General features: G+C 42.1%; 1 protein-coding gene across 2 annotated transcripts; it reads left to right on the top strand.

Annotated features, from left to right (window-relative positions):
* The first annotated feature begins 20354 nt into the window (after positions 1 to 20354).
* Positions 20355 to 53875, top strand: LOC120055530 (paired box protein Pax-3-like). 2 transcript variants are annotated; one of them, XM_039003392.1, is made up of 9 exons: positions 20355 to 20439; positions 21091 to 21326; positions 21741 to 21870; positions 22299 to 22445; positions 39046 to 39245; positions 43261 to 43426; positions 43632 to 43852; positions 52357 to 52629; positions 53858 to 53875. In XM_039003392.1, exons 1-9 carry the CDS (start codon positions 20355 to 20357, stop codon positions 53873 to 53875), a joined length of 1476 nt encoding a protein of 491 aa, XP_038859320.1. The 2 variants fall into 2 exon arrangements, with proteins under 2 accessions (XP_038859320.1, XP_038859319.1); XM_039003391.1 differs by having other exon boundaries at positions 43629 to 43852.
* Positions 53876 to 72089: the final 18214 nt, after the last annotated feature.

The following is a 72089-nucleotide window of genomic DNA, read 5'->3' as shown; positions in this document are numbered from 1 at the left end:
ATTGGAGTGAGATCATTTCTTTCTTTTGGGATTTGTATACCGAGTATGTCCACATCTCCGTCAGACCATTTAATTGGTAAACTACATGGTAATGTAAAATGTGTATTTTTTAGTGATCCAATACGTAATATGGTACATTTATCATAATTTGGTTTTAATCCAGAGAGGATAGCAAATGTATCTAGATCCTCTAAGAGGCCGTGGAGAGACTCTAGTTGTGGTTTTAAAAGAAAACATGAATCATCAGCGTACAATGACACCTTAGTTTTTAGGCCCTGGATTTCTAATCCCTTAATATTAATGTTTGATCTAATTTTAACAGCTAACATTTCGATGGCAATAATAAATAGATATGCCGATAGTGGACAACCTTGTTTTACTCCTCTAGATAGTTTAAAACTTTCTGAGATGTAGCCATTATTTACTATTTTACACCTAGGGTTACTATACATCATTTTAACCCATTTTATAAGAGATTCCCCAAAATTGAAATATTCTAGGCATTTATATATAAACTCCAGTCGTACTTTATCAAAAGCCTTTTCAAAATCAGCTATGAAAACCAGGCCTGGTGTCCCGGATATTTCATAGTGTTCTATTGTTTCCAGTACTTGCCTTATATTATCTCCAATGTATCGTCCATGTAAAAAACCTGTCTGATTAGGATGAATAATATCTGACAAAACTTTTTTTATTCTATGCGCCAAGCATTTTGCTAGGATTTTTGCATCACAACACTGAAGTGTAAGAGGTCTCCAATTTTTTAAATGGACTGGATCTTTATATATACCACTTGGGTCCTGTTTCAGTAATAATGATATCACACCTTCTTGTTGCGTGTCTGATAATCTATCATTTATATAGGAGTGGTTAAAACAAGCTAATAATGGTCCTTTGAGTATATCAAAAAAAAAATGGTATACTTCCACTGGTATGCCATCCAGTCCTGGAGTTTTCCCATCCTTAAAGGCCCCAATTGCCTCAAGTAGTTCCTCCTCTGTAATTAGGCCTTTACATGAGTCTTTCTGTACAGATGTTAATTTTACATTATTATTAGGGAAAAAATCCATACAATTAGTTTCAGTTAGTGGAGATGGAGGAGCCTGAAACGAAAACATATTCTTAAAGTACTTTACTTCCTCTTTCAAAATATCATTTGGTGAATCATGCGTGACTCCATCATTTGTAACAAGTTTTAATACGTTTTTTTTGGTAGCATTTCTATATTGAAGATTGAAAAAGAATTTGGTGCATTTTTCCCCATATTCCATCCAGTTCGCTTTATTTTTATAATATATTACACTGGATCTTTCTTGAATAAGTTCCTCCATTTCTTTTTGTTTTTCCTCTAACTTATTCTGTGCCTCTATGGTACCGTTTTTATTGTTATCTAACTGTACTGTTAGTCCTTCAATTTCCTTTGTTAATATGGACTCTTTTGATCTAAATTGCTTTTGTTTTATAGATGAGTACTGAATTGCATGGCCTCTAAAGGCACACTTAAAAGTGTCCCATACAATATGGGGATCTGCTGTACCTATGTTATGTCTAAAAAAGTCCGTTATAAATTCTTCTGTCCTAGTTCTAAACAATTTATCATCTAGTAGGCTTTGATTAAATTTCCAATATCCTCGCCCACGTGGAAATTCTGTAAGAGTAATATATATGCCAATTATGTGATGGTCCGACCGCATTCTGTCCCCTATCAAACACTTTTTAACTTTTGGTGCCAGAGAGAATGATATAAGAAAGTAGTCAAGGCGACTAGCTTGATTAAGCCTCCGCCATGTATATCTCACTAGGTCAGGGTATTTAAGTCTCCATATATCCACTAATTCCAATATATCCATGACATTCCTGATTTCCTTAAGTGCCTGAGGGTGATAGTTTGTAGTGTGATTTCCTTTCCGGTCCATAGAGGTATTTAAGACCGTATTAAAATCTCCCACTATAATAATAGAGTCTAGTGTTGCTTGTAGAGTTGATACATTCTTATATATATTGTCAAAGAAGCTTGGATCATCATTATTCGGACCGTATAGGTTAATAAGCCATATATGTTTATTGTCCAATAACATATTTAAAATAATCCATCTACCTTGAGGATCTGTTTGGACAAGTTGCACATTTGGATCAAAGTTATTATTAATTAAAACCATCACCCCTTTTGAATTTCTTTGCCCATGGGAGAAATATATTTCGCCCCCCCAGTTCTTTTTCCACAAAACTTCATCTAAAACTGTCGAATGGGTTTCCTGTAACAATAGATATTATAATCCTTCTCTTTTAGCCAGGTAAATACTGATCGTCTTTTCTTATTATCTGCTAAGCCATTACAATTGTAACTGGCTATACTTATTTCACCACTTACCATAATGAGACACACCTTTCAATTATTTTTATCAAAATATATGTTTGTAAACGTCCTATTAAAAAGTAACATAATGATTGAGTGTCTATATAGTTGTACCATGACATTTGCATCTCCACTAAGCAAACCTCCAATTGGTCCCTACTATTCCACCCGCCAAAAGCCCTCATCTCGAGTTGGGTTGTCATCCCAATGCCCGGCAGACCACCCTCGACCCCCTGTATCCCATAGCCCTGAACCGACTGGGATCCATCCTTTGAAAAGGGCACACAGTGCCATCCACCGAACCGAAGCAGATCCATTGCCAAATGCATTTCCATCGCCCTCACCTCGATTTGTATTACATATTGCTGTGGATCATCCTCTATAGTCCCTAACATCTTTTACTTCTTCCTTCGCAACAGTTGTGGGATACACACATACACCCACACACATTCAGCCCTTACCCCCACACAACCATAAGCTCACCCTCTCAACAATTGCACCATCCCAGAGCCCAACTCAAGATGGGTCATGATTTACAAATGTACTTGCAGTTGCAGCTGCATGAGAAGGCCTGCAAGACCGCGCAAAAAATGAGCATAAATGTAGAGATTTATTTACCATTGTCACATCCTAGATGATGGAGGTCAAATGTACACCTTCTTCCTGAAACACCCACAATACGGTCATCCGTTTTGACCATGTTCCCAAGCATCTCCATGCAGTCCGACTTTGATTTCGTGCCACCAGGGCCACAATAATATACCCCCTCTCTGAATGTCCGAGTGTGACCCCCTCCCCATGGGTTACTGCAGCTAGTGTTGCCAGCACTGCCACTGCCTGGGTGGGGGCACCCCACCGGAATCCCCACCGGCTAGGTACAAGGTCGTCAAGGTTCTCATTAGCAGCTTTGAGAATTTCCTTGTTTATTATGCTCTCCCTTTAGGGGGCTTTGGCTTTGCAGGACCAACCCTGCCAAGCAGGCTCAGAATCTTGAGGGGGCAGTGCTGCTCTTGGTCTCTGACCTCATTTTGGCTGCATACAGACCGCTTACAGCATGCACATAAAACAGTTAGGGACTTCTCCTTAGTATCTGGGCCTTTCATGTGGGTGTCTAGGGTATAGGGCCATGGACCGTACCATTAAAATAGGATAATAAATAATTAGATATAATTTATTTTAAAAATGTAGTTCCCCATGATAGGACAATAAATAAATAAGACGTATAATTCATTATAAAAGTATATCCATCATCTGAACAACATTGAAAGCCCTCTCATACCCGGCTCACAGCAATACATTGGCTCTGGGATATGCAACCATTTCATTACTCACTCACTCAACTTTCCAAACATAACAAATAAAATAAACACACACCACACCATCCACACATACTGTGCCTTCTGTTTACTTAGTTTTTATCTTTACTATGTAGAAATAGTGCTTGTGTTCAATTAGTTATATGTGAAGATTTATAGAAAAGCTATATTTTGTATTGTATTGTTACAATCAATAACCGGGCTTGAATTGTGTTTATTTTCCTCATCTATGAGAACTTTGTAATTTTTAAAATAACCATGGAGTAGTCTTTGTGTCTCTGAACAACTGGTTATCAATATATAGTTTATCAACGACGAGAGCTACTCGTTTCGCTTTTAATCTATTTTCTTTGAAAATTGGATACAGAACTTTGCGCCGTTCTGCAATTTCCTTCGGAAACTGATCATTCATGCCAATTTTGGTCCCAGCAAGTCTTTTACCCAGGCTTTTAACCATTATTTTATCTTTAAATGAAGCAAATTTGGCAACGATTGGGCGTTCGTACCTCTGCCCTCTCTGTCCGAGGCGGTGTACACGTTCAAGTTGGATCTTGTCGATAACTTCGCGTGGAATCTGAAGCGCTGCAAGAAGGAACTCTCTAACTACAGATTCAGGAACTTCTCCTTCTTTCTCTTGGATATTTGTAAGTACCAAATTCTCTCTCATGGATCTAGTTTGTATGTCCAGTAAGGATTCCTTCAGAACGGTGTTCTCCTTTTTAATTTCATTCATTTCGGTTTCAATCTTATTGACTGTCCCTTTTAGCGCGTGTGTTTCCTTCTCCAATGCCGCAGCTTTTTCATCACTCATCTCTAGGCTTGCCTTCAACTCTTTTATATCCTTACTAACTAATTCAAGTATACCCAGTTTGTCATTTATTGATTTTAACAGATCGGTTTCGACCTTTACCATTGCCGGTGGTGAGAATATTAAATCATCAGTGTCTGTTGAAGAGTCACGTTTTCGTTTTTGAATCGGTTCCCCTGTCTTACTCTCCGTCATGTTTGGGTGTTGCTTGTTTTCGTAATATTTGTCGATAAATGTCTCTAATCTTAGGATTTGTTTTGTGTTATTATCCAGATTGAAGGTTATCACCCACCAGATTATTTAGTGCTAATATTTTAGTCTAATTTAGCAGATATTTCGAATATTATGTTTTATCTTGAGGTGCTCTACATAACTTCGTTCAGTCCGCCATTACCTTTACGTTACCTTTACGTCCGCCGTCTACGCCCCTGTGTTTCAGAAGCCTGTGTTTCAGACATAAGGAAGTGGATGGCTGAAAACTTTCTACTTTTAAACTCGGACAAAACAGAGATGCTTGTTCTAGGTCCCAAGAAACAAAGAGATCTTCTGTTGAATCTGACAATTAATCTGGATGGTTGTAAAGTCGTCTCAAATAAAACTGTGAAGGACCTCGGCGTTACTCTGGACCCTGATCTCTCTTTTGACGAACATATCAAGACTGTTTCAAGGACAGCTTTTTTCCATCTACGTAACATTGCAAAAATCAGACATTTTCTGTCCGAAAATGATGCAGAAAAATTAATCCATGCTTTTGTTACTTCTAGGTTAGACTACTGCAATGCTCTACTTTCCGGCTACCCGGATAAAGCAGTAAATAAACTTCAGTTAGTGCTAAATACGGCTGCTAGAATCCTGACTAGAACCAAAAAAAATGATCATATTACTCCAGTGCTAGCCTCCCTACACTGGCTTCCTGTTAAGGCAAGGGCTGATTTCAAGGTTTTACTGTTAACCTACAAAGAGTTACATGGGCTTGCTCCTACCTATCTTTCCGAGTTGGTCCTGCCGTACATACCTACACATACGCTACGGTCACAAAACGCAGGCCTCCTAATTGTCCCTAGAATTTATAAGCAAACAGCTGGAGGCAGGGCTTTCTCCTATAGATCTCCATTTTTATGGAATGGTCTGCCTACCCATGTGAGAGACGCAGACTTGGTCTCAACCTTTAAGTCTTTACTGAAGACTTATCTCTTCAGTGGGTCATATGATTGAGTGTAGTCTGGCCCAGGAGTGTGAAGGTGAACGGAAAGGCTCTGGAGCAACGAACCGCCCTTGCTGTCTCTGCCTGGCCGGTTCCCCTCTCTCCACTGGGATTCTCTGCCTCTAACCCTATTACAGGGGCTGAGTCACTGGCTTACTGGTGCTCTTTCATGCCGTCCCTAGGAGGGGTGCGTCACTTGAGTGAGTTGAGTCACTGACGTGATCTTCCTGTCTGGGTTGCCCCCCCCCCCCCCCCCCCCCCCTTGGGTTGTGCCGTGGCGGAGATCTTTGTGGGCTACTCGGCCTTGTCTCAGGATGGTAAGTTGGTGTTTGAAGATATCCCTCTAGTGGTGTGGGGGCTGTGCTTTGGCAAAGTGGGTGGGGTTATATCCTTCCTGTTTGGCCCTGTCTGGGGGTTATCATCGGATGGGGCCACAGTGTCTCCTGACCCCTCCTGTCTCAGCCTCCAGTATAGTTTATGTGTTGGGGGGCTAGGGTCAGTTTGTTATATCTGGAGTACTTCTCCTGTCTTATCCGGTGTCCTGTGTGAATTTAAGTATGCTCTCTCTAATTCTCTCTTTCTTTCTCTCTCTCTCGGAGGACCTGAGCCCTAGGACCATGCCTCAGGACGACCTGGCATGATGACTCCTTGCTGTCCCCAGTCCACCTGGCCGAGCTGCTGCTCCAGTTTCAACTGTTCTGCCTGCGGCTATGGAACCCTGACCTGTTCACCGGACGTGCTACCTGTCCCAGACCTGCTGTTTTCAACTCTCTAGAGATACTCTTAATGATCGGCTATGAAAAGCCAACTGACATTTACTCCTGAGGTGCTGACTTGCTGCTCCCTCAACAACTACTGTGATTATTATTATTTGACCATGCTAGTCATTTATGAACATTTGAACATCTTGGCCATGTTCTGTTATAATCTCCACCCGGCACAGCCAGAAGAGGACTGGCCACCCCTCATAGCCTTTCTAGGGAGTTTTTCCTAGCCACCGTGCTTCTACACCTGCATTGCTTGCTGTTTGGGGTTTTAGGCTGGGTTTCTGTACAGCACTTTGAGATATCAGCTGATGTACGAAGGGCTATATAAATACATTTGATTTGATTTGATTTGAATGGCAGGTCATTAGTAAAGATTTTAAAAAGTAAGGGGCCTAGACAGTTTCCCTGGGGAATGCCTGACTCTACCTGGATTATGTTTGGAGAGGCTTCCATTAAAGAACACAGTCTATGTTCTGTCGATCCACAATATAGCAGTGGATGTAAAGCCATTACACACACGTTTTTCCAGCAGCAGATTATGATCAATAATGTCAAAAGCTGCACTGAAGTCTAACAAAACAGCTCCCACAATCTTTGCATTATCAATTTCTCTCAGTCAATCATCAGTAATTTGTGTCAATGCCGTACATGTTGAATGCCCTTCCCTATAAACGTGCTGAAAATCTGTTTATTGTGAAATAGCATTGTATCTTGTCAAACATCATTTTTATCCCCAAAAGTTTACTAAGGTTTGGTAACAGGTTAATTGGTAGGCTGTTTAAGCCAGTAAAGGATGCTATTCTTCGGTATCAGAATGACTTTTGCATCCCTTCAGGCATGAGGGCACACACTTTCCTGTAGGCTTATATGGAAGAGATGGCAATATCATCCGCTATCATCCTCTGCAATTTTCCATCAAAGTTGTCAGACCCAGGTGGCTTGTCATTGTTGATAGACAACAATCATTTTTTCACCTCTTCCACACTCACTTTACAGAATTCAAAATGACAATGTTTGTCTATCATAATTTGATCAGTTATGCAGGGATTTGTATGTTCAGAACTTGTTGTTGGCATGTCATGCCTAAGTTTGCTAATTTTGCCAATGAAAAAACTATTCATGTATTTGGCAATATTAATGGGTTTTGAGATGAATGAGCCATCTGATTCAAAGAAAATTTTCATTTAAGGTGCTCCAAGGCTTTTCACTATCATTCTTTATATTATTTATCTTTGTTTCTTCTTGTTTTGGTTCAGTTTAGTCAAATTATTTCTCAATTTACTGTATGTTTACCAATTGGCCTTGCAGCCAGACTTATTTGCCATTCCTTTTGCCTCATCCCTCTCAATCATCAAATTTTTCAATTCATCATCAATCCACGCAGATTTAACAGTTTTTACAGTACATTTCTTAATGGGTGCATTATTAGTAAATGGAATAAGCAATTCCATAAAGGTGTCAAGTCAGCATCTGGTTGCTCCTCATTACACATCACAGGTGTTATCGCATGGTGGTGATTAGAAGCACTGGTGCTTTCCACCCAACATGGTGCTGAAATATGTAAAACAGTGGTGCGCAGCCTGATCACAATAAAGAAATGGAGACTCTTGATTATTTCTAAAACGAAGAACAGGACCATTGTTTTTTGTTTGTGCAAATAGGCTAGGCTATGCAAATAGGCACTTGGCAGGAGGATAGATTAGGTGTTATGCAAGGGTTAATTCGTTTAAGCATGCAACAAATCTAAACGGGTTTATTAAACCTGCATAATCTGATATAGCCTAATCTGGCACTATTTCCAGGTTGTGCCAGTGCTCCAGTTGAGCTCCAGATCCAAACAGCTCTACCGGGGTAACGACTCTAGTCTAGATTCTGGTTCATGCCAAATTGAAGCAGCGGGTGAACCGTGAATGAATGCTGTTCTGTCTTATCCGCTGTGAGAGAGAGCGCTCCAGGTGCCGCTTCCTCTTTACCGCGACGGAATTAACACATCAAATTACCCTCACGTCGTAGACCTATTATCGTATTCTAGCACTATTCTGGTATTTGATGCTGTCAAAACCACGCAGAATGGCGGGAATGGAGCTCCCTGCGTCTGTGTAAACCCGGGGGAGAGGCGTTGGAAATCATCTGATCACATCATTAATTATTTTGAGCAGCCTAGGCCTTAAAGCATGTAGGCTAAACATGCCCTCTTTGTCGCCACAAACTCCTCAAAAACATTACAGTCACCGACGCTTATCCGTTATACATCCAAAATGACAGTCTCCCGCAAGACAGCCTGCCACGGTATCCTCCTCCTCTGCACCCAGCGCTCACCGCCGCGTACCACCGGGAGGAGAAGAACGCACGAACCAAACGGGATAGCCGGTATGTAGCTGTGGCTAGAGGTAATGCCGCTTCCACGGACTCGTATGACAGTGCGGGATACGAGAGCTGTCCGAACTGCAGGCGCATCACACTGACCACAGGCTGTGTGAGCTCCATTTCCGCCTTCGTCTCGATGCTTGTGCTGCTGTTTCTGGGACTCATATTCGTACATAACTTCAGCAACCCCCCCGTCTCCAGTCGGCGCAGCACCATGACCATGTTCTCTGTTGTTATCACGTGGTTGGTGTGCTGGCTGAGATACAGACCTGACCCGGAACCCGGACCTTTCAAATGTATTCACTTCAATGTATTAATGTATTGACGGGTCAGTTTAAGTGTAGGCTAAAGCCTATTATATATGCTTAGGTTTGTTATACACAAAGTAAGCCATAATACACTCCTTTGGGTAGCATGATTAACAGGCAAGCGATTCTACTTCATAATTGGACCAATTAAATAATGTTGTATGTCTGCCCTATTTAGTATTGCATAACATTAGCTACGTTTACACAGGCAGCCCAATTCTGATGTTTTGCCCAATTATTGGCTTTTTCACCAATCATATCAGATATTTTGCCAATAATTGGGCAAAAGATCAGAACTGGGCTGCCTGTGTAAATGTAGGTATTGTGTTCCTCCTCTGCCTCTGGTGGGCCTGTCATATCACTATGAATGTAGGCTAGGTCATCATGACTCATATTCAGATTGTGTGTTCTGGCTGTGTTCACACAGGCAGTCAATGTTTTTAATTTGCTGTTTTTGATATTGTTATACTCTTGTGAATTCATGAATGGTTTTTACTAGATTACTTGTAGTTTTTCATGTTGTCTGTCTGTAATTTTTTGTAATGACTTGGTGCTGCCTATCTTGGCCAGGACGCTCTTGAAAAAGAGATTTTAAATCTCAATGAGCCCTTCCTGGTTAAATAAAGGTTAAATAAAAAAAAATAAAAAAAAAATTCTGATGTTTTCCGCTAATTGGTCTTTTGATCAATCACATCAGATTTTTCACATCAGCTCTTTTTCAGAGCTGTTCTGATTGGTCAAATGACCAATTAGTGAAACAAATATCAGAATTGGGTTGCCTGTCTAAACGCAAATGTGTCACCCATATTCACATTAACCAAAGAATAAAGTGTCCTCTGTCCTGACTGTTATGTACTACTTGATGACAGAAAGGTTTTAGAGCAGTTTCTCAGTCAGCCGGACCCTGGGATGTAGCCCTTCAATCAATAAATCAATCATGTATTTTATAATGCCCTTTTTTACATCAGCAGTAGTCACAAAGTACTTTACAGAAATCCATCCTAAAACCCCAAAGAGCAAGCAATGCAGATGCACAGTGGCTAGGAAAAACTCCCTAGATGGTAGGAACCTAGGAAGTAATCTAGATAGGAACCAGGCTCCTGGCTGTACCGGCTGGAGATTTAAGAGTACATTTAGCCATTTAGATGACACTGATTCAGTCAGTGCTCAAGTGTTATCATTTTAATAAAAGTGATCCTTGAGTCATGGCTTGCAAGTCCTTTCTCTCCTTTCTGATCTGGCATTATTGAATAAGGGAATGTGTATTTGTAGTTCATATTGATTGGTATGTCTACATTGCCACCCTCAATCTCAGGCTCACATAAGAATTAGGCTTACCACTGGCACCCTCCGGTGGCTCATACATTTACAACATTCGAAAATGAAACTACTGAATTCTGTCCAGCTCAGTGATGCTGCATGATGTGCTTATCACAATCTTGGGTCATAGGGAACACTACTACTATAGGCTATACCCAGAAGCCTTCACACTGACAGAATGCATTGTTTTATGTTCTTAAATAAAATAAAAAAATACATTTATCCCATTTTTTCCCTCCCCAATTTCATGGTATTCAATTGGTACTGTAGTTACAGTCTTGTCTCATCGCTGCAACTCCCGTACAGACTCAGGAGAGGCAAAGGTCAAGAATCCTCTGAAACACAGCCCAACCAAGCTGCACTGCTTCTTGACACAATGCCCACTTAACCTGGCCACACCAATGTGTCAGAGGAAACACCTGGCAACTGTGTCAGCATGCACTGCACCCAGCCCACCACAGGAGTCAATGGTGCAAGGACATCACTGCCAGGCAAACCCTCCCCTAACTTGGACGACGTTGGGCCAGTTGTGCACCGCCTCATGGAATGGCATGTTTGATGTACTTGATGCCATTCCACCTATTCCGTTCCAGCTATTACCACGAGTCCGTTCTCCCCAATTAAGGTGCCACCAACCTCCTGTGAATGCAGGGTTTTCCACATCATCAAGCACAGATTGTAGGCTACCCACATCGTTTACTTGATATCCCATTTCCCATTCTCATGGTGGGAAATACATTCCCTGTCAAAGTCAATATTGTCAAAATTATAACACATTTTCCATGGAGATCCCTAGATGGAGAGATGTAATAATGACATTATTCACAATCAGATCAGGGAGAGATATGGGGTTCAGTGTTGATGGGAGGATATCTACTGCCACAATGGTGAAAGGTATTAGGTTACAGGTCAATGAGAGGCAGAACTGGTTAAATGGTGGAACATTTCCATTTGCACTACAACACATAAGTATTTTTTGTACACACATGTGCCCCCACAAAAGAAGAAAACACAGGCACACACAGGGCCGGCTCCAGGAATAAGTGACGTCAGTGGTTGCTTAGTGACCGGTGGCCCCAGACCCAAAGGAACTCAGTCGGAGGCTCAACTTACTGTTGAGAGTGAGAATAGTAGATGTTGGTTGTGTTTCAGCAGTTTTTCTATTGTTTTGTCAGTCACTGACAGTCACCCAGCTAACAATTTTTAGATTGGTAATTTAGTCTAGCCCATTATCTAAACTTGTAGTAACATTGGCCGAATACTGACCGGACACGCAGGGCACGTGCCCAGGGGCCCTGACCTCCAGGGGGGCCCCATTGATTCTGTTAGTCACTCTCACTCAGATATCATTAACAGGGCATAAGTCATGGCAAAATGTGTAGAATTTCAAGAAATTTGCTTTAAAACTGCCAAAAAATCTCTCCACCCCATGGCAAAATTGATATTTGTATTTTTTAAATCTTTATTTAACTAGTCAGTTAAAAACAAATTCTTATTTATAATGACGGCCTAACCCGGCCAAACACAGACGATGCTGGGCCAATTGTGCGCCTCCCAATCACAGCCGGATGTCATACAGCCTGGATTTGAAACAGGAACTGTTGTGACACCTCTTTGTACTGAGATGCCGTGCCTTAGACCACTGCGCCACTCAGGAGCCCTAAATAATGAGGTTGCAATATAATTGCATGGAATTAGCTTTAAAACTACAAAAATGTATCTTTGTCCCATGACAACATGAGTAGAATTGCATAAAATTTGTTATAAAATTGCAAAACTTTGATTTTTCCTTCCGCAATCAAGAGAGGGGCCACAGTAATTTTTACCAGCTTGGTGGGCCCCCCCAACCAAATCTCACTTAGGGTCCCCAAAAGGCTAGAGCTAACCTTACACACACACACACACACACACACACACACACACACACACACACACACACACACACACACACACACACACACACACACACACACACACACACACACACACACACACACACACACACACACACACACACACACACACACACACACACACACACACACACACACTAACCCATTTGCTGAAATTGACATACATCACGTGATTGTTCTACAGAATGTGATTCAGTATTACAGTAGTGTCACTAATCCAAAGTTAACCAGTTAACAATGACAGTTGACATCAAGGTGCCAACATCAGAGAGAGAATGATCCAGGCTCCTACTGGGCTAAAGGTCACCTGAGGGCTTATGGTTTAGTTTAGGGTACAGGAGGAGGACCAAGGGGCTCACACAGTAGCCTGGGGGTAGGGATGGAGGGCTATGAATGGGGGATGTAGGTAGCCATATGAGTTCACCATAGGGACAATAAACTACAAACTCACCACTGTCCCCAGTCATCATCCATAGTCATCCTGCTGCATGGCCTGAGGGCTCTGGGTTAACAAATGCCTCTCCAAATATTCAAGCATAGTAGTGGCTGTATCATGTTATGGGTATGCTTGTAATCGTTAAGAACTGGGGAGTTTTTCAGGATAAAAAATGAATGGAATGGAGCTAAGCACAGACAAAATCCCAAAGGAAAACCTGGTTCAGTCTGCTTTCCACTAGACACTGGGAGATTATTTCCCCTTTCAGCACCACAATAACATAAAGCACAAGGCCAAATCTACACTGGAGTTGCTTACCAAGATGACATTGAATGTTCCTGAGTGGCCTAGTTAAAGTTTGGGCTTAAATTGTCTTTAAAATATATGGCAAGACATGAAAATGGCTGTCTAGCAATGATCAACAACCAACTTGACAGAGCTTGAAGAATTTAAAAAAGAATGTGTGCAAATATTGTACAATCCAGGTGTGCAAAGTGCTTAGAGACACCCAGAAAGACTCGCTGCCTAAGGTGATTCTAACATGTATTGAATTAGGGGTGTGAATAGATATTTATGTATTTTATAAAATGTGTTAAAACGTCTAAAAACATGTTTTCACTTTGTCATTATGTGGTATTATGTGTAGACAGGTGAGAAAAGCATACATTTAATCCATTTTGAATTAAACACAACAAAATGTGGAATAAGTCAAGGGGTATGAATACTTTCTGAAGGCACTGTAGGCTCACTGATGCAAAATATCCCCGTTTGAGCTTCGGTTGTAGGGCCTCAGATTGCATGTAATTGACCATTTCAAACACCAGAGATAAATTAGCCATTGTTGAATAAGCTTACAGGCTATATGGGCAACTAATTGACAAATGACCAAATGGTTCAAATACAGTGTAACCATAATACTATTTAATCCTTAGAAACTATTCTTTGTTTGCAATCTTTTTGCAAAGATCCCACGTCTGCATATATAGCTAACGTTCTGACTGGACTATGCTGGTAGGTCTATATGCTATCGTTTTAATATATTCTCATATCTCGAGGACAGTATACACAAAAATAGGTGCGAGTTGGTGTAGATAAGATAATGTTATTATTTCCTGTGGGAATTACGTCCCCTGTCACAGTGGCTAACATGTCTCTGTGGACTAATTAATCGGTTTTACACTCAAAGTAAATGGGAAATGGCTTTACAACCATTCCCTAGTTATTTTAATGACCTGAAAACAGTTTGTAAAGCAATCACAGCAACAAGTGCCCACTGTAAACGCAGGGCATTCAGTTGTCATCTGTCATCGTAATGTGGGAATGATAAGGTTCCCACATTGTAAATACTGACTTAGAGAGGGTCATCAAAAAGAAAAACTCCAAACCTCCAATAGTGACATCTTTCTGATTTATACTGATTTAATGTTGCTATAAAAGGGTCAAATTGCACTAGACCTTTGAACAATATAATATTTATATTAGGCTACAATTGGCCAAGATGTCCACAAACGAGTCAGCATTCATAATTAAAAGAACAACTCGTCAAGAAAGAAATTAAGCAAAATACCATGAGATGTGGACCTATCGAGAATTACAGAATTTTAAAATCAGAACCAGACCAAATCCCTTATTCTAATGATCTTCTTTACTCCCGGCCTATGAGTGACAGAGATAAGGCCTGCTCGTCCTTATTTTGCTCTCTGATACATCCTAAGGTTATTTTGGTTCTGAGCCCACTGAACGCGACTGCGTTTTCTTTTCTACACAGGCATTTTGGTCTTTATTTTTCGATGCATTTTGCTCACTGATCGAGCGAGTTTCTGACTTGGATTTTCCCCTTCACTAATTGATTTGACACGGATATCCAGTATCCCTTTCATGATAATCAAAATTCGTATCATAACTTTGTTTTTGCCCCATTCCCTCTTTTATGACGATATAGAGTTTCAGTAAGTCATTTATGTCCCGTGGACGTATTTTTGTAGGAGGAAAGGGGAATGTATCCCACCTCAAACACTGTGAAGAAAAACATTATCAGGCTGCATGCTGGGGTTGTCGCTGTAAAAAGTAGCCACACCATTTCTTAAAACTGCAGAGATACAGTTTTAGTTATCTCGCTGGATGTTTACGATTATAATTCTAGATAGGTTGTTATTTTCTTTAACATTTGTTTTGATTTACAATGTATGCTTATTCTTTATTATTAGGCATATTATTAGTATTATTAGGCCTATTATTAGGTATATCATTATCATTGTATCATCCTACTTAATTAACAGTCCAAATTGTTTTGGTAATGCAATATTAGAAGGTTACTTTTTACAACTTCTAATTGAAGGCCTATGCCAAAATATCAATAATCGTATTATCAGATATTGTGACAATTCTATATAACTTCTACCATATTAGTACATTGTAGCCTACCAACAAATGTTCTAACAATCCTCATGATCACAAATAGCCTAACGCTCTCCATTGACCTATTTGGAATAGGCCCTATGCCTGAGCAGCATATGTCTCTGACCATCAAACATGGCTAATTGTCACAGTTCAACAAGGCTACAGTCAAATGAACTCTCGTGTCTCTGTGTCAATAATCGACCATTTGCACGCATGTGTTACACCAACGTGTGGTTGAACCGTGGGTCATGCATGGTCCTAATGTTGAATTAGTCGACCATTAGGCGACCATGGAAGAAGTTCCGCATGTAGACTTCTGTGTTGGAACTGAGAGAAAGAGAGCAATTCCTCCTTTTGCACGTGAAAGGACTCCCGTGTCCAAACCATATTTCCCTCCTGCGTTCCATTGTCTGTGCGTTCCTGTAGAAAGAAAACATTTGGAAGAGTCTTTTCGGTTCCCAAAAAGCTGAATGTCAATGCAGGCCTTCATTAACTGTGGGATACCACATTTCCATCTCTAAGATGTCGTTTGGCTTACCATAATTCTTCGTCTGTTAGATGTATTAGATTTCAGGTGAGAAACACGACAGCCACATGGTTAAAAGATAAGTGAAAAACTAACTTTATTATGGTCCAAATATTTACCTAATGATTTTAACGTAGTAGAGGTAATGGTTATTCAATAGGAATGTTAACGATTATTATTAAGACTACTAGTTTATCTCCATTGTTATCATTGTGAGAAAAAAGTTAATAATATAAATGGTTATTATTAAATAATAATCGATGGAGAGCGTCCCGTGTGGCTCAGTTGGTAGAGCATGGCGCTTGCAACGCCAGGGTTGTGCGTTCGATTCCCACGGGGGACCAGTACAAAAAAGTATGAATGTATGTACTTGTAAGTCGTTCTGGATTTATTATGGTCCAAATATTTACCTAATGATTTTAACGTAGTAGAGGTAATGGTTATTCAATACGAATGTTAACGATTATTATTAAGACTACTAGTTTATCTCCATTGTTATCATTGTGAGAAAAAAGTTAATAATATAAATGGTTATTATTAAATAATAATCAATGGAGAGCGTCCCGTGTGGCTCAGTTGGTAGAGCATGGCGCTTGCAACGCCAGGGTTGTGGGTTCGATTCCCACGGGGGACCAGTACAAAAAAGTATGAATGTATGTACTTGTAAGTCGCTCTGGATAAGAGCGTCTGCTAAATGACTAAAATGTAAAATAAAGACTACAATAATAATATTAATTATAATTATAATAACAATAATAGCCTATTTATTTATAAATACATAGAAATATGAATAAGAAACAATAAGTTGCTCTTTTTGAACAACTCAAGGACATTGCTAAAAACGACGTAGGCCTAAATTATTCCCATTAATAAAAAGGTGACACCATTATGCAAATAGGCTATGATTGGCTTTAGGCATAAGGCCTTCTCATCAGAAGCATTTATTATTATTCAGCTATTCCAGCAATGTCAATTAAAATCATAACTAATGACGCTCTCCCTTGTAGAGCCTCCAGTTTGCCCGGTGGTGTGGCGGCTCCTCGCGCCACGGTGACGGCCCTAATCTGGTTAGAGAGCACCTGGGACCGAAACGCTCCATAATCACCGGTTATTAAGGGTCGCGGCGCGCCCGGGTGCGCACACAGAGACGTGAAGATGGCAATGATGCCATCCAATATTCCAAAGGAAAACCACTCTCGAACTTTTCTGTCGTTTATACATAGAAGTATTTTTGCCAACAAAATTAAACTGTGGTTAATGTCAACCACAGTAATGTTGTAGGGCTCAATCTGTTGGGATTGACTAAATTCCTATAGGCCTGTAAGAGCACACAGAATAGCCTATATTAATAGTTTCTATCAACTGATATGCCTTGACATGTTGCCCTTTCATGCACTTCGCCATGTGATTATGAATTGTTGATCGGTTACTATATTCCAGGCCCTAAAACAGCCACGACCTCACAAGTAAGTAGCCTATACCTCTCTTATAAGTATCCTAATACAAAACTGTATTTTCGTTCAGTTCACTGATTGGAAATGTGACCTAAACAGTCGGTGGATAGGCTAATATTAGGGTAAGTGTCAATGTGGAATTTGGAGGAAAAAAAATCGTTGTTTTGTTAGAACTCAATGGCTTGGCTTGGAATGATCTCCATACCTTTGATTGATTGGAGTGGTGAATGGGAGAAGCTTTTTGACTGACATGACTTGTTCAATGAGCCTCCACAAAAACTTCTGAATGGGGTACAAGTCCCAGCTAGCACACATAACGTTCTGAGAACCATATGTTTCTTAGAGCTTGGTGAGAACGTTGTCGTCCTATGGTTATTTTGCCTTCCCACAACTTTCTGGGAACGGTGCAAGATAGTTGCTGGCATTCTCAGCACATTTAAGGAATTAAGGAACTTGACAAATTTTTATTTTATTTTCTTGGGTATTTCATTACTTTAACCACTAAAAGTCTAAGCCGGGGAGGGGGATTTCGTTTTTTGGACACATATTTAACCAATTTCTTTTGTTGCTACAAAACTACCTTCAAACATCCATTCATATTTTAAACCGGTACCGGGTTACCTTCAGATGAGTCCCTTTACACTTGTGGGGTAGTAGAGCAAAATGGAGTCCCCCCTTTCCATAGTGGGGGTCATATTAGTTTGTAGCCCAAACGGTTCAGACGCTACGAACGGAAGTTGACACATCAACCGGTACCGACTTCAGATGAGTCCCGTGGGGCTTGTGGGGGTGGCTACAAATGTCAGATTTTAGGGATGTCTCCTGGTCTGACAAACAATGCTGTAGCAGTGCCACTTTCCACCACAGATGCTGAAGGCCGACAGGCAGATGCGGTGGATTGGGACACAGACCATGCAACAACAAAAAACATATCTCTAGCTTAAACTGGCAGATTTTGAAGGGGATTTGTTTATCATGTTAATTAGATTGACTCACAGGTGTGTCAATAGAGTCCTAAGGATTTTAACAGAACGTTTCCTAAAAGTTTAAATATGGTTACATTTCATTTAAATGTTGGGAATGTTCCAGGAACGTTCACCAACTGGTTTAACATTGGGAATATTCTCAAAAAGTTCAGAGAACTTTAAGAAACAACATTGTTCTGTGGTAATATCAATACTTCACCATACCATTTCCTATAGTTTTCCTCGTGGTTCTATTTAAAGTCATGTTCTCAAATTGTTCCAAGAAAGTTTAGAAACAACGTTCTTCTATGGGAATTTCAGTAGGCTACTTCAGCATAATGTTTACTACCAGTTCTCTCATGGTTCTATTTAAAGTCATGTTCTCAAATTATTTCGGGAACGTTAAGCAAACTTTCCAAAAAAACCACAAGAAAACTTTAGTAATGTTCGGAGAACATTCTAAGAATGTTACTTAAAAACAAACATTCCGTTCTCAGAACTTGAAGAAAACATTCCATAAACACCACAAGAAACGTTTTCCAAGAACGTTCTACGAATGTTATTTAAAAACATGTATATTCAGTCCTCAGCATCAATGAAACTCTCTCTATCCTCTATCTTGTTAAGTGTGTTCAGGTGTGTTGGTTGCGCCCACGAATTGGCCACACCTGATAGTGCAGTGTACTAATTCCATGGATAGAGAACATAAGATCATAGGTTTGAATCTCACTGATTCCGTGTCACAATAAAAAATAAATGCTCTTGCATGATTGATGCCTATGGAAATGAATTTCCATGTGTCCTATCTGTGCTTGGAGTTCAAAAAAAAGTTAACCCAAAATAAGCTAGCGGTGTTATTTAAAGTCTTATTGAAACATTCAGTGAAAGTTTTAAGGAAGTTATTCAAAAACCATTCTCAGAGCGTTAATAAAACCTCCCAGGAAAACGTTCAAGGAACCAGAGTAAAACGTTCTCAGAACCTCCCTGCAACCTAAAAATTAACATTCTCAGAACAGGCAACATGTTCACTTCTGTTCTCAGAATGTTTAAAAAACGTTCAGTTTTACCAGTAAGGAAACATGTGGATTCGTTCCCACAACCAATGTGAAATCAAAAACATAAGTTCCCACAACTTTCAAACAAACATATATGTTAGCTGGGGTGGCTGTATGTCTGTGTGTGTGTGTATGTGTGTGTGTGCGTGCATGTGGAAGTGCGTCTGCGCGGGTGTGCGATAGAGAGAGAGAGTGATAAAAGAAGGGGGGTGGGGGGCATTTAACACTCATGAAGTTATAAATAATGTCTTCACACAATTGTACTTTCTTTCGCTACAGACAACTTTACTGCACTCCAGGCGTCACACCCTGCTGGGTCGCATAGCTCCTTCTATTCTAATTAGTGCACTACTGTCTAAATACTACAATAAATTCCTGTTTGTAAAATCACTGTGCATAGCAAACAGTGTGAGTGTGTGTGTATGTTCGTGTGCGTGTTCTTTCACAGGCAGAAAATGGTGTATGTGCAATGCTGTTATGAAATAGTCACATCATAATGAAGTAATACATTGGTGACTGGTGACTTACAGGGGGTAGCGTAGCCTTCACTAAAAGGCGCATCTTCATCCATCAACATGGTTGGACCATATAGCCTTTACCGTTGATGACTGGAGGGCTGATCGTGGATCAGATTCTGTGAAAGCAAAAGCTCGGGGGCACCACAAGACTCAGGACACAACGCCTTGAACCCGTGAGGTCACTACAGAAAACAGTCGGCCAATCAAAATACACCCTCAGCGCCTCTGGGATTCGCCTTTCTAAGCCAATCAGAGGCCTGGAAGGACTGAGGAGAAAGGAGAGCAACAACTTATAAAATGTTTCACTTCCACCCATCTTCTCAATTCAGATAAAGTGTCAACAACAACTCCAACTAAGCGGCCTTCACTTTCAACAGAGGCAAACATTGCTTTGTCAATATTTTCACACTCCACGTTGGATATCGACAAATGCACCATTCTCCAAGGATTTAACTTGTGTTTTTTCTTGCATGTTGTTATTTTGACGAAGCAAACCGTGGAGGCTGTCCTGTTGCTCCATCGAAGCCAACGTGTAGGCCTTTAAGCTATACGTTTTTGTGGATCCCAGAATATTTCAGAAGTTTGCGGGTTGGTGTTGATTTGGTCGAGAGCAAGGCATCGTTGGCGGAGTTTTAGGAGGCATGACAGCACTAGCGGGGGGCATACCGAGGATGATGCGCCCGAACCCACACCAAAACTACCCGCGGGGAGGCTACTCTCTTGAAGGTAGGCTATTGCAAATGGAACCAAGTGCATGTTTCTTGCGTATTGGAAGATTTTGTTTGTTTGTTAATGATTCAATCAGAAAGCAAGTGTTGATATTGTGTCAACTTTGAACAGCTGCAAAACTGTTGTTCATATATAAATACGTGTCTTAGTGTGGCCTTTTAACAGACAATTAACAGTAGGCCTACACATTAACTAACATTTTGACAAGTGAATCAAAGTTGATGTATTCCCTAAATGTGTAGGCTGCTTATTGGAAACTGTAAGTAGCCTACACTAGCCTACTAAGCCATAAACAGTTTGTAGCAATCCCTGGTTCAATTGAATTAACATAGTAGCAGTTGATCTCAAAACATCAACAATGCTCTTGTTATACATTTTATATTGATTTACATTGTGCACCATCAATTAAGTCTAACCTATGTAATAACAAGAACAATTAAACATTTAGCAAAAGACCGAGATCAAATGGTATGTTATTAACATATTTTCTTGCAACAGGTCTCTCTTGAAAAATATAGCCCCTTTCACTGAGATAGGATAAATAAACGTTAAATAAATAAATATAGGCCTGATTGTTTAGGCTTTTTTTTTGCTGCTGTGGTTTACTTTTGTTGTTGTTATTGAATGAAATGCGTTCCCTCCGTCCAGTCTCTACCCCGTTAGGCCAGGGCCGGGTGAACCAGCTCGGTGGGATGTTTATCAACGGCAGACCCCTGCCCAACCACATCCGCCACAAGATCGTGGAGATGGCCCACCACGGCATCCGACCCTGTGTCATCTCCCGCCAGCTCCGAGTCTCCCATGGATGCGTGTCCAAAATCTTGTGCCGGTACCAGGAGACAGGCTCCATCAGGCCCGGGTCCATCGGAGGCAGCAAACCCAAGGTGAGGGCCCTAGAACCGGACTGTATAGCAGCAATGTCTCTGTCAAGCTCAACTTAACGGGCTGCACCTCAACATGCCACTAACAGGATACATGTAATTGGGGATGACAGGCCGTTAAACTAAAAGGATATATAATAATTAACAGTTTTGTATGGTATCATTTATTGTCATATGCTATTCATTATTCCGAATACATATTTAATTTATAAGACCTTATTTTATGCGCACTTTCAGCACCATATTATTACAGACTACCAAAACATGGGTTTTGAAAACGATCAAGTAAAATATTAAACTCAACAGAAGTGTATAGCCTGTTAGGCACGGTGTAGCCTAATTTATATATATTTAAAAAAAAGTGCAATAGCAATCATAGGCCTAATGAAATGTTTCCTGCATCCTTGCCACTTGAAGCAGACAACAACCCCAGATGTGGACAAGAAGATCGAGGAATACAAGAGAGACAACCCGGGCATGTTCAGCTGGGAAATCAGGGATAAATTACTCAAAGACGGGATCTGCGACAGAAACAACATCCCCTCAGGTATTTACATTTTTTTTAAACAAATAATTTAAAACTTAAAGATCTACAACCCAAACATATATTGTAATTATCTTAACCAGAGCATAATGTCCATAATGTAAATGTACGCTACTTAACTAAAATCGTATAAGCCTAGAATAATATTGTACGTTTGCAAACGCCTGGTAAAAAGTGCAGGAGAGGATAGCCTATAGGTCTACTAAAGTCATAAATGCATGCAATAATGACACCGCTATTGCAACAACCGTTAAACATTCTGAAAGTTTAAAAAAACTTTGCCAGATATAAACAGAATTTTGTGAAACATTATTGCGAGGTGAAAACCAATCAACAGGTGCTATGACAATATGCATTGGATGTTGGCACTTTCATCAATTCAAGCATGATTTTTTACTAACAATTTATCCCTTATGTATTTACTTTCAAAGTGAGTTCAATCAGCCGTATCATGCGTTGTAAATTCGGGGGAGTTGGAGGAGAAGATGAGGAGGACGATGATGAAATCCAGAAGAGGGAATTGGAAGAGAACGAAAGACGAGCGAAACACAGCATCGACGGCATCCTCGGGGATAGATGTGAGTAATGTTTTAATCAAAAGCAGTGCAACGCTTTGGCGATTTTGAGTAGGCCCAGGACTGTAGGTCACGGTTTCCTTGTTGGACAAGGGTGCAATTTTGGTTTAGAAAATTATTTTTATTTCAGAAGTATGGAATGCTTCTTTTCCTCTCAATTTTCTATATTTGGTTGTGATACAATATGTGTTGAGATGTTGTTTAGAAGTTGTTAAACGTCGGTTAATTCGTTGGCCTCTTGAGACAGTTGAAAATTGGGAGAAATGGGGAATATTAAAAATTTGCTGTTGTCGCTTGAAGATGCTGAATTAGCAGATAACCTGCATATTACACTAAATTCAGATGGGTACGGCCTACATAATGTGCAGAGAAAAAATGCAGAATTGAATTAGAATACCCATATAATATGATAAATGGAAATATAATCATGGACCATTACTATTTAATTAAATACCTAAATCGTTTACTAAATTATTTTTTTGGACGCGTGACTGCGTGTAACTTTTTTTGTGGTTGGTTTGTCAAGCGGAATGATTGCTGTGCAGATATGAGATAGATATTGAATTTAAAAAACGAATATTTAAGCATTTGAAAATAACAACTCTTTTGGTGGTTTTCTAGCCTAACTTTATGAATATGGAATTTTGAGTTACATGCCTGTGTTTATACTAAACGTAACTTTTGCAAAAGGCAAACGTTTCCATATGAAGTTGATCAAACATTTGCCCAACTGTTCCGTCCCCCATAAAAAAAACGGTTCCTCCGCACACAATCGGACACTTGAGGATGAACTTGCCGGACAAAGGCGCGAGAGTCTATTGAGACTCACACTTCGGTTTCAAGCGCACAAAGGCCTGCTATAGCAAGCGGCTCAGTGGTGTACAAAAAGACGCCAAAGCTTTTCAAAATGTGTAGAGAAAGGGAGAAAAAATGCGCTGACAAAAGGCTGGGAGAAGACATTATGGACCCGCAATGAGCGATGAATAATTCAGATAACACCAATGGGCAACTCCGGCCGGTTTTATAGACTGCGCGCCGAGAGAAAATGGCCGTTTTCAACGAGAAAATGTTCATTTGGAGACTTTTTCAGCGTTAAGAGATGCGTTTGCTATTCAGACTCAGAGAGAACGAGACAGCATCCTATCTCTCCCTATGTCCTGGATTTTTCCCGAACACCTGTTGCCTGGTGACCTGTTGGTTTTTCAGGAAAGTAGGCTATTTTTTCAGAAACTGACTTTTTTAAACATACAATTTAAGAAATGTGAACAAAGCCTATTCCAAGTTCATAACAAGGTTTCGGGAGGGACACATTGCCTGTTTTAATTTTTTTGTGGGGGGGGATTAAATTATTTTCACCTATAGCAAATACATATCTGAAGAACTCAACAATGTTTTTCTTTTTACACATTTTCCAAGCATCATCAAATGATTAGGCCTTTCTTATCGCACTTTTACTCATGTGTTTAGACTCGTTGCGCAGGAGGCATGGTCTGCTTACTATTCCTGACTACTCCTTACATCAGTCATCGCAGTGTAAACCCTTTCTAGTAGATTAAACTCAAACCTTTTATTTCTTCCCACTTTCATCTAGGGACAAAGCCCGCCCAGTCCTCTTCGCCCGGGGCGCGCGCATTCATGCCATATGTATAGCCGCTTTCCTGCCCTTTTCCAGGCGAGGGATCGCGAATACAGATCAGGATAGGCAATTTACTTTGTTAACCTTTTAAAATGTATTCTCCCAGTTTGGTTAAGATTTTTCCTGCGGGGTTGGAACAAATTTGTAGGCTTGTATCTTTGTCCACCACAATCTATAGCCCATTTATGGAGATGTGATAGTGCTCTTTTGATTATGGTTGTTTCGATATCTGATATTATTCCCCTCCATTTTCTCTGTTATCTATTCGTGCTGGTGATGCTTTGTTTAGATAGATTATACAGGCTTGCAGATATTGTGAGATAGGCTTATGATTAGGATATAGATATTGTACGTTAGGAACAACCAGGCATGATAAAACGTTGCAACAAGTGTGCACAACAAGTGACGTTAAATTGTTATTACGACCTATAGATGTATCACAGTTTGATTTACAGCCTATTTATTTAAAAATATGCCAAACGTCTGAATGGACTAAACGTTGTTCTTTTTATGTATTATTTAGATTCAAGAAATATAGTTGAGCGTTTTGGGAAGAGTTCTTCTACGTATTTTCCCTTTAATTCAGTACCTCGACTCCTTGTTACATTGCCAGACTAATCCTCTTAATCTTATCCACAATGACAACATTAACTCATTAGCTCAGAGCAAACACAAGTGTTGATAATGGCATATCTAAAAATGTTGTTTACTCAAATTATATTCCAATTCAAACACAGTCCAATGACTACTTTCCCTTTTCCCTCAGTCTGCAATGGCCATATGTAATTCTCTTATCCTCTTGTGTGTGTCTGTAGAAGTAGTTGATCTTGTTGTTTTCTTTTCCCTTTAAAGCTCTTCATTAGAATGTGAAAAGGCTGTCTTGGGTATGGAGAGGGTGTCTTCTGGCCAAATATTGATTAAGTAGGTGTTTGTAGAGGCTATTGTTGCAGGAGAGAGAGGACTGTTCCTCTCTGCCTCTTTCTCCTCGGCCTCCATTGTTGGCTACCCTTAAGTGCAGAGATCAAAGCTGCTCTATTTTGATTTATTTGTCTGGGAAAAGGCCACTGTTGAGTTCAGTGGGATAAAGTAGCTATACTGGGACCAGGTAGCTACTACTAGATCTGCATGGCATTACAGGGCACCTAGAGCATTCTGGGAAAAGGATGCCCCCAAGCAAATGGTAAATGTCGCGCTTTTAATCAGGAAATGAATCTGATGTTAAACGATTGCATTTCCTGTTTAAGAGGAATAGTTGAGTTCAGGGGAAACAAAATGTTGTTTATATATAATTAAGATTATTATGGTGATTGACCAATTATTTAACAGTAGTTTAAAAATAAATAACAGAAATTGGGGACATAGTAAATACTTTCTATTAGTATGAACACATTCATTTGGTTAAAAAATTGTCTGCAGAAAGTACTCAACCTTGTCAATCTTGCATGAGCAAATTCCATAAAGGATACCGGCATGGAAGTGGCCTCCTAAACTGAATGAATGGTTTCATATTAATTAATCAATAAATACTGGCACATTAACTGCCTCCTAATGAATGACACCACCTTCCTCTGTATATGACTATAACACCAACGGACACCCCTTTAGCCTCATTTAGCTAATTAAAATAACCAAAGTCATGAAAGAGGAGTAGCCTACTCTTGCAGATTCCATTTATGACAATGAGGGGGGGGGGGGGGGGGGGGGGGGGGGGGGGAGAAAAAAAGAAAAGCTCAGAAATACAAACAGTCAAAGGGATAACTTATCTTGAAAGGGAATCCCGCGGTGCCAAATTGAATAAGCCCAGTTCTTTCAAATCTGCCATGGTGAACGCAGTCAACATGTAATAATTGGTTTCATTGAGGCACATTCACAAAATCTGCTCCCATTCTCCTGGCTCCATTGTCCTGGGGCAGGCAAATAGCCAGGGGGACAGGAGGAATCAAGTGCTGACAAAACATGAAAGATTTAGCTGCTTTTGTCAAAGAAACTGAGTAGGACTTTGTTTGTGTAAATAAAGTGGGAAAACTGGCTCCCCACTACTTTGGCATGGACTGAGAGAGTTTGGAGAGAGAGGAGAGAGAGGATAGAGAGAGAGAGGGGGGGGGAGAAAGAGTAGAGGGAAAGAGAGAGAACAGAGAAACAGAAAAAAAGTGAGAGCCATTTTTAAACGTGGCATGCATAGACCGTAATATGCAAACTCTGCAATCATTCGGTTGAAGCTAAATCTATAGGGAATCATATCAATGGCCGCTATGATTTGTGTATATACACAAACCCTATAAACCAATTAGAATGTTCCATAATGTCTTTTCTCCCAGGGCATTCAGAAATTTCAATAAACGCATGTCTCTCACTCAGTCAGTAATAGCCGACCATGTCAGGAACACACCAATACCCCCCTCAGACACAACAGCGGAAACCTTTAGGGAAGATAGACATTGATTTTCTATAACGTTGTATATTTGTCAGCGGTCCGTGCGTTTTTACGCTGACTTAGTGAAGCAGAGGGATTGAGAGACGGAGAGGGAGAGACTATCTCCAGTCATAACAAACAACAGTGCCTCATTGCGACCAGTGGAATGTTTTCTACCGACTACTTTCCATCTCTGCCTCCAGGCAAAGCAGTAGAGAAATCCAGCCACTGGGATAGAGAAGAGAAATAGCTGGGTCTTGACTCTGTGTGCGATCACTGGCTGTCTCCCTGCCTGGGTTATTACTACTTATATAAACACTGGCTGTCTCCCTGCCTGGGTTATTACTACTTATATAAACACTGGCTGTCTCCCTGCCTGGGTTATTACTACTTATATAAACACTGGCTGTCTCCCTGCCTGGGTTATTACTACTTATATAAACACTGGCTGTCTCCCTGCCTGGGTTATTACTACTTATATAAACACTGGCTGTCTCCCTGCCTGGGTTATTACTACTTATATAAACACTGGCTGTCTCCCTGCCTGGGTTATTACTACTTATATAAACACTGGCTGTCTCCCTGCCTGGGCTATTACTACTTATATAAACACTGGCTGTCTCCCTGCCTGGGTTATTACTACTTATATAAACACTGGCTGTCTCCCTGCCTGGGTTATTACTACTTATATAAACACTGGCTGTCTCCCTGCCTGGGTTATTACTACTTATATAAACACTGGCTGTCTCCCTGCCTGGGTTATTACTACTTATATAAACACTGGCTGTCTCCCTGCCTGGGTTATTACTACTTATATACACACTGACTGTCTCCCTGCCTGGGTTATTACTACTTATATAAACACTGGCTGTCTCCCTGCCTGGGTTATTACTACTTATATAAACACTGGCTGTCTCCCTGCCTGGGTTATTACTACTTATATAAACACTGGCTGTCTCTCTGCCTGGGTTATTACTACTTATATAAACACTGGCTGTCTCCCTGCCTGGGTTATTACTACTTATATAAACACTGGCTGTCTCCCTGCCTGGGTTATTAACCCTGCCTGGGTTATATAAACCCATCTTAACTTGGCCAGTGGAACTGTATTGTGACAGTATTGTACACCAGAAATCCAAATTCACAATACCTGGAATATAGCAACTCTTTCTAGGAGATTGATGTTGGATGGAGTGATCAGAACTCATTCAGGGCAGAGTCAAGAATAGAAAGAAGAGTGGGAGGCCCCGGTGCACAACTGAGCAAGAGGACAAGTACATTAGAGTGTCTAGTTTGAGAAACAGACGCCTCACAAGTCCTCAACTGGCAGCTTCATTAAGTTGTACCCGTAAAACACCCGTCTCAACGTCAACAGTGAAGAGGCGACTCCGGGATGCTGGCCTTCTAGGCAGAGATGCAAAGAAAAATTAATATCTCAGACTGGCCAATAAAAATAAAAGATTAAGATGGGCAAAAGAACACAGACACTGGACAGAGGAACTCTGCCTAGAAGGCTAGCGTCCCGGAGACACCTCTTCACTGTTGACGTTGAGACTGGTGTTTTGCGGGTACTATTTCATGAAGCTGCCAGTTGAGGACTTGTGAGGCATCTGTTTCTCAAACTAGACACTCTAATGTACTTGTCCTCTTGCTTAGTTGTGCACCAGGGCATCCCACTCCTCTTTCTGTTCTGGTTAGAGCCAGTTTGCGCTGTTCTGTGAAGGGAGTAGTACACAGCATTGCACGAGATCTTCAGTTTCTTGGCAATTTCTTGCAAGGAATAACCTTCATTTCGCAGAACAAGAATAGAATGACGAGTTTCAGAAGAAAGTTATTTGTTCCTGGCCATTTTGAGCCTGTAATTGAACCCACACATGCTGATGCTCCAGATACTCAACAAGTCTAAAGAAGGCCAGTTTTATTGCTTCTTTAATCAGTCACTGAAGAGCTCAACGTGGCACTGTCATAGGATGCCACCTTTCCAACAAGTCAGTTTGTCAAATTTCTGCCCTGCTGCAGCTGCCCCGGTCAACTGTAAGTGCTGTTAAGTGGAAACGTCTTGGAGAAACAACGTCTCAGCCACGAAGTGGTAGGCCACATAAGATCACAAAACGGGACCGCTGAGTGCTGAAGCTCATAGCACGTAAAAATCGTCTGTCCTCGATTGCAACACTCACTACTGAGTTCCAAACTGCCTCTGGAAGCAACGTGAGCACAATTACTGTTCGTCGGGAGCTTCATGAAATGGGGTTCCATGGCAGAGCAGCGCCACACAAGCCTAAGATCACCATGCCAAGCGTCGGCTGGAGTGTTGTAAAGCTCGCCGCCATTGGATTCTGGAGCAGTGGAAACGCATTCTTTGGAGTGATGAATCATGCTTCACCATCTGGCAGTCCGACAGACAAATCTGGATTTGGCGGATTCTAGGAGAACGCTACCTGCCCCAATGCACAGTGCCAACTGTAAAGTTTGGTGGAGGAGGAATAATGGTCTGGGGCTGTTCTTCATGGTTCGGGCTAGGCCACTTAGTTCCAGTGAAGGGAAATCTTAATGCTACAGCATACAATGACATTCTAGACGATTCTGTGCTTCCAACTTTGTGGCAAAAGTTTGGGCTAGGCCCTTTCCTGTTTCAGCATGACAGTGCCCCTGTGCACAAAGTGAGGTCCATACAGAAATGTGTTTGTCGAGATCAGTGTGGAACAACTTAACTGGCCTGCACAGAACCCTGACCTCAACCCCACCGAACATCTTTGGGATGAATTGGAACACCGACAGCGAGTCAGGCCTTATCTCCCAACATCAGTGCCCGACCTCACTAATGCTCTTGTGGCTGAATGGAATCAAGTCCCCATAGCAATGTTCCAACATCTAGTGGAAAGCCTTCCCAGAAGAGTGGAGGCTGTTATAGCAGCAAAGGAGGGACCAACTCCATATTAATGCCCATGATTTTGGAATGAGATGTTCGACGAGCAGGTGTTCACATACTTTTGCTCATGTAGTGTATGTTAGCGGTGCATTCAAAAGCATCCCCCTCCCTATTCACTCCCTTATTTATCTCCTCTCACCCTGGCTATACACACCACATTTACTTCAGCCTATGTCAAAGTATCACTCTCAAGACTCTCTCTCAAGAAAATCCACACTGGTTTATCTGCAAGTGAATACAGGCTCTATGCTTCATTAAATCCTCTTTCTGTGCTGGCACCCGCATTGTGAGGACTGTGATATTAATTCAAAGGACAATTAATGAATGCAGGCCAACTTTGAAGTGAGGGAGCGGGGTCCTGCCCTGGGCCTGCCTCTCGTCACTGATGGACTCCCGTCACATTCTCCCCACTGCTCAGAGAGACAGTTTGAAGTGGCTGAAAGAGAAAGAGAGAAGAAGAGAGAAGAGAAGAGTGGCCAATAGAAGGTCAAGGAGAACGCTCTATTTCCTTGGAAGTATTAGCTAAGCAAAACTCGTGATGGTGGAGGATAAAGGAGTTCGGAGAGAATGAGGTCGGGGGGGGGCGAGGGGAGTTCTGGCAAAAAAGGTTTCGATACAATGAGATAGTTAATTGAGTAAAGCCAGACAGCGTTGTCAATCACTTAACTTGGTTTAGCCTTGCTTCTTTATTATTTTTTAAGAGCGGTTTAGTTCGGCGCAGAATGGAATGGACACGGTAGAGTCATTTCGTTGCTCTTTTTAGCCGTGTTTTCTCACGGAAAAGAGCAAAAGAAAAAGGTCTGCTTTTGTTTTCGCGTCTTTGTGCATCTCGATTAGACGCAAACATTATCCAAGCACTATGAGATACGCCTATTAAATTGAAAAAATATCAGAAGGTTAAAATATAGAAACCAGGACAGACAGACTAACCAGCAAAAGGAGAAACAGAAAGAAAGACACGTCACAGCCTAGAGAATGTGTTATGGAAAAGAAGAGAAACTTAGGAATGCCACGGTGGTTGAACTCTCTGGCCGTTCACTGCCTATGAAGTTTTTGTGGAGGGGTGATGTTGGCCTGTAAAGGGGTCAGCAGCCCACCTCTGCTCCTCTCCTGCCCCCTCCCCTTTATGACAGTACATGGGGGTGTAGTTTGGCAGGGTCAGAGGGCGACTTAGGGTCACTGCCTGTTAAAACTATCTCCTCGTCAGGAAGAGAAGGTTAGAATAATGTTTAGTTCACCATGACAGCTAATGGACTCCCGTTCTATTTCTCTGGGCTATAGAACATATTACATAGACATCCAATATTATAGGAATCTTGTAGGTTTTTCTGATATTATTGCATGGATGTGTAAAGCTAAAGTGAATTGGAATGATGCTGGTGGTTGCTTGGTGTGAGACTATGAGAGTAGGCCCACTAGGCCCGTTATGCACCTGGGGAGCGGGTGGCTTGGGCGGCTGGGCCGGGGTGGGTCGGTGCTGGGGGGAGCGTGTGGCAGACTGGCCTGTTCATGTGGCCCTGCATGGGTGCTGTGCCACTGCTTTGTCCCTTCTCTGGGGGTGGCAATGCCACCATGAAACTGTCACCTCACTCCACCCCACTGGAACTAAATAATAAGATGCCCCATACTGGGTCCACATAATGCCCTGCACAGGGCCGTTTGGGGCTTTTTGCCACTTCAGCTATATTATAGAGTGATACATCTTTTTAACGTCATATCGCTGACTCTCTTTGTGTGTGATCTCCGCAGCCCGCTCTCCAATCGCGCTCTCTCTCTCTCTCTCTCTCTCTCTCTCTCTCTTGCTCTCTCACCCTCCATCCCTGCTACATACCTCCTCCTTCGTCCCTACCTCCCTCATTCCCAGGCAGCTGCAACAGACTCCTGGGGGCTCCTTAGCAAGTCAAGTGAGAGCCAGGCCCCGCTCCCCTCTTCCTCCCCATCCTCCCCTCTTTCTCCTCCTTTTCTCACCACACTGTTAACTCCAGCTGGGGCCATAAGCTGTCAGTTAACCATTATACCCTGTGTGCATCTGCTGGGTCTAGCCCTAGCTTTTCCCTGTCACGCCTCCATGGAGATGATGTACTGTTTTATTCAGTGAGTCAGCCATCCAGTCCTGCTCTCTGAAAGGGCCAGATCTACTTCCCTGTGCAAATAACTAGTTAATTTGTCTCTTCTGCCTTTTGTTTTGGGTGCAGGGGAACACATGTCAGCAGCTCAATTACCCTCTCTATTAAGAGCCCCTAGAGGAAGGGCCGCCCGGCCCTACGACCAGCCCCGTCATAAACGGCCCCATATGGCCCTCTCTCTAAACCCTTTCTCTCTATTTAGACCTACTGTATCTCTCTTTTTCTGTTGCTTTCTGTCTCTTTCTGGATTCTCTCTCTCCTTCTATCCGGCTCAGTCCTTCTGTCTCTTTCTCTATCTCTTTTCTCTTTCTCCATCAGTCTCCTTCAATCTGCCTCTTTTTCTTCCTCTCTCCCTCTCTCCCTCTCTTTCTCTCCCTTTCTACGTCTTTATGCTGAGATTGCAAAATCAGAGCGTGTGTATTGGCGACTGTGTGTGTATTTGTGTGTGTGTATTGGCGACTCTGTGTGCCGGTGTGTTTGCTTGTGTGTGATTGTGTGTGTGTGTGTGTGTGTGTGTGTGTGTGTGTGTGTGTGTGTGTGTGTGTGTGTGTGTGTGTGTGTGTGTGTGTGTTTGTGTGTGTATTGGCGACTCTGTGTGCAGGTGTGTTTGCTTGTGTGTGATTGTGTGTGTGTGTGTGTGTTTGTGTGTGTATTGGCGAGTCGTGACTCTGTGTGTGTGTATGTGTGTGTCAGCCACTATGTGTGTGCATTATGTGTCTCCTCGTGTTAACATCTCAGAGTAGGGTGGAGAGGGAATGCTTGCCAGGGTGTGTCTTGGCCACTGGACTCTACACAGTCAACAAGCCCAGTCAGTCCCTATTTGAGGTCTGGTCTGTGTGGAGGTTTTCCTCTACTGTTAAATACAGTTCTGCTTGAGGTGATTGTAATGGACAGCGACAGTCTGACGGTTCACATCTCTGTGTGTGTGCCATGCCTGTCAGCTTCCTGGATCCATAAACCATTTCGTTTAGTTAAGGTTTGTGTGTGTGCTTTTGGCAATGTCAGTCCTCTGTAAATCGATGTGGGCGTGTCTGCATGTGTTAGCGTTTTTATACAACTTTTATTTAACCTTTATTTAAGAAGAGAGTCATGCTGACGGTCTCTTTCACAGATGAGCCCTGTATACACATCAATACACAACAATTACACTATACATACAGTTGAAGTCTGAAGTTTATATACACCTTAGCCAAATACATTTAAACTCAGTTTTTCACAATTCCTGACATTTAATCCTAGTAAAAAAATTCCCTGTTTTAGGTCAGTTAGGATCACCACTTTATTTTAAGAATGTGAAATGTCAGAATAATAGTACAGAGAATGATTTATTTCAGCTTTTATTTCTTTCATCACATTCCCAGTGGGTCAGAAGTTTACATACACTCAATTAATATTTGGTAGCATTGCCTTTAAATTGTTTAACTTGGATCAAACGTTTCGGGTAGCCTTCCACAAGCTTCCCACAATAAGTTGGGTGAATTTTGGCCCACTCCTCGTGACAGAGCTGAGGTCAGGCTTTGTGATGGCCACTCCAATACCTTGACTTTGTTGTCCTTAAGCCATTTTGCCACAACTTTGGAAGTATGTTTGTGGTCATTGTCCATTTGGAAGACCCATTTGCGACCAAGTTTAAACTTTCTGACTGACGTCTTGAGATGTTGCTTCAATATATCCACATAATTTCTCTCCTATGATGCCATCTATTTTGTGAAGTGCACCAGTCCCTCCTGCAGCAAAGCACCCCCACAACATGATGCTGCCACCCCTGTGCTTCACGGTTGGGATGGTGTTCTTCTGCTTGCAAGACTCCCCCTTTTTCCTCCAAACATAACGATGGTCATTATGGCCAAACAGTTCTATTTTTGTTTCATCAGACCAGAGGACATTTCTCCAAAAAGTACAATCTTTGTCCCCGTGTGCAGTTGCAAACCGTAGTCTGGCTTTTTTATGGCGGTTTTGGAGTAGTGGCTTCTTCCTTGCTGAGCGGCCTTTCAGGTTATGTCGATATAGGACTCATTTTACTGTGGATATAGATATTTTTGTACCTGTTTCCTCCAGCATCTTCACAATGTCCTTTGTTGTTGTTCTTGGACTGATTTGCACTTTTCACACCAAAGTACGTTCATCTCTAGGAGACAGAATGCGTCTCCTTCCTGAGCGGTATGACGGCCCATGGTATTTATACTTGCGTACTATTGTTTGTACAGATGAACATGGTACCTTCAGGCGTTTGGAAATTGCTCCCAAGGATGAAGCAGACTTGTTTATTTTGATTTTCCCATGATGTCAAGCAAAGAGGCACGGAGTTTGAAGGTAGGCCTTGACATACATCCACAGGTACACCTCCAATTGACTCAAATTATGTCAATTAGCCTATCAGAAGCTTCTGAAGCCATGACATAATTTTCTGGAATTTTCCAAGCTGTTTAAAGGCACAGTCAACTTAGTGTATGTACACTTCTGACCCACTGGAATTGTGATACAGTGAATTATAAGTGAAATAATATGTCTGTAAACAACTGTTGGAAAATTTACTGGTGTCATGCACAAAGTAGATGTCCTAACCAACTTGCCAAAACTATAGTTTGTTAAACAAGAAATTTGTGGAGTGGTTGAAAAACGAGTTTTAATGACTCCAACATAAGTGTATGCAAACTCCCGACTTCAACTGTATCTACATACGCAATCATTACACAATACATGAAAAAAACACATAACTCGAAAAGCAAAACACAATGATATGAAACAAACATATTCTTCAGTAAAAAGGCCCTCTGACATCCGCCTGAATTGCCCGCCTAAAGGCACCAACTCCACCAACTTGAAGGACTTTTGGAGAGGATTCCACATGAGATGCACAAATAAAAAACCATGCAGACTCATTGGAGATTGAATTGATCCCTGAGTCCAGGTCTGGTAACTTATACGTCTGAAGGTTAACAATTTAGTAAGGTACGGCGGAAGTTTATGCAAGAGGGCTTTATAACCAAAAAGTGCTCAATGCATCGATCTAAGAGACTGTAATTATTTAAAATCTCAGACACACCGTTAGGATTGTCAAACGTTTGCCTGCCGACAGTACTCAGCACCTCTGAACAGTGTTGGCAGTCAATCCCTTTTGTGTTCACACAGCAAAGACCTAGAAGTCGTCAGCCACTCAGCCTTGTTAAAATACTCCAATCCAGAATGTGGCAGTAGCGTTGTTTGGCAATGCATGTCCGTATGTGTTGCTTAGTTCATGTTCTAGATTCCAATGTTAACAAGCTAGATAGCTTCGCTAATGTTGCTATTTTGTAGAAAGCACTTGATGCCCACAGGTAGATAACTACCTAGCAAGATGACGAAGAAACAATTGAATACATAATCCCACACTGCCAGTGCCAGACCAGAGCCACATGTTGAAATATCTAGCTAATGTTAGCATATTCGCTAGCTGGCACAACCTCGCTAGTTAGCTAAGGACACTGCGCTAACTCGGCAGCTAACACAGGTAGTTTTTCATGGAAACGAATCCATTGTGATTTAATGATAATGTAAATATTAGCTACAGTGGTTAGCTAGCTTGGAGGAAGTATTTAGTGTTGTGTGCATTGCATCTGTGCACTTAGCTAGCTACCATCCCATAGCCTAAATTGCATATTAATTGTGATTGGCTCATGCCCTATTTTTTCTTTTTTGTTGTCACTCCTGTTGGCTCCCCCACTTGGGGATTCGTGCTCTCTGATTGGCTCAAAGTCAAGTTGTTGGCCAATGCATTGCGATTCTAAAAGTAGAAATGTCAGGTTTGTCGCTACTGGTTTGGCACCCAGCAGGTACCGCTTTTGTTCTAGCAACTGTGATAAGTATCTATCGGCAGTGAGATTTTCGGTGTGTTTCATGCTTGAGAGGGAAGCACTGTCTAACACAAACTACGTACCTGTTGAAATCTATATATCTATCTATCCTTACTGTGTCGCTCTGTCAACCTTATTCAATGTATCCTTTATCTACTGGCCTTACACGTCCTGGTCCTGCTTTGTTTAAATGTCTATTTTAGTGGGTAATTCAGCAGCAAAACCAATTTCCTCCTCAGGGAAAATAATACATTTTTACGTTCATTTAGATTATTGTCAGAGGCACAGCCAAACTGTGGAGTATTTTGTATTCTCAGCACCCTGGCTCTTTAGCTCCAGCGTAACATTTGATTTGAGTGTTGAAGTGAGGAGGTCGAGGCCTCCCTTTGTGTGTTCAGTATCCTCTTCTCCTGTTTGTTGATGGGAATGTGTGGGAACCCTGTTGCTCTAGGTTCCTGCGTTTGCGTCGATGTTGCCCTCTCGTTGTGATCCGCCACGGCATCGGAACGTGGTTGGTATTCTCAAACTCAAACGTGGGCGGTTGTGGCGGGAGGAAGAGGGAAGTGGAGTGATGGAAATGGATGTGGTGGAAGGGACAGTTTTAACAATGAGTGGAGCAGAATAGAGAGCAACCCCACTTTTACCTCTCTCTCTCTCTCTCTCTCTCGTTCCCTCCGCAGCACCCCTTCACCTCTGCCTATCTTCTCCAGGTGCATTCAGCTCCCATCTCAGTTACCCCCACCCCCCTCATCTTCTCAACTCCACAACCCCCATGCCCCTCTGGCTATAGATGGAAGGTGGGAGGGATTGGGGGGGGGGGGGGTGCTCCCCTGCTGTGCCCCTCTACAGCCCCCAGTGGCCCCTCTCTGGCCCTCTTTGTGCCCCCACCACCCCCCTTGCCTCGCTCACCCATCCAGACCCCCATTCCCTCACTCCCCTGCTGGGCAGGTGACAGGGCCCTGAATGCGGGCCGGGGCAGCCCTGATGGATTCTACAGATGGAGCGTGGAAATCAGCCCAATAGAGCCCTGCCACAGGCCTTTCCCCTCCGGCATACAAAGGAACCCGGGCCATAACACTCCCAAAGAGAGAGATGGAGAGAAAGAGATGGAGAGAAAGAGATGGAGAGAACGAGAGAGAAAGAGGGCCAAAAGGATGACAAAAGTAACACTGTCATTTTTCATTAAAGTAGAGGCCGTGATGGAGTGTTTTCGCGGCAGTTTCTATATATATATTATTAGAGAGAGAGAGAGAGAGAGAGAGAGAGAGAGAGAGAGAGAGAGAGAGAGAGAGAGAGAGAGAGAGAGAGAGAGAGAGAGAGAGAGAGAGAGAGAGAGAGAGAGAGAGAGAGAGAGAGAGAGAGAGAGAGAGAGAGAGAGAGAGAGAGAGAGAGAGAGAGAGAGAGAGAGAGAGAGAGAGATATGGAGATGGAGGGGAGCTTTTCTCTCAGCTCTTCTCAGCTTGTTTTCAGCTCTCTTTCTGTCTCATTTTCTCTCTTTCTTCTTTCCTTTAAATGGCAATGACCATGATGTGTGTATTTGTTTATTGGTTTGTTTGGTTTTTATCTTGTTTATCGCTTAATTAATCAGTTTCTTGTTTTGTGAATGTTTTGAGTAACACGTGTAGTTGCTTTTGGGGCAGAATAATTTGGGGGCAGAATTTGAGACTATTTGGTAGTTTAGGACATAATAGCATCCCAATAGAATTAATGTAAAATTCACTGCAGAAAAAAAATATTTACTATACTTGATCAGTTTTTCAGTTAGGGTTGATGCCTTGTCCATACCTCTCCTCAACATTGCTGTCAAAGTAACACAAACGTCCCAGCCAGACCAGTATTCCAAATCATGGCTCAAAACTTTCTGCTCTGATGGATATTTACTCTTCACGTCCAACAAATCTCCCATGAGCTTCTTTGCTCTCAATGCTCTGTCCGGTGCCCCTGGTCTGAATCTAATAAAGAGCTCTTCCCTGCGTTGGAATCTTGTTTCGGCGTTCCGGAGCCACAGCAGAATTCCCAGAGCTCAAATCCCTGTGTAATGCCTGGATGGGCTCTCACTGGCAACCAGCACAAGCATTTCCTGTTCGGCTCCAGAGGCTGGCACTGAGGAGACGGGAGAGACGGGAGCCCCGCTCCCCTGCCTGCCTGGCTCTCTACTTTTAATTAAACCTAAATCTGGAGAGGAGAGAGAGAGGAGAGAGGGAGAGCTGAAGAGAGGGAGGAGAGAGGGAGGAGAAAGAGAGAGCTGAAGAGAGGAGAAGCGTAGAGGAGAGGTTACCTCCATTAACCATGCATCCACACCATATTCTCTCTCTTTCTCTCCACCTCTTTCCTCCTCTCTGATGCCTTACAGAGACATGAGGTGGTCTTGGTATGGGTAATACTATCATTACAATAAAACTGGATTTGCCTCTGCTTTTAGGTGGATGTTTGGGTCTATGAGACATACGAGCACAGACTCAGACAGACCCCTATTTAAAGCTCTGTCCCACCTTCTGTCAGACTTCATGATTAGAAGGTCCCTCAGGCAAAGAGCTCAAGGGAATGGAATTTAACCCTTTCTGTCTGTAGCCATCTGCGTTGGAAACATTGTTATAGAGAAAAAGCAACGCGTGAAATCAGAGGTCCTAGACACAGCAGACAGATGCATGTGTGTGTGTATACGTTTATGTGTGTGTGTGTGACGAGTGCATTGCAGACACGTAATGGTGGACAATGGGTGGCTGTCACGCTAGTTTGAGGACCCTAATCATTATTTAATAGACAGCTAGCCTCCCCCCATACGCTGCTTTAGTCCTTCAGTCTCCCAGCCTCAAGCCTTCATTCACCACTCTTCTGCTGAATTAGGCCTTAAAAGCCCTCTCCGTCTCTCTGTCTGTCTGCCTCTATATCCCTCTGTCCCTCTGTCTGTCTGCCTCTATATCCCTCTGTCCCTCTGTCTGTCTGTTTCTATATCCCTCCATCTGTTTGTCTGTCTCTATATCCCTCCCTCCGTCCGTCCGTCCGTCCGTCCGTCTTTCTCTATATTCTTCTGTCGCTCTGTCTCTCTCTATATCCCTCTGTCCCTATGTCCTTCTGTCCCTTCTGTCTCTTCTGTCCCTTCTGTCCTTCTGTCCCTTCTGTCTCTCTGTCCCGCTGTCCAGCAGCCCTCAACTGAGCAAGCAGATAAAAGACACAATCTGGGATTCATTTTTCATCCAAAATGGCGATATCCTACTTTGCCCAACAGGTATACAACTCCTTTAATCCATGTTTAAACAGACTACTGGTCTCTCTGGGCTCTCTTTTGATCACTTTAGGATCCACTGTGGCCTGTGTGATGTTTAGAAGGGGGTGTTAAGAATCAATTTAAAGTGATCCCACCCTGTGAAAGCCCTAAGGCCACATCATAGTGGGCGAGAACTAGATATATTATTCTCTGACCGCAGGAGCTACCCAGGTCAAACTCTGTGCCCTAGTCATTACATTACATTGCAGGATTTATCCCAAGTCTTTGACACCTGTTGCTTCTGTGTGTCTCTCTAATAAAGGTCAAGGGTTTACTTTACATTCCAAGTCTTAGAAATACAGTTTGTTGCCCCCCTCCTCCATTCAAAATAACAGCTTTCCCTTTTCGTTTTTCTAACCGGCCAATCAGAATAACCATTATCTGTTATGTGTTTGCAGCCAGCCACTCAGACGAGGGTTCAGACGTGGACTCGGAGCCGGGCCTGCCACTGAAGAGGAAACAGCGTCGCAGTAGGACCACCTTCTCAGCCGAGCAGCTGGAGGAGCTGGAGAGAGCCTTTGAACGAACACACTACCCTGATATATACACCAGAGAAGAGCTAGCTCAGAGGGCCAAACTCACAGAAGCCAGAGTTCAGGTTAGTGAAGACCAATACACACATAGGCAAGAATGCAGACATACACACACAAGTACACAAACATGGGCAAGCACATACACACACATGGGCAGGCAGGCATGCATACATGCTCAGACACACACACACACACACACACACACACACACACACACACACACACACACACACACACACACACACACACACACACACACACACACACACACACACACACACACACACAAACAGACACCAGTTGTACTGGGATGTCTTTAACCCCTGCCGCCCCATACACACACACATTCTGGAGGTCTTTGTCCACAGTCCCAGGGGCCCAATCTGGTCTGTGACTGCTCTGGGATCTGCTGGGCTGGAGATTCCTGGGGATATGTGCAATATGGGTGTTAAACTGGCCTGGCATGGTGCCATTCACCCCCTCCAGACATCAGTCACGTCAGCTGTACACACACACACACACACACACACACACACACACACACACACACACACACACACACACACACACACACACACACACACACACACACACACACACACACACACACACACACACACACACACACACACACACACACACAAACACACACAAACACAGGCCTCACTGTATTCTCAGTTATAAAAGTTTCCTTTTTTGACATCTTTTGTAAAAAGATATCCATAAAAAGCAACTAAAAGAAGCCAGAATTAGAGATTCTTTATTAAGCCATTAAAGTGATTTCATTGGTTTATGGGTTTGTCAGGATTCCCCAACAGGTGACCCATGGGCTGGTGATTTTATTTAGGCCCCCAAGTGTTCAAAACAAAAAAATACAAAGAATATATATATATATATATATATATATATATATACATTTGTATATCATTTTCAGTGTTGGACATAAAAGACTGTAAAATCCCCAGGAAATCAGCTCAAAGTGATTTTAATTGAGGAAATCTGTTCCCCAATATCCCCACACATAAATAGAGAGGCATAATGTATGTCATCGTATCCAAGTGAGATCTAGATTTGAAATGATTTTGATTTTGTCAAATACTGTTTGGGATTCTTGACGTCAATTTGCAGTGTTCGAATTATTTCAAAGTACAGTTGAAGTTGGAAGTTTACATACACTTAGGTTGGAGTCATTAAAACTCGTTTTTCAACCACTCCACAAATTTCTTGTTAGCAAACTATAGTTTTGGCAAGTCGGTTAGGACATCTACTTTGTGCATGACACAAGTCATTTTTCCAACAATTGTTTACAGACAGATTATTTCACTTATAATTCACTGTATCACAATTACAGTGGGTCAGAAGTTTACATACACTAAGTTGACTGTGCCTTTAAACAGCTTGGAAAATTCCCCAAAATGATGTCATGGCTTAAGAAGCTTCTGATAGGCTAATTAACAAAAATTGAGTCAATAGGAGGTGTACCTGTAGATGTATTTCAAGGCCTACCTTCAAACTCAGTGCCTCTTTGCTTGACATCATGGGAAAATCAAAATAAATCAGCCAAGACCTCAGAAAAAATTGGAGACCTCCACAAGTCTGATTCATCCTTGGGAGCAATTTCCAAACGCCTAAAGGTACCACGTTCATCTGTACAAACAATAGTACGCAAGTATAAACACCATGGGACGACGCAGCCATCATACCGATCAGGAAGGAGACGCGTTCTGTCTCCTAGAGAAGAGCATACTTTGGTGCGAAAGGTGCAAATCAGTCTCAGAACAACAGCAAAGGACCTTGTGAAGATGCTGGAGGAAAAAGGTACAAAAGTATCTATATCCACAGTAAAACGAGTCCTATATCGACATAGCCTGAAAGGCCGCTCAGCAAGGAAGAAGCCACATCTCCAAAACCGCCATAAAAAAGCCAGACTACGGTTTGCAACTGCACATGGGGACAAAGATTGTACTTTTTGGAGAAATGTCCTCTGGTCTGATGAAACAAAAATATAGCTGTTTGGCCATAATGACCATCGTTATGTTTGGAGGAAAAAGGGGCTGGCTTGCAAGCCGAAGAACACCATCCCAACCGTGAAGCACGGGGGTGGCAGGATCATGTTGTGGGGGTGCTTTGCTGCAGGACGGACTGTTGCAATTCACATAATAGATGGCATCATGAGGCAGGAAAATTATGTGGATATATTGAAGCAACTTCTCAAGACATCAGTCAGGAAGTTAAAGCTTGGTCGAAAATGGGTCTTCCAAATAGACCACAGGTGTCAAACTCATTCCACGGGGGGCCGAGTGTCTGCGGGTTTTCGCTCCTCCCTTGTACTTGATTGATGAATTAACATCACTAATTAGTTAGGAACTCCCCACACCTGGTTGTCTAGGGCTTTATTGAAAGGAAAAACCAAAAACCTGCAGACACTAGGCCCTCCGTGGAATGAGTTTGACACCCCTGAAATAGACAATGACCCCAATCATACTTCCAAAGTTGTGGCAAAATGGCTTAGGGGGCTAGACGTCCCCGCTAGCGGGACAACTTCCGGTGAAACTGTAGGGTGCGCAATTCAAATAAATAATCATACAAATTATGGATATTAAACATTTAGCTACATACAAGTGTCTTATATCGGTTAAAAGCTTAAATTCTTGTTAATCTAAATGCACTGTCCTATTTACAGTAGGCTTTACAGCGAAAGCATGCCATGTGATTGTTTGAGGATGGCGCCCCACAAAATATTTTTCCACCGGCACAGGTTTCATAAATTCACAAATAGCGATTAAATTACTTTTTGAAAATTGTCCTCTGATTTGTCATCCAAAGGGTCCCAGCTATAACATGTGGTGTCGTTTTGTTAGGTAAATTCTTCTTTATATCCCAAAAAGTCAGTTTAGTTGGAGCCATCGATTTGAGAAATCCACTCGTTCAACATGCAGAGAAAGGAATACGAAAATCTACACCTAAACTTTGTTTCAACAAGTCAAAATATGTTTCTATTTACTCCTCAGATACCCTAAAATGTAATCAATAGTTAAACACGAATTTCCAAGACTGTGTCCCTGTACTAAAACTGATATTTCTTATTCGTTTTGTAATTTACAAGTCTGAAACCTTGAACATACACTGCTGACACCATGTGGAAGCCATATGAATTGCATCCTGGGAGCTAAAATTGAGTATGCCCTTATACTTGCCATTGTAAGAGCATGGTCTCTCTCAAAAAAAAATACTGGTTTGTTTTTCTTTGGATTTTCTTCTACCATATCTATTGTGTTATATTCTCCTACATTATTTTAACAGTTCTACAAACTTCAAAGTGTTTTATTTCCAATGGTACCAATTATATGCATATCCTGGCTTCAGGGTCTGAGCAACAGGCAGTTTACTTTGGGCATGTCATTCAGACAGAAATTGAGAAAAAGGGGCCTAGCCCTAAGAAGATTTATTAAAGGCAATGCTACCAAATACTAATTGAGTGTATGTAAACTTCTGACCCACTGGGAATGTGATGAAAGAAATGAAAGCTGAAATAAATCCTTCTCTACTATTATTCTGAGCTTTCACATTCTTAAAATAAAGTGGTGATTCTAACTGACCTAAGACATGGAATTTTTATTAAGATTAAATGTCAGGAATTGTGAAAAACTAAGTTTAAATGTATTTGGCTAAGGTGTATGTAAACCTCCGACTTCAACTGTATATTCCGCGCCCCCCGACCATCCACTCAAGGACAAATCGTCCCACGGCTGAATGTAATTGGGGACCTAGAGTTAGACAAAGACGTAATGTCACTGTGGTTTCAAAGTGCACCAGATGTTCAGATCTCTATCTGTCTGTTCTGCTTGAGGCTACAGCACAGATACATACACACATTGAATACTCTCACACACTTTAGGCATGTCTATTGCACACACACACACACACACACACACACACACACACACACACACACACACACACACACACACACACACACACACACACACACACACACACACACACACACACACACACACACACAGTATGTACTATTTTTCACAAGAATAGATTCTCACGTCTTCTATTTTATTTTATTAGGTATGGTTCAGCAACAGGAGAGCCAGGTGGAGGAAACAGGCAGGAGCCAATCAGCTAATGGCATTTAATCACCTGATCCCTGGCGGTTTCCCACCTTCGGCCATGTCGAGCTTGCAGCCATATCAGCTGTCAGACAGCCCCTACCCTCCCACCTCCATCTCACAAAGTGAGCACACCTTCACCATCTACTTCTCTCTTTGATCTCGTTCTATATCAATAAAGGTCATCTACAGATGTGATGTATTTGACTCAAGATCAATAGCCTAGCCCTAATCCACTCTCTCTCTCTCTCTCTCTCTCTCTCTCTCTCTCTCTCTCTCTCTCTCTCTCTCTCTCTCTCTCTCTCTCTCTCTCTCTCTCTCTCTCAGCAGTGTCAGAGCAGCACAGTACAGTCCACAGGCCTCAGCCTCTCCCCCCCACCTCGGTGCACCAGGGTGGGCTTGGCTCCTCAGTGGGGACCCAGGACGGGAGTTCGGCCTACTGCCTGTCCTCCGGACGCCACGGCTTCTCAGGCTACTCAGACAGCTTTGTGCCCCCCCCTGGCCACTCCAACCCAGTCAACCCCAGCATTAGCAACGGCCTCTCACCACAGGTCAGTCATTCAATGTCATGACTGTAGCTAGCAGCACAAACATAAGTGTTTTGCTCTGCAACATGTCGATTCCATAGTTTCAATTTGACATTTAGTATAGGTTTTATACCATCGGAATGGTAAACCCTATTTAGGGGGTTTGTTCTTGAAAACTTTCAGTAGATGTATTAGCTCGGTGACTGAGTGGATTTGACATCCATTTATCAGATGCATTCAATAGGGATGACTTGTGCTATGCAAATGTTTCATGAAGAGAGAGGAGACAGTAGAAGATGGAGGGAGTGTGAGAGAGGACGACAGTAAGAGGAAGAGTGGCAGATGGAAGATGACACAAATGAAAACGGAAAATACAATTATGGCCGATTACACAGTCATTAGAGTCCATGGCGGGTTCCGTACGCCGTGAGGGGGCCGTCCTAACAGGCGGAAAACTAGCTTTTAACCGCCACAAAGGGTGGCCAGGCCCCACGCAATGCACGCTGGGTCCTCGCCCCATGAGAGAGGGCACTTCTTCCTATTTCTGTGACAAGGGGAACCCTGAGGGCGTGTGTGTGTGTGTGTCTGCTTGTCATTTTCATCAGCTAATGACAGCAGGACAACACAACCTGGTGATCCGTGAAACCATTCTGGGAAATGGACAATAATTGACTACTTAAACTGAGAACAGCAGTAGAACACATTGGTTCCTTCACAACCTGGTGCCGACTAGCCACAAGCCACCACTTGAGTAGTGTCGACTTAACGCACGCAAACGGTCAGTAGATGTCTTCTTCTCTCCTAAGAGGACAAATCATTTCCATTACTTTTACTCTGCTTGGAGGCCAAAGGTGCTTCTCTCTTGTAGCTGATTTTCACCATCAGCCTCCCTGAGAGGGTCTTTCCCTTCAGAGAGTGGCTATCGTAGCTTGCATATGGAAGCATACATGCACACGTGCACGTGCACGATCAAACGCATACGTCTGGAATGTATGCGTCCGTCCTGAATTGCAATTATGAAACGTTCCAGTGTGCTAATTGATTGGAATGAAGGAATCTATCCCTTAGTAATGCGGTGTGTAATTTATGCAAATGACTCACTTTGTTGACTAATTTGTTTTAATTCATGTATTCATCTGCAGTTTTTTTTAATGCATATTGGAATATGCTCATTTGCATTTCAGACTGGATGGAACTTTTAAATAATAAAAGAGATCGAATACGAATGAATACATTTTATGACATTTATAGTGAGTGGATAAAAACCTTAACTTTACAATTAGACATACCAAATAAACGCACACACAAAGCTATATAAACTCTGCAATGTCTACACAGAAAAGCCTCGATACTGTGGATTCCCACTGAGCACAGACGTCAGTTCAACGGCTAGTTTTGGATTTACATTTGGTTGGGTTGTCAGCTAATGTGAATTCAATGGGAAATCAACAAAATAATTGGTTGGGTAAAAAAACAAACATTACGTTCCCTTACGTTGATGACATTTTTCAAATCAAATCAGTTTTCCATGTTGATTCAACGTCGTAACATAGAATTTTTGGTTTGAAGTGACGTGGAAACCTAGTTGATTCAACCAGTTTTTGCCCAGTGGGTTGTTACAGTATATTGTTATTTTGGTCTGTCTGATCATTAAACAGTGCTGAATGACACTTCTTGGTGGTTTTGGAAGTTATTTGAGATTTTAGTCCATGAAAAATGGAATTCTTGTGGTGTTTTTTTTTTAGCTCTGTGAGTGGTTATCCTTTGGTTATATGGTGTAGGAATACATCATCACTCTGAGTTAGCCCTATGTTATGAGTAGTTCGGCCTATGCTCTGAGTGGTAGTGCTTCGGTTGGTAGTAAAACATGAAGGTTTAGGGGACCAGTCTAGCCTGCCCCAGTGTACTGTGGGATATCTCCCTGGGGTGTGGGGTCTCAGACGTCTGGCTAGCTGATCCGGGGCATACCAGAGGAATCTGTTCTCATCAGTGCAGCAAGCGGCCAGGCTTTGCACCCCGATGAGGCTTAATCCCCGGAACCACCGAGAAACAGAGACACCCCCGGGAACCGCCATGGGCTTCAATCACAGAGCAGAAAGCCTGGAGGAATACACACACTGGCTTAGACACACATACAGTGAGCTCCAAAAGTAATGGGACAATGACACATTTGTTGTTGTTTTGCCTCCAGCACTTTCGATTTGAAAAGATACAATGACTATGAGGTGAAAAGGTAGACTGTCTGCTTTAATTTGAAGGTATTTTCATCCATATCGGGTGAACACTTCTACATGAATGTGGATGCTACCATGATTAAGGATAACCATGAATGAATCGTGAATGAATCGTGAATAAATCATGAATGAATCGTGAATAATGATGGGTGAGAAAGTTACAGATGCACAAATATCATGATATTTATGCCACTGTAACTTTCTCACTCATCATTATTCACAATTCATTCAGGATTATCCGTAATCATGGTAGCATCCACATTAATGTAGAAGTGTTCAGAAACATATTCTATTCTTATTTACAATAAAAGTGACTCCAAAATGACACAATACATTATTTACCATTAATTTATATTGGGCACAAAATAATCTGAAACACAACCAGAACAAACAGCAAATGCATCCAACAAATTTGTAGAGCCACAAGCTTGATGTAGTCAATGTGGCTATGAATACGGGACCAAATACTTAACTTTTTACTACTGTAATACACATATTAGTGAATTTATCCTTTTGCTTTGGGTCCCCTGAAATGGGGGGGGGGCTATGTACAAAAAGGGCTGCAATTTCTAAATGGTTAACCCGATATGGATGAAAATACCCTCAAATTATACCTGACAGTCTGCACTTTAACCTCATAGTCATTGTATCATTTTTAAAGTGCTGGAGTACAGAGCCAAAACAACAACAAAACATTTCACTGTCCAAATACTTATGGAGCTCGTGAACGTGAACGCACAGGCAAACATAGGCTGAGACACATTAGGACTTTCCCTAACCAAAAATATCTTGGTCGACCGAGAGTCGTCTGTTCTTTCGACCAAGCGATTTGACAAAAAAGAATGTATGTATGTATGTATGTATGTATGTGTATGTGTATGTGTATGTGTAAAAAATATTTGAATATGTTTGTGTAAAATCAACTATATGCAGGCTTCTCTCTCTCTCTCTCTCTCTCTCTCTCTCTCTCTCTCTCTCTCTCTCTCGCTCTCTCTCTCTCTCTCTCTCTCTCTCTCTCTCTCTCTCTCTCTCTCTCTCTCTCTCTCTCTCTCTCTCTCTCTCTCTCTCTCTCTCTCTCTCTCTCTCTCTCTCTCTCATTCTCTTCTGTCTCCCTTTGTCACTCTCATGCGCGTTTATCTCTACTTTCTCTCTCTCCTCCTCTCTCGATCTGTCTATCTCTCCACTCTCTTTTCTCTACCTCTCTGTCTCTCTCGCTCGGTCTCCTACTTTGAGACGCTCCACAGTGATGGTGAGTTAAGCCAATCAGAAATAGTATCAGATCCCCAAATGGGCACATTTATAGGCCTACATTTGCGTGCAGGCCAGGGTAGCCTGGGCCTACTTCTGTGTGTAATCAGGTGCGTGTCCTTACTCAACATTGACAGGAGCGCTCCAAACAAAAGACAATGAATAAATTGACAACTCATAAATGGAATGAAATTAACCCAAACTTGTAGCCTAGGTTGTGTGCTCTGCAAACAACGTGTCCACTTCTACAATGACATCGGTAAGACTGTAATAATAATATATTGAATGCATTAACAGAAAGGACCTTAACAAACAAACATTGTAGATGAGAAATGATGGTAATTATCGGTAAATATACTACTGGTGATACTGGTGTGCCACCCCCGCAGCCTCCGCAATGGATTAGTCCACTCAGACAGGAGTGAATCAAACAGGTGTCTCGTGTGCCGTAATTGTTTTAATATAGAATTTGCCACTGCTTGACTAAAAGAAATCTTGGGCGAAAAATAGCCTATCGACCAAACAATCGACCAATCGACTAAATGGGGTCAGCCCTAGTGCGCATGCACAAACAGTCTCAGACACACACAGCCATGCATGTAAACACACACATGCACACACACACACAACATCCAGACAGGTGTTTTTGATCAGATAACCGTATCAATTGGATTGTATACTGTTATCTCTCCTCTAATCCTGTATCTAACCTCAAATTGGAGGAAATATGGGTTAAATGCTCTCGCCATGACGGCAGTACAACATGTAATACGGATCTATACGTATTGTTATCTACACTTTTCCCTGTGAACATGCCAACATTTGGGTTTTCCATTCAGAAAAAATCATTTCCATATATTTCCCCGCCCTCAACCCACACATATACTCAAACATACACAGGTGCACGGGTGTGCACAGGCACAGGCACAGGCACACGCACATACACACACACACACACACACACACACACACACACACACACACACACACACACACACACACACACACACACACACACACACACACACACACACACACACACACACACACACACACACACACACACACACACACACACACACACTGTAAGATGAATGGGATGTGTTGACCTCCATGTGTTTCCCATTTGTAGTCAGTCACACATCAGCATGTTCCTAAGACGCGTTAGGTTAGATTCCTCTGACAGAGCTCCTGTAAATTACATACTCTCAGACAGATAGTGTGTTTGTGTGTGGCTGTCCGGGCATATGTGTGTGTGTGTGTGTGTGTCTGTGTGTGTGGCTGCCAGGTGGGGAAGCAGCACGATTATCCTTCAATTATTCACCATTAGTTCAGCATTCTGCCATTTTCTCTGCCTCTTTTTAAAGTGTCTCTTTCGGTTTATTTCTCACAGTATTGTCTGGCTTTCGCTCTCTCTCTCTCTCTCTCTCTCTCTCTCTCTCTCTATATGTCACTCTTTCATTATCTTGTCTACCTTTGTCACTCTCATGCCTGTTTATATCTACTTTCTCTCTCTCCCCCTCTCTCTGTTTATCTCACCACTCTCTTTTCTCTCTCTCACTCTTTCTCCCTCTCCTTCTTTCTCTTGCTGTATGTTTCTAACGGTCACTAACTCCACCTATTTTCCCCTCGTTTTGACGATATCTCGTCTCACACAAACTCTCATGCAGCTGTTCACGATGTATCACCAAGGAGACCTCTTAACCCCTAACAGAAAGTGCTTCACACACACACACACACACACACACACACACACACACACACACACACACACACACACACACACACACACACACACACACACACACACACACACACACACACACACACACACACACACACACATTGGAAATGTGTTAAAGAATCATACTCCTTGTTCCCACGTACCCTGTGGCCTTTCCATGTAGGCCCCATAAGGACACAGTGAATTTGGGCATCAAATGAGAAAGCTGGAGAGAGAGAAAGGGAAGGAGGGAGAAGAAGGAGTGGGTGGGGGTGGAAGGGAGAGAGGGAGAGGGAGAAAAAGAAGGATTCACGTCTGTTTTTCTCCTTTAGTATACTGTCCAAACACATAAACGGTCATTCATAAACTTTATCATACAGTTAAACACACCATCTGCTTTATCTAGTAGACACTGACGACAAAATGAATCAACAAGTTATTTACCATAGGTTTTGTATTGTGAATAAAATATAACATGTTTCATGAAAAATTTAAAAAGTGGTACTGTAAATTTAGCATAGTAAATAACCTTTTCGATTCCATTCCATAGGATACAGTAAAATCTGAACAGAGTAATTCAGAAAATGCTATCTAGCGGTGTAGTGGACCAGAACTGTGCGGTCCCGAACCGATGCGGGCTCCCCTGTCCGTCTGTCACTTAGGAATTGATGTAACAGGAACCATGTGTCTGGGTGAACACAGCATAATGTGTCTCATATGGTCACAACCAGGAGAGGAGAGGAGAGGAGAGGAAAGAAGGAAAGTAAAGAAGGAGAGTAAATGAGGAGAGGAGAGGAAAGAAGGAGAAGAGAGGAAAGGAAAGAAGGAGAGGAGAGGTTATTCTAGAAACTATATATAATATACAGAAACAAGTTACATAGTCATGATCAGTAAGAATCAACAGGGTTACAGTTGTCTGTCAATGAAGACTAGGTATACTATATACTAGGTATGTAAAGTTGAAGACTCATAAAGACGTTGCGTGATTTTTGTATAAATGATTTTATTTTTTATGGATAGTCGGATGTACAGTATGTTACAGGACCCTAAGGTATTTTCTAACAGCCTTCAAAGAATGTCAGAAATTCAATGTGTCCTCACAAATACATTCCTGGAAAATCCATCTAATGTTTCCCGAGACTGAGTTGGAAGACGTTTTCTGACATCTTTTTTTTTAGGCCCGGTGAGGGTTAGTAACACGACTTTACTGCGTTAGTAAATTCACCAGTCAATCCCTGTTGTTCTTCCTCCATCTTGAACTCTCCTCTCGTCCTCTTTGACACAGTCAGCATCCCTAATCTGTACTGTGTGACTCTGTACATACCCCAACTCGTGATATGAGCGCTCAAATTGAACTTTCATGCATATGTCCTTTTGACATCAATGCATGAGCTATTCAAAAGTATGTTATGTGTGTAAAATAATGTTGCATGAGAAAAACTATGTGTTACGTGTGCAAAAGATACAGTAAATGCTATTTGTACGTTTGTCTTCATGGAGTAAGCCATGTAGGGGCTGTACTTACAGTTGGAAGTTTACATACACTTAGGTTGGAGTCATTGAAACTCGTTTTTTCAACCACTCCACAATTTTCTTGTTAACAAGTTATAGTTTTGGCAAGTCGGTTAGGACATCTACTTTGTGCATGACACAAGTCATTTTTCCAACAATTGTTTACAGACAGATTATTTCACTTATAATTCACTGTATCACAATTGCAGTGGGTCAGAAGTTTACATACACTAAGTTGACTGTGCCTTTAAGCAGCTTGGAAAATTCAAGAAAATTATGTCATGGCATCAGAAGCTTCTGACAGGCTAATTGACATCATTTGAGTGAATTGGAGGTGTACCTGTGGATGTATTTCAAGGCCTACCTTCAAACTCAGTGCCTCTTTGCTTGATATCATGGGAAAAAAAAAAAAAATCAGCCAAGACCTCAGAAAAAAATTGTAGACCTCCACAAGGCTGGTTCATCCTTAGACCTCCACAAGTCTGGTTCAACGCCTGAAGGTACCACGTTCATCAATAGTACGCAAGTATAAACACCATAGGACCACGCAGCCGTCATACCGCTCAGGAAGGAGACGTGTTCTGTCTCCTAGAGATGAATGTACTTTGGCGTGAAAAGTGCAAATCAATCCCAGAACAACAGCAAAGGACCATGTGAAGATGCTGGAGGAAACAGGTACAAAGGTATCTATATCCACAGTAAAACGAGTCCTATATCGACATAACCTGAAAGGCCGCTCAGCAAGGAAGAAGCCACTGCTCCAAAACCGCCACAAAAAAGCCAGACTACGGTTTGCAACTGCACATGGGGACAAAGATCATACTTTTTTGAGAAATGTCCTCTGGTCTGATGAAACAAAAAATAGAACTGTTTGGCCATAATGACCATTGTTATATTTGGAGGAAAAGGGGGAGGCTTGCAAGCCGAAGAACACCATCCCAACCTTGAAGCACGGGGGTGGCAGCATCATGTTGTGGGGGTGCTTTGCTGCAGGAGGGACTGGTGCACTTCACAAAATAGATGGCATCAGGAGGATGGAAAATTATGTAGATATACTGAAGCAACATTTCAAGACATCAGTCAGGAAGTTAAGGCTTGGTTGCAAGTGGTCTTCCAAATGGACAATGACCCCAAGCATACTTCCAAAGTTGTGGCAAAATGGCTTAAGGACAACAAAGTCAAGGTATTGGAGTAGGCATCACAAAGCCCTGACCTCAATCCTATAGAAAATGTGTGGGCAGAACTGAAAAAGCGTGTGCGAGCAAGGAGGCCTACAATCCTGACTCAGTTACACCAGCTCTGTCAGGAGGAATGGGCCAAAATTCACCCAACTTATTGTGGAAAGCTTGCGGAAGGCTCCCCAAAACATTTGACCCAAGTTAAACAATTTAAAGACAATGCTACCAAATACTAATTGAGTGTATGTAAACTACTGACCCACTGGGAATGTGATGAAATAAATAAAATCTGAAATAAATAATTCTCTCTACTGTTATTCTGACATTTCACATTCTTAAAATAAAGTGGTGATCCTAACTGACCTAAGACAGGGAATTTTTACGAAGATTAAATGTCAGCAATTGTGGCAAAATGTATTTGGCTAAGGTGTATGTAAACTTCCGACTTCAACTGTATCTATTCATTTGTTTGTGAACAAATGAGACTTGCGTAACCTGTATGAGAAAAAGTATTCTGTTAAATTTAATTCTACTCTATTCTTCATGTCTACCACATTCTACGATACTCTATTCCACTGTAACCCACCACAATCCATTCAATTCTAACCTCTCTCCTCTCCTCTGTCTCTCCAGGTGATGGGGCTGTTGAACCCAGGAGGAGTGCCCCACCAGCCTAGCCACCAGAGTGACTTCGCCCTCTCTCCCCTGACCGGTGGGATGGAGCCCGGGGGTGGCATGGCGGCCAGCTGCCACGGCTCCCAGCGGGGCCTGGAGGGTCTGCCAGGCCTGACCAGCATGCCCACCCTGCCCAACTCCCAGTCCTACTGCCCGCCCACCTACAGTTCCCCAGCCTACGCTATGGACCACCACCCCTCATACCAGTATGGACAGTATGGACAGAGCAAGGTGGGTCATGGGAGTTTTATGTGCAATGATATTGTTGCCATGTGGTTGTTGGTAACGTTTTTTAAAAAGTATTTGTGTATTAGTTATTTATATCCCTTTTTTGTTTGAATGCATTGATTGTAAGTTATTCTGAAAAGAAATTCTGCTTTAAATGCCTGTATAAAAGACACATTAGATTATCATTAGAGGTATACTAACTACATTCATTTCTATATACCAGTATATAGTCTCCTATGATTAAAGACCATACTCAAGGTTTAGATTTTCAGAATCATAACCCACGTTAATTGCAAAGGCCAACATGATGAGTGAGCCTCTTGAATCACGCTCTCAAATCAGGCTGTGACATTACATGTATGTCAGAGGCACGGCTAGTAGTCCAGAGGGCACTTCGGTTTACATTACTATTACCTTCAAGCACTTACCCACGCCATACATCCACGTGGCCCGATGCAGAGGTATGTCAGTGGGGCCTCCCCCATAACCATCAGCCTGTGACCTTCCACGACCCGTGTGATGAGCTGGACCACCAAACCCTCCGCTCACTCACCTAGCCATGTAATGACCCCTGGGTAACAAAGATACCTCCCCAAATCAAATGAGCGGCTTCCCCAAAACATGTTTGACAGGCGGGGTTTGGGGGGGTGTAGTAGAGTTAGTGGGGTGGGGGTGAGGTACACTGCCACATGTTGAGTAGTGTATACTGGCCCATCAGTGGCGGCATCTTGATGTCATTAATTTGGCGAGGTCCGGGCTCGGGACCTGTGTGCAGGCAGCTCGCAGGGATAGGGGGTTGGTAAGAGAGGGGTGGGTGGAAGGTGGGTTTGAGAGGGGGTCTTTTTAACGGGGAGCGAAATGGCCTCTGGCAGGCGGGGATTAGAACCATGTGTTTCTGTGCAGGTCAGATGCAGTCTGAGTTGTTGTTGATCACTGGAGCAGAGCCACAGCCAGGACCAACGCAGCAAGGGCAGGCTCACGCTAACTCTCCCCCAGTACAGTACAGCCCAGCCACAGGGAAAAGCCTCAGATCTGCCTCACACTCCTTGCCTCTTTAACACCCTCAACCCCTCCCTTCTCTCCACCTCTCACTGCTCTCATCCCTCTCACCCACTATTTACCTCCTTACTCATCAGGCATGATGTTTCCCTGACACAGGAGGTAGAGAGTGACATGAAACCCAATGGAGAACAGTTCCAACCCTTCCCCTCTCTCTCTCCTTTCCTCTCAGGTGCCTTTCATTATCTGAAGCCCCACCATGGCCAGGAGTGGATGAGATCTCTGGTCAACCCGACAGTCAACTCTGGAGCACTCCCCCCTTCTTCTCTTCTTCCCCCTCTGCCTTCTCCCCACCCAGCCCCTGAGGAGAAGGGACAACCCAGAGAGATGGAGGGAGGGGGGTTGTTTTGGGGATTTGGGGATGTGAGGGAGGGGGGGTTGACTCAATGGAATAATCAGGACCAAAGGGGAAGCCCTCTCTAGTTACCTGGCACTCGCCTCGCTCGCGCTTCACTTCATGCTCCGAAAACCAAGCACGCCTCGCTCTCCATGCTTGACGAGAAAAATAAATGGAGAGGAGAAGAAGAGGATAAACAACAAAAAAAGGAGTGAATTAAACCCCAACAAAAAACTACATTCACTCATTCAACACTCTGCGTTTGATTTGTAATAAGTGGCAGAGAGTGGGAGAGGACTGGGTAAACAGTTTTCCTTCCATGGATGTGCTTTCAGGGTATATTGTGATGATGGGAGGAAAAGAAGGTTTTAGGGCACAATCCTGAGGCATAATGATGATGTATGGACCTGCAATAGGCACACCGCTCATTCAGCCACAATGCTCTATGTAAGGCACTCACAATGTCTTAGGGAAATACTGCACGCTTAGACTTTGTATTATTTGATATGATTTGGGGAAATGAAATGTGTTCTATCAGGAGAAGCAAAACTGCCATCAATTTGATTTGTAAAAATGACTCTAAGCATATGTACTGTAGGTCTGGACAGTGAAGGTCTGGACAGTCTTTCACCCAACTAGGATGATAGAGAAATATACTGTAGTAGATGGAAGCTGCTGCAACCCAAAGAAGTGCAATACATTCAAACCTCAGATGAAATGAATTGACACATCCCTGTATAACAATCTCCTCAATTAACTGACTACATCCTTTTTGTAATCCATATTGTTTTTAGCAAAAGAAATGGTAGCTGGGTTGCACGGATCACTTTGAAGCAAAAATCATCCTATCACAAGATCTGTGCACGTACAGGTAGCTTGGACTTTTGCATAAATCTTGCATTGATTTCAATGGGAGATTTGAGTAGAAATCGGAGTAGGACCAGGGCCTGTATAAAACGAATCTGGGACCAGGGCCTGTATTCAGAAAGTATCTTAGAGTAGGAGTACTGATCTAGGATCAGGTCCCTCCTGTCTATATAATCATATTAGTTATGATCAAAATGGCAAAACAGCATTCCTACTCTGATACACTTTGTGAATACAGGCCCAGGCTACCAGTCACAGTCCAATCAAGTGTAAATTGAACCTGAAAAAACATACCACTCTCATTCATTTAGTATTTATTCAGTCCACCTCTTCTCTGTTAGTATCCCTGATCATAGCATTCAGTTGTGTGGAAATCAAACATTTTCTTTCTGCCTTGTTTCTTTTGTATACATATATCATTTTCATTTATGACTGCATAAAATGATTTGTGTTTTAATATGTCTTGTGTCAAATGCAGCACTATTTACTATTTATAATAAAATATATAAAAATGTGTACAGGCTGAAGTGTTTTAATTGATTTCAAACCAATGTGTGTCTGTCTTTACCATACCATCTATGGGCTTTACAATTTTGATTATGTACTGTAAAAGGTTAGTACAGATATTAGCTAACTATGAGTTATGATAAGATATGAACTAGTTCTGAATTTGGGTAAATATCATTGATGAGATTACTGAGAACAGATGACTTGCCCATTCAGGACATGTACATTAGGTACATCTGATTTAGATACTCTGTAGCGTTCTTTAATCCTGGACCCGGGGTCCCAAAGTGCTTCACATTGTTGTTTTTGTCCTCGCACTACACACCTGATTCAAATCATCAAAGCTTGATGATGAGTTGATCATTTCAATCACCCCTTTAGGTCCACAAGACCAAGGTTAAGAAACACTGAGATACTGTAACTGTATTAAACAAAGGGAACTCAAGCCAACAGAGCAATGACTCAGACAAGACAAGATGGCAATGTCCCAAGTGACCATCCACTGCCTTTCTTTACCGAAATTCAGAATTTAGTTTTTCATTCAGGACTTCCACTCTTTCATTCACATTTCAAGTATCCATATTAAAACTACAGTTTTTCCTGCAATAAGATATGTTTTGTTTTCCAAGAAAAATAAGTGGAACAATATGCCTTCCACCCACCTCATTCCTGTATACACACACACACACACACACACACACACACACACACACACACACACACACACACACACACACACACACACACACACACACACACACACACACACACACACACACACACAGAGCAAATTGAGCATAGAACATATTTTTATTGTGGTCTAAGAACAAGCATTCTCCATGACTGATGACGGACAGTCGGTCGGTGCCTCTCATCCACTCATGTTCTCTCTCCCTGCAGCACAGTGGCTCCCTAACACTTTAAAGGCACATTGACTCATTCATAAATATATTCCCTTTCATAAACACCGCTTTCGGACAAATTCCTCCTCCCCGGGGGACCCTTCACACCCGTAATGAGTAAAACAGAGCACCCTGTAAACGATCTAAACACAACACCACAGACACACTGGGACATTAGTCACTGCCACTGTCTCTCTAGGATTCAGACTGGGGTTCAGACTGCGTTCGCGTCCCAAATGGCACCCTATTCCCTAGATTGTGCACTACAAGGGGCTCTGGTCAAAAGTAGTGCACTATCTAGGACATAGGGCACCATTTGGGGCACACACAGGGTTCAGAGGGCAAAATGTCCCGATCCCAGCGCCCTGGCAGAAAGAAAAACACTCAGCCAGTTGTCTGACACTTCACAAGTTATGGATATCGGTGTTTTTATCACTCTCTCATTCTTCTCATCTTCTTTCGTTCTTTCTTTCTCTCTCTCTGAAGGGGGGATCCAGGGATCAGGTGTATGCAGCTGGCAGTGTCACTCATTTTATATGGTGTGTGTTTGTGTGTGTGTGTGTGTGTGTCCATGTATAAGTTCATACATCTTCCTGTGTGTGTGCATGTTTTCCTACATTGTGTGTTTATTTTCAATAGTGTGTATGTTTGTGTGTTAATGTTTACTTGTGTGTCCAAGCTCGGACATTCACGTTGAGAGATCAAGGCGAGATACCATTTCACTGTTTTCTTAGTCCTTCTGCAAACTCTTTTTACAAGTGCTTAACTTGTTGAACACAATGGAAGTAGGAGCCAAAGGCCTCCTCTGAAGCAGAGTGTCACTCAAGCAGCCACACACTGGAGACAACTTAACCCCTGACCCCAACACTCTTTGAAATGTGTAGAGTACTTGACCGGAGCTGACAACAACGCCAGGCTCCTGCAGCCTCCCGGCCCTCCAATAGAAAGTGAAGGAAGGGGAGGAGGTATTTCAGAAGAGAGGGAGGGAGATAGAAAGGGAGGGAGGAGTGAAGAATAGTTGATTTTAGAGAAAGATAGAGAGGGAAGAGGGAGAAATAGAAAAATATGCTTTGATCAATGTTTTGACTAAAGCAAAGCTATGATTGAAGGCAAAAAGTTAAAAAGGATACATTGATCTGGAATGACTTTTCTGCGTGGTGTGTGTGTATGCTATTTTAGCCTAGTGACATTTATCAATATGACATTTCAACCATGTTTTTATCATAATTGATAGACTGAACTCTCTCTGATATTTTGCCCAGAGGAACTTTGCCCTGTAGCTGCCATGGCCTTTTACTGGTAAGGGTGGTACGTGGAATTCATCTCAGCAATGCCTCTTAATCCAGTGTCAGAGAGCTGCTAGGTTAGGAACAACATTCCTTTCCCAATGCAGCTCAGTGTCGTCACTTCACCCTCTATCTCTCCATTTACCCCTTCTCTTAGTTTCCCTCTGCACGTCTTTCTCCAAAGTCTTCCTCTCCCTAGGACTCTTTCTTCATCGTCTCTCATTCCATCATCGGATACTTTTGATACCATTTTTATTTTCACAATCTCCTCTCCCTACATCTCTATTTCTCTCTCTTCTTTCGCCATGAACCAAACCCTGCTTCTTGCACTACTCTCCCAATGCAGGAAGATCATCCTAGAAGAACTGGAATTCCAATGGTTGTAACCGTGTCCACCACAATCTCAACACCACCACCACCCCATCATCATCCCTCCCCATGCCCATGCCCATCACAACCCCAACCCCGATGGCTGAGGACCCCAGGGCGTCCTGCGACAATGCTTACTTCTATATCCGCTTCGTCATTGGTTTCTACTCCTTCCTGGCTATGCCCCTGTTCAAGAGCTTCGTCATTGGTTTCTACTCCTTCCTGGCTATGCCCCTGTTCAAGAGCTTCATCATTGGTTTCTACTCCTTCCTGGCTATGCCCCTGTTCAAGAGCTTCGTCATTGGTTTCTACTCCCTCCTGGCTATGCCCCTGTTCAAGAGCTTCATCATTGGTTTCTACTCCTTCCTGGCTATGCCCCTGTTCAAGAGCTTCGTCATTGGTTTCTACTCCCTCCTGGCTATGCCCCTGTTCAAGAGCTTCGTCATTGGTTTCTACTCCTTCCTGGCTATGCCCCTGTTCAAGAGCTTCGTCATTGGTTTCTACTCCCTCCTGGCTATGCCCCTGTTCAAGAGCTTCGTCATTGGTTTCTACTCCCTCCTGGCTATGCCCCTGTTCAAGAGCTTCGTCATTGGTTTCTACTCCCTCCTGGCTATGCCCCTGTTCAAGAGCTTCGTCATTGGTTTCTACTCCTTCCTGGCTATGCCCCTGTTCAAGAGCTTCGTCATTGGTTTCTACTCCCTCCTGGCTATGCCCCTGTTCAAGAGCTTCGTCATTGGTTTCTACTCCCTCCTGGCTATGCCCCTGTTCAAGAGCTTCGTCATTGGTTTCTACTCCCTCCTGGCTATGCCCCTGTTCAAGAGCTTCGTCATTGGTTTCTACTCCTTCCTGGCTATGCCCCTGTTCAAGAGCTTCGTCATTGGTTTCTACTCCCTCCTGGCTATGCCCCTGTTCAAGAGCTTCGTCATTGGTTTCTACTCCCTCCTGGCTATGCCCCTGTTCAAGAGCTTCATCATTGGTTTCTACTCCTTCCTGGCTATGCCCCTGTTCAAGAGCTTCGTCATTGGTTTCTACTCCCTCCTGGCTATGCCCCTGTTCAAGAGCTTCGTCATTGGTTTCTACTCCCTCCTGGCTATGCCCCTGTTCAAGAGCTTCGTCATTGGTTTCTACTCCTTCCTGGCTATGCCCCTGTTCAACAGCTTTGTCAACAGTGCACAAAAGGAGGACCCTTACATGGAGTTCATGGGCGAAGGAGGAGGAGGGAAGGAGAAATTGAACACAGACGATTTGGACTTGAATTTGAACGACAAAGAGTAGATTTAACTTTGAAGAGTAGAGTAAAGGAGAGGAAACTCTGAGCCCTGGGGTTGGGTTGTCTGGCGGGCTGGCTGGCTGGCCGCGAGGCAATGCTGCAGGGAAATGTTTTGACAGTCGGAAAATCCAGGAAAACTTCAATATGGACCTTTCGCGGACCTGCTAGTGATTTTATGAAACCTTCAGCTACAATTTCTTTAATTTTGTTCCCCTTCTTCAACATTTTAAAATGAGACACTGGAAGCAGGAGGGGATCAGGGGTGGGAGATGCAGAAGAGGGCTGCCTGTGATGGAGGAGGGGGGGGGGACATCTCAAAGTGTGGGTCATCGGAAGGCCGGAATCTCCTCCTGTGAGGTCCAATCAGGATCAATTCCAGAAGGGCCTTTTAAATGGCACACGCCACATGCCACAGAACGTAAGAGACACTTAAAAGGCCCGGTGGAATGGATAGTGTGTGTGTTTGTGTCTTTGTGTCTTTGATAACATGTGTGTATGTAGAACGAGACAAATCATTCAATTTTACATATAAACTTACCAATTATGAAAACATGCATGGGCAAAGAACCTGTTCTGAGTGGGGTGTTTTAGTCAACAAGAGGTTTGTTTGCGTTATTACACAATAATGACACAGCTGTCATTCTTAATTCCACCTCATTTCTCATGGCATTTAATATGTACGTATGAAATAAAGAACAAACATTTCACATAGAGAGTGATTGTATTTAAATAGGTGACAAAAGTCCATCAAGACAGCTATGCAGAAGTGGCACAAAGAATAGAGCACCATGCTGCAGCTGAGCTAAACCAGATAAGGCATCTGCTGATCTGGTCAAAAAGCCATTAATTCCTTCTTTGTTATTATCAGAAATATAAGTATTAGAAATACAACCCGTTATCATTAAGAGTTCAGTTTTATATAAACCACCCAGGAAATGGTTAAAGTTAGAATCTCCAAATATATGTGTGTTTTTAAAATTTTATTAACTAAGCAAGTCAGTTAAGAACAAATTCTTATTTAGAATGATGGCCTACCGTTCTGGACAGATTGTCAACTCGAGGATTCGATCCAGCAACCTTTCGATTAGTGGCCAAACGCTCTAACCGCTAGGCTACCTGCCACCACAAAAGTTATAAAAAGATGTTCTGAGTTTTTGACACAAAGATCAACTGTACTAGTTGTTCAGGCTCTGATATCATCCCATCTTGATTACTGTCTGGTAATATGGTCAGGTACCGCAAAGAAAGACCTATCAAAGCTGCAGCTGGCTCAAAACAAAGCAGCACACCTTGCCCTTACCTGCACACACATAACTAACATCAACAACATGCATGATAGTCTTTCATGGTTTAGGTTTATGGAGAAATTGACTACTTCTCTTCTAGCCTTTTAAAGAAACAGTTGTGTGTTGAAAATGCCTAAGCACTTGTATAATCTATTTGCATACAATCCAACCGAACATACATACCCCACCAGACACGCCACCGCGAGTTTCTTCACGGTACCCAAACCAAAAACAGATTCAATGCGTCGCTCAGTTATGTATAGAGCCATGTCATTGTAGAATGCTCTGCCACCAAGGGTTCTATTTTCGGCTGGCGTTAAGGCAGCGTCAGTGTCAAACCCACGTTAGTTTGCCATTTCATCTTGTCAAAACTGGCGCACTAGCATTTCCAGACCTAACACCAGGTTCGGCAATTTACCTGTCTTATATCAGCTTGATTGCGGTCAGAAGGGCGGATTGGAAATATTTGAGGTGTGCCATTAAAAACATGATCAAAAGTGCTAATTTCAGCAGCGCTGATAGGGATATTTAAGACCAAACTAAAAGCTAGTTTTAGCAGTATCACAGTTGATTATGGCATGCATTTTGACAGCAGAAACGCAGCCTATCCAGCTGTGACGCAGACCGCACCTATGCGCGTGGAACAAGGGTAGCCTAATGTGCCTATAAATTTCGTATTTAGAAACATATATATATTTTTTCTTCCCATTTCGTTTCATTTGATTAAAAACCAAGCGTAGCGCCCCCTCCTCTCAAAAAAGGCTATTTTTGTCTGCCCAATGCAATCGCGAAGTAGTCAAGACAGCCGATAAAGGGTTTGGCTCCTGTGACTGCTTGGAAATTAATCTTAATCACCAAAGCTATATTAAAATATTAAGTTTGAGAGGAGTAAAACAGTGAGCTCACATTTCCTTTTAATCTTTGCATTGAGGCAGGCCCACATTATTTTAGCCATGCAAGTTCAGATTTGGACCTGCGTAAAACCCCCTCCATGATGTAGGCTACGTGTCCATGCCCATCATGAAATGAGAGATGAGAACCTCGGTGAATACCTGTGAATCTCGTATTTAGAAGTTATCTGTAACATGTAAAAATTGCTTGTTTTCCGTTTAATTGTATTACAACCAAACGTATTAGAATTATTCGTTCTCATTTTAGGCCTTATCAATAATTAATTGAATCTTGCTTATTGACAATGTTTTGCATGTACATGCTCAGCCATAATGCAATTTACAGTAGGCCTAGCCCCTATATCAGTGTGAATGCTATTGAAGTCATGCAACTACTTAGAACAATGTGGACTGCAAATTGGTTCACGTTAACGTGTTTAGCAAAGATAGGTCTCCATTTTGGTATTTCATTTCTGTAAGCCATTTAACAAACTAAAACGGACTAACATTGGCATTGGAATTGATTCCAAGGCAATACATAAAAGACCGTAAATACACAACTTGAAGCAAACACATATTTCGCCACGGAGCACGTTCTGATTGGCCAACGCGGGGCCAAGCCTCCACACACCCACAACTTGTTAATTCATCAAAACCTAGCCTTTTCGTGCCAACACGGAGCAAGTGCGCCAATAATTGTGATAGTGAAAATAGCAAAGATATTTCTGACACACCGCTGAACCTATAGCGCTACCGACTGCGCTTAGATTTATCATTGTGTTACGTTTGGTAAAATAGAGCCCTAGAGGGTTTAAGGGTTTAAAGTTAATATTTTAAACACAGATACAAAAATATATTTTATCACAGCGCCTTTCCTTTTTCTAAAGATCTAATTCAACTGTACTGTATTTACAAATATGAATATGTAGCTATGAATAGCTGCAAATAGTATTTTTGTTGTCTCTTGGAATTCAGTCCTATGTATAACTCTTATTTTATTTTGAATGTTATGTAATATCTTATGTTTTTCTTGTCTATTGCTGTACTGTACTTTGTCATGTATTTGTACGTTTTCCGTGGAGCCCAAGAAAAGTAGCTGCCGCATGTGCAGTAGCTAATGGGGATCCTAATAAACAAAAGTAAACAAATCATATAGGTAACTTACACTATTCATACAAAAGTATGTGGACACCCCTTCAAATGAGTGGATTCTGTTATTTCAGCCACACTCGTTGCTGACAGGTGTGTAAAATCGAGCACACAGCCAAGCGCAGTGACTTTCAACACGGCACCGTCATAGGATGCCACCTTTCCAACAAGTCACCTAGTCAGATTTGTGCCCTGCTAGAGCTGCCCCCGTCAACTGTAAGTGCTGTTATTGTGAAGAGGAAATGTCTAGGAGCAACAACTGCTCAGCTGCGAAGTGGTAGGCCACACAAGCTCACAGAACGGTACCGCTGAGTGCTGAAGCGTGTAAAAATTGTCTGTCCTCGGTTGCAATACTCACTACTGAGTTCCAATGCCTCTGGAAGCAACGTTAGCAGAATAACTGTTCGAAAGGAGCTTCATAAAAAGTGTTTCCATGGCCGAGCAGCCGCACATCAGCCTAAGATCACCATGCGCAATGCCAAGCATCGGCTGGAGTGGTGTAAAACTTGCCGCCATTGGACTCAGTGGAAACGCGTAATCTGGAGTGAATCACGCTTCACCATCTGGCAGTCAGACGGACAAATCTGGGTTTGGTGGATGCCAGGAGGACGCTACCTGCCACGACTGCATAGTGCCAACTGTAAAGTTTGGTGGATGGGGTTGTTTTTCATGGTTCAGGCTAGGCCCCTTAGTTCCAGTGAAGGGAAATCTTAATGCTACAGCATACAATGACATTCTAGACGATTCTGTGCTTCCAACTTTGTGGTAAAAGTTTGGGGAAGGCCCTTTCCTGTTTCAGCATGCCAATGCCACCATTCACAAAGCGAGGTCCATACAGAATGGTTTGTCGAGATTGGTGTGGAAGAACTTGACTGGCCTGCACAAAGCCCTAACCTCAACCCCATCAAACACCTTTTGAATGAGTTGGAACGCAGACTGCGAGCCAGGCCTAATCGCCTAACATCAGTGCTCGACCTCACTAATGCTCTTGTGGCTGAATGAAAGCAAGTCCCCGCAGCAATGTTCCAACCTCTAGTGGAAAGCCTTCCCAGAAGAGTGTAGGCTGTTATAGCAGCAAAGGGGGGACCAACTCCACATTAATGCCCATGAATTTTGGAATGAGATGTTTGACAAGAAGGTATCTACATACTTTTGGTCATGTAGTGTATGTCATAGGCTTGTCATAACATTGACTCAAAAACAGCCCAACCCCTGCTCAGTTAACTTTCCCCGTTCCCACTATTTCACAGCGCTATCATCATACTGCTACAGATTTCCAGGGGCATTTTCACTAATAATCTTGTGACCATCAAGTTGAATTCCACTGTTAGCCCAATTGAGGAGGCCACTGTGGTAAGCTTGTCCAGTGCTATTATATCAACTACCATAAATAATATGGATACCCATGCTGTTTACAAATCACATAGAGGACTTGGGTTGTTACATATCAACGTACAAAGTTTGATGTCAAAGATGGAATTTCTTGCATGACACGAGCCCGGATATTTTTGGTTCTCACAGAGACTTGGGTAAATGGCTTGATTCCTGGATAAGGACATTGACAGTGCTGATTACAATATCTTCAAGTGTGACAGAGTGAAAAAAGGGGGATTGGTGGCTACATACATTATGTGAAATCAACTCTTGTGGCATCATGTTCTCTAATTATCACTATCACCCCAAAATGTTATTTTTGGTTATGGATGCAGCCATAAGCCAAAATACTGTACATATTTATCCATTGTAGGGATTTTTTTGTTTTCTTTGAAAGAAATTGTGGTTTAACTGACCCACTCTCCCAGCCTATAGTTGGCTCAATGGAAGTTCCGTCAACATCAGTGAAACATCTTTTAATTTCAACAACTTTCTTTTTGTCATGTGCTAGATGCCTTGTCCAAGATCCACTTTGGCTGATTTGCTTGATCCTTTCTTGCTGCAGCTTGATCCTCCTCGGATTGCAGAATCTTTAACACAAATGTTTACCTTACAATTATTTCTGGTACCATCCCCAGGGTCTGGAAGGCGGCCAATATACTCCCCCATTTCCTAACTCTCTTGCCAACAAAAATTCTAGAATCCTTGGTAAATACTCAACTTAGACCATTTTAATTACTAAATGTATTCTAAATGTACACCAGTCATGTTTCAGACCAGGTCATAGTACTATCTCTGCTACTTCTTTGGTTTTAAATTATGTTCTTAATTGTTTGGATAAAAATAAACATTGTGCAGACCTTTTTACTGACCTGTCTAAAGCCTTCGACACTGTGGATCACTCATTACTAATTTAGAGGCTTTCATCAATTGGCCTGGACCAGGCTGCATGCAGCTGGTTTGAAAATTATTTAAAGGACAGAACACTGTGTATTTACTTATGGTGTTAAATCAGGTTTTCTGGACATAACAAAGGGTGTCCCACAGGGATCGATTCTTGGTCCGGTTCTTTTTACTATTTACATGAACAATATTGGTTTATCTGTAAAAAATTAAAAATATAATCACCTGTATGCAGATGACACTGTGGTGTGCTATTGCCCCCACAGCTGACCAGGCTCTGTCAGAGCTTCAATCTGCCAAGCATATGTTGAACTGAAATTGGTACTTAATACAGTTAAAAACAAGTGTATGTTCATTTCCACATCACATATCTAATGATTTATGCATATGTACTTTGGATGGTGCCCCTATAAATATCATCTGGATTGTTGAAAAGCTGTCTTTCAAAAAGCATATTGATTAATTAGTTAATAAATTAATAATTAAAATAGGCTTCTTCTATAGGAACTGGTACTGTCTGTCGTTAAATAGCAGAAAACGAATCATTCAGTCAACATTCATTCCGGTTATTGAATACGGCGATATCATCTATATGAATGCAGAAGGGACTGTATTGAAGTCATTGGGTGCAGTTTATCATAGCGCATTGCACGTTAGTGCGTGTAGATCGATGCATTGCACTCTTTTTGTCTATAAAACCCTCTTGCATAAACTTTCGCCATAACTTACCTTATAACCTACTGTATAGATAGATGTAAGGCCTACCGGACCAGGGCTCAGGGATGACTAACTGGTCCGTTTGATCTCCACTGAGTTGGGCAGATCTGCTTTTTGTTGTTGCACTTCATGTGTTGAATGATCTACAATGCACTTTCAAAATGGAGGAATTGGTGCCTCTAGGGCATTTCAGATGGTTGTTAGGGGACATATTTACTGAAGAATGTGTCCGTTTTTTACGATTGTGTTTTGCTTTACGTGTATTGTTGTGTATGATAACGTGTATTCTAATATGTATTCGAATGTGTCGTTTAATGTGTTTATTGTATTTTAATGTCTATTGTGGTGCTACACAGGGCTCATCTGGAAAAGAGACCTTGGTCTAAGCATTGACTGGTCTAAAAAAAATAAAATGAAAATACAAGTTAACCATAATCAAGCCCAAAGTTATATGCTCCTACTCAGAGCCATGGTCTGAGTGGCATTCCTATGCCATTGCCTTGGAAAGTGGTCCCTTGGGAGCAGCAAGCTAATACTGTATGTTCAGAGCTAAAGGGTTGGTCTGATTTCAACCCCTCATTGACCCTATATGAGCTGAGTTTACAAACCGAGATGGCGAAAGGCGAACCCTTAGAATTTATCAGTCAAGAGAACTAACATAAATTGCATCTAGCAGGATTGTGGAGATGTGCGCAATGAGAACATACGCTTAACATTTGCACCACGCACTGCTACAACGATGCTTGGAAATAAACAACTGGGATTGAGAGGGACGACTACGACAACGAACAACGTATCGTTCTGTTCTACCTTTAACACCCCCTCCCGAATCCGTGCCACGAGACGAGGCTCATATCACCGTGGCGTTTGAGGCAAATAAAACGCGCGCGCTCTGCCCGCTTGTGATAGTGGCCGCGCATCGAGCCAGCGCGTCAAAGTAACGGACTCGAAAGGTCCACAATCCCTAAATGCGCTCGTGCAAATTCCACTTCCACTCGTATTATGTTATCCCCATTAAGCATGGTCAGATATTTGGCATTCGTTGGTACACAGAGAAAGTAAACAAATTCCAGTTTATGAAGTCGCAAATGTAAGCTATGTGTTTTACAATTAATCGGCAGAGTGTTTGTAGCCTAGTTCGGTGTCTTCAGTGGGGTAACCAAGGATATTGTGGCTGAGAATAGCTGGGTATACCTAACCCATGACTGTCGATACCTTTTAACAGCTTGGTAAAAGGCGGTGAGAGTAGGCCTTGAGGACAACAGGATTTCCCGGGTCAGAGGGAGCAGCATCCTGGGTCAGATCGTGCCTGCACTGCCCTAATTGGATCTAACGGACAGAGCGGGTGTAGCTATAAAAGACAACGCGGTCCCTGGGGCGGGGGAATCTCCTTCCTCTTCTCTCATAATTTAATTTTTGCGCTGTGCTCCTACTGCTCCTGCTTTCTCACATCAGCGCCTGTTGTCCTATTTGAAGTTTGGAACACGTGTAAAAGCATAAAAAAATGTTGGCTACGCCTACGAGAAAATGATGTGTAGCGGAAGGATAATATCACGCTGCTCTGGCTGATATTGTTCTTTCTTTTTGCGTATACACATCTGAATTCGTTAAAAACTGCACAAATTGTTTAACCTAAAATTGGAAACATTATGTGTGTATTTTGTAAAATGGCATTTGTTGCACAAATTGCACTAAATAACTTTGTTTTGTGGCCACTTATGAAACAGTGTTGAACCAAAAGAGGAACGCTTATTTTACTGCGCTTCTGTTGGAAAGAAGAAAAGGTTCTACTGTCTCCTTGTGATGCCCAAACAGCATCATACGCCTACACTCGCAAATGTCTGGCCAACCTGGTTAAAATTAATAGGCCATATATTTCATTAGTCTGAAAAAAATATAGCCGGAAAATATAGCCGGAACCAAAGTTAAAATGGCTTAAAAGTGTGACCTGGCATTTTGGAGATTCAGAGGTAGGTATATCTGTGGGGCCCAGGTTACACTCTTAGAGAAAAGGTGCTATCTAGAACCTAAAAGGGTTATTCTGCTGTCCCCATAGGAAAACCCTTTGAAGAACAATTTTTGGTTCCAGGTAGAACCTATTTGATTACAGGTAGAGCTCTGCCAAAGGAGTTCTACCTGGAACCAAAAAGGGTTCTACCTGGAACCTATGGGGACAGCTGAAGAACCCTCCTGGAACCCTAGTGTGTATTAGGGTTATACGATGAGGGATAGTGCTAGGGACCTCATAAGATTGTTTGAGTTAATGGTCTGGATCAAATGTTGGTCTCATGTCCATCTGATGTTTCTAATCTTGAGTGTGCAGTCTTTACAGTACTCCCTCTGTAGAAAGGCTTGGACCTGGGCTGCAAGCTAGGAGGAGAGGAAGAGCAAAATCTCGTGACAAACAAAGTCTCTCCTTCCTGGGGTCTCAGCAGGTTGATTTAATATAGCCTATTTCTGGTTCATGCTGGTTAAGTAGGGATTTCTAATGTTTTATTGAACAATGAAGCCGTGTCAGAGTTGATGATTGTAAGCTTCACTTACATTGTGCAACGCCTCAATGATCTCCTCCTCACTTCTCTCCCCAGCTGAAACAATAGAGACCCTCAAATGGGCGATCAGAGTTTTGGTATCTGTGAGAAAAAAGATCACAATTTCATATGATCAGTTTTAAGATGATGATCCTACCCATACTGGACTGTAAAGTATGGCCCATACAAAATCAATAATTTCCTTCTTGAGCAACTTGGCAGTAGGGACTGTAGCCTACCTTTGTAAGAGGTTATGATGTTCTTATGGTCTATCACGGTTGTGTCCTTGGAGACAATGGTTGTGGCGTGCATATTGTGGAACAGGGTTATGACTGGTGGTGTTGTGTCAGTTGTGTGATCAAAATGACTTGACTGCTGGACTGGTAATGGTACGTACCGGGTTAGACACAGCAGGGGTGGTATGTGTTGCTTGAAGAGTCCATGTTCTGAAATAATCCATGTATATGATAAACAATTTGTAATTTGCTGCATTCATTCTTGGTCCATACAACTAGGGGATAGGTGTGATTAGAGGTGTGATTGACAGTTCAGATACTCACCCAGAGCAGTGGAGGCTGTGACTTTTGCGACTGTGCTACCCTCTAGCGGTGAAGGTGTAGTATTACTTCCTCCTGTGTTTGACTCGTTTGTTGTCTGTTTTAAAAAGAAAAGTGAAAAGGGATATTAATAAGTGAGCACTATTTACTGATGTGCCATTCTTTGTCGAAACAGGTGCTTATCCTGGATAAAATGGTAAACTACACTGAACAAAAATATAAACGCAACATGAGATACCTTAAAAAAATATTTTGGGCGTGGATCAGAAAACCAATCTGTATGTGGTGTGACCACCATTTGTCTCATGAGGACAAAGAGCATGCAGACAAGCTTCCCTGAGACGGTTTCTGACAGTTTGTGCAGAAATTCTTCGGTTGTGCAACCTACAGTTTCATCAGCTGGTAGCTGGTCTCAGACGATCCCGCAGGTGAAGAAGCCAGATGTGGAGGTCCTGGGCTGGCGTGGTTACACATGGTTTGTGGTTGTGATGCCGGTTGGACATACTGTCAAGTTCTCTAAAACGAAGTTGGAGGTGGCTTATGGAAGAGAAATTAACATTCAGTTCTCCGGCAATAGTTCTGGTGGACATTCCTGCAGTCAGCATGCCAATTGCACGCTACCTCAAAACTTGAGACATCTGTGGCATGGTGTTGTGTGACAAAACTTCCCATTTTAGAGTGGCCTTTTATTGTCCCCAACACAAGGTGCACCTGTGTAATGATCGTGCTGTTTAATCATATTTTTTTATATGCCACACCTATCAAGTGAATGGAATATTTTGGCCAAGGATACATTCTCACTTAACATGGATGTAAATACATTTGTGCATACAATTTGAGAGAAATAAGCTTTTTGTGCATAAGGACATTTTCTGGCATCTTTTATTTCAGCTCATGAAACATGAGACCAATGCTTTACATGCTGTGCTTATTTTTTTGTTCAGTATACATTGTTTCTTTCTGCAGGATAGAATACCTGGATATCATCATACACTCACCAAGAGGAGTGGAGGTTGTGACTGCTGTTATTGTGCTACCATCTTCTGGTGAAGGTGTAGTACTGCTGTCTACTGTTTTAGATTCTGAAGGTGTAGTACTGTTGTCTACTGTATTAGATTCTGAAGTTGTAGTACTGTTGTCTACTGTATTAGATGGTGAAACTGTAGTACTGTTGTCTACTGATGGTGAAGGTGTAGTACTGTTGTCTACTGTATTAGATGGTGAAGGTGTAGTACTGTTGTCTACTGTATTAGATGGTGAAGGTGTAGTACTACTGTCTACTGTATTAGATGGTGAAACTGTAGTACTGTTGTCTACTGTATTAGATGGTGAAACTGTAGTACTGCTGTCTACTGTATTAGATGGTGAACCTGTAGTACTATTGTCTACTGATGGTGAAGATGTAGTACTGTTGTCTACTGTATTAGATGGTGAAACTGTAGTACTGTTGTCTACTGTATTAGATGGTGAACCTGTAGTACTATTGTCTACTGATGGTGAAGGTGTAGTACTGTTGTCTACTGTATTAGATGGTGAAACTGTAGTACTGTTGTCTACTGTATTAGATGGTGAAACTGTAGTACTATTGTCTACTGATGGTGAAGGTGTAGTACTATTGTCTACTGTATTAGATGGTGAAACTGTAGTACTATTGTCTACTGATGGTGAAGCGTAGTACTATTGTCTACTGTATTAGATGGTGAAATTGTAGTACTATTGTCTACTGATGGTGAAGGTGTAGTACTGTTGTCTACTGTATTAGATGGTGAAGGTGTAGTACTGTTGTCTACTGTATTAGATGGTGAAACTATAGTACTGCTGTCTACTGTATTAGATGGTGAAACTGTAGTACTATTGTCTACTGTATTAGATGGTGAAGGTGTAGTACTGTTGTCTACTGTATTAGATGGTGAAACTGTAGTACTATTGTCTACTGTATTAGATGGTGAAACTGTAGTACTGTTGTCTACTGAATTAGATGGTGAAGGTGTAGTACTGTTGTCTACTGTATTAGATGGTGAAACTGTAGTACTGTTGTCTACTGAATTAGATGGTGAAGGTGTAGTACTGTTGTCTACTGTATTAGATGGTGAAACTGTAGTACTATTGTCTACTGATGGTGAAGGTGTAGTACTGTTGTCTACTGTATTAGATGGTGAAACTGTAGTACTATTGTCTACTGAATTAGATGGTGAAACTGTAGTACTATTGTCTACTGATGGTGAAGGTGTAGTTCTGCTGTCTACTGAATTAGATGGTGAAGGTGTAGTACTGTTGTCTACTGAATTAGATGGTGAAACTGTAGTACTATTGTCTACTGATGGTGAAGGTGTAGTTCTGCTGTCTACTGAATTAGATGGTGAAGTTGTAGTAATACTGTCTATTGAATTAGATGGTGAAGTTGTAGTACTACTGTCTACTGAATTAGATGGTGAAGTTGTAGTACTACTGTCTACTGAATTAGATGGTGAAGTTGTAGTACTACTGTCTACTGAATTAGATGGTGAAGTTGTAGTACTACTGTCTACTGAATTAGATGGTGAAGTTGTAGTACTACTGTCTACTGAATTAGATGGTGAAGTTGTAGTACTACTGTCTATTGAATTAGATGGTGAAGTTGTAGTACTACTGTCTACTGAATTAGATGGTGAAGTTGTAGTACTACTGTCTACTGAATTAGATGGTGAAGATAAAATACTGCTGTCTACTGATGGTGAAGGTGTAGTTCTGCTGTCTACTGTATTAGATGGTGAAACTGTAGTACTATTGTCTACTGATGGTGAAGGTGTAGTACTGTTGTCTACTGTATTAGATGGTGAAACTGTAGTACTATTGTCTACTGATGGTGAAGGTGTAGTACTGTTGTCTACTGTATTAGATGGTGAAACTGTAGTACTGTTGTCTACTGTATTAGATGGTGAAACTGTAGTACTATTGTCTACTGATGGTGAAGGTGTAGTACTGTTGTCTACTGTATTAGATGGTGAAACTGTAGTACTATTGTCTACTGATGGTGAAGGTGTAGTACTGTTGTCTACTGAATTAGATGGTGAAGGTGTAGTACTATTGTCTACTGATGGTGAAGGTGTAGTACTGTTGTCTACTGTATTAGATGGTGAAGGTGTAGTACTGTTGTCTACTGTATTAGATGGTGAAACTATAGTACTGCTGTCTACTGTATTAGATGGTGAAACTGTAGTACTATTGTCTACTGTATTAGATGGTGAAGGTGTAGTACTGTTGTCTACTGTATTAGATGGTGAAACTGTAGTACTATTGTCTACTGTATTAGATGGTGAAACTGTAGTACTGTTGTCTACTGAATTAGATGGTGAAGGTGTAGTACTGTTGTCTACTGTATTAGATGGTGAAACTGTAGTACTGTTGTCTACTGAATTAGATGGTGAAGGTGTAGTACTGTTGTCTACTGTATTAGATGGTGAAACTGTAGTACTATTG

Source organism: Salvelinus namaycush, chromosome 11 (genome assembly GCF_016432855.1).
Source record: "Salvelinus namaycush isolate Seneca chromosome 11, SaNama_1.0, whole genome shotgun sequence".
NCBI classification, from domain to species: domain Eukaryota; kingdom Metazoa; phylum Chordata; class Actinopteri; order Salmoniformes; family Salmonidae; genus Salvelinus; species Salvelinus namaycush.
The sequence above is the reverse complement of the archived record's forward strand: the minus strand, read 5'-3'. Positions and strand labels throughout refer to the sequence as shown.

Coding starts and splice junctions, on each gene's coding strand:
- LOC120055530 (XM_039003391.1), top strand. CDS start 20,355: ATGACAGCACTAGCGGGGGGCATACCGAGGATGATGCGCCCGAACCCA. Junction 20,440..21,090: donor GGGAGGCTACTCTCTTGAAG/GTAGGCTATTGC, acceptor CCCTCCGTCCAG/TCTCTACCCCGTTAGGCCAG. Junction 21,871..22,298: donor CAGAAACAACATCCCCTCAG/GTATTTACATTT, acceptor TTACTTTCAAAG/TGAGTTCAATCAGCCGTATC.